Here is a 68,393-nt window from a genome sequence, read left to right as displayed (position 1 = left end):
GGTGCCACTCCAGTGAACACAGTATAGGCAGTCCCTGGATTTCAAACAAGTTCCGTGTCCTTAGTCTGTTTTTAAGATGGATTTTGACATAAGTCGGAACAGTTAGATATGGTGGGTATCTAATGTCAGTTTTTCAAATGTTTGACTTAGTATATCGTGTACCTTTCTATCCATAAAAACATTAAAGAAACACTCCTGGATACACTAAAACATCTTTAATATAACAATACAGTAATAAGAATACAATGTAATGGTGTAGTGGTAGTAATGAGAGGAATAATAATAAATGTAACTACAGTATCTATAATAGAGAGACATAGAAAGAGATAATAATAAATGTTACTACTGTCATGATGAATAGAGGACACGGAGGAAGCTGGACCCAAGTGCAGGATTGTTTATTCGGAATCAAACGACTAGACGTGTTCTCGTGGCCTGGGGACAAAGTGGGTGGTCGTTATCAAAAAGATGTGGAACAGGACTGGGGACCGATGAGGGACAGGATTTGGAAGAGAAAAGCGAGGTAGTTTTGAGAACACAGAGGGGACGGTTGTCTCGAGTGAGATTCCGCAACTGGGAATAGGTCCAGAAGTGTCTTGTATTGCCGAGTGCTCTCTAAGAGAGACAGAGACAGAGAGAGAGTGTGTGTGTGCATGCAAAAGAAAGAAACTTTAAGGCTTGCTTTTCCAATGTTTGTTTGATTGATTAGTATTTCCACTTTATATTCAGTAGTGATCATTTCCCTTTTCTTGGATACGTCACCATCGCTTGTGTCACATTTACGCTTTGGTGCCACGGGTAGGAGGGTAAAAACAAAAAAATCAAAGCCAAATACAGTAACACACAAGACACTGTTAGCAACAATGTGGTCTGACTGAAAATAACCAAGTCTTTGTCCTACCTCGGGCTCACGCGCCCACGAGCTGACAAACTGCTGTAGACACATAGCGTTTCGATGCACGTCGCAAAGTAGTGCGTTTGATATTACTAACCATTGTATGTAACTCGACTTTGTAATTCAATAGGCTTAATATGAAGTTTTCATTTGACTGCTACTTCAGGGTGACAAAAAATTAGCTTCCAGTCAATAAGGGAGCGGTTCGTAACTATGGCTTGTATGTAAGTCGGATGTTCGCAACCTGGGGACTACCTGTATTAAGTCCTCGCATTCACAAATGTTATTTTTTAGGGCATTCACTTCATCCCCAGTCTAAAAAAGGTTATTTATCGTCATTATTTTGGAGATGTACCACAAAATGTAGAGTCTCACCCAGGCTGTAGTGAAAATCACACAACAATGTCTACAAGCGCTTGTCTCGAGTGAAGTTGTGGCAAGCCGGAGCCTAACCCAGCAAAACATGGCCCAAGGCTGAAGGGACATACCCAGGACGGGATGCCAATCCACCGCAAGGCACCCCAAGCGGGACGCGAACCCCAGACCCAACACAGAGCAGACCCCAGCCAAACCTGCTGAGCCACCCTGCCCCCCTAGTGAAAATTAGCTTGGGGTCAAACAGGTGGCACATTTGTTAAGAAACTGAGCTATGCTTGGTCTCATTGGTTCTTCTGGAAAGCAGTCAATCTGTGTGAGTGTGCGTGTGTGAATGCGTGCATGTGCATGGGGGGTCTACAGCTGAATTCCAATCATATAATAAAAAGATGGGGAAGCGGAACATGAAACAAGCGTTCCACAGACCCTCAGAGACACGGTTCACCAGTAAAAACCCAACATGTGCGAAGCCAACGCTTCGGCTGCGAGAAGGAGTACAGCGTCAGGGTAATAAACTCTTCTAATTCACATCAGGTAGTCAACAAACTCACTCATTAGTGTCTGTGTACTAACTCCTGCTCAACCAATCTCGTGTTTCGCTCAACAGTGTTTTATTATATATAGATTGTTTGTGTACACAGTATGCATAAGGGACGTTGTTAGCTGCAGACTGAAGCAGAAGGTATTAGATCCTCATGAGTTCGTATCTCATAGTAGAACTCAGACGTATCCAAATCGTCAGGCAACGCACCCTTCCTATAGCTACCTAGCTGTAATTTAGAATTCGGGTTACGGCTTACAAGATGGTCAAAATATCTGCATCCTGATGAAAGAAGAAAGAAGTGCTTCTTCATCTTTGCCCACTTGCTGGTCTCACCAGGTTAAAAGCCTGTAGCTTCTCAGGTTTGTCTCCAGTGTGGTGGAATGTGCTCTCTCTGTCCCTCAGAGTTGCTGAATCCTTCCCAGCATTCAACTCCTCAAACCCATCTCTTTCACACCCACTTCTCTCCTGCTCTCCTGACAGCTACATAAGTGAGTCCAACACCATCTGCTATGATTATGTATTTGCTATCTGAATGTCACTTCTATAGGCAGCTGCTTGAGGGATGTGAACCAGCAACATGGTGGTGTCAGACAAAGAAGCTGCACTTTGATAATCCTGTGCCTTTAGATTGTGTTGCTGCCCTTTTCTTTACTCTGAGTTGTGCATCACTTTGGAGGAAAGTCCTTGACTACTCAATACTCTCCCCAGCCTTTTTGTCACCCACCTTCAATTCCTCACTTAAGGCACAGCACCTTGTGTGAACACACACACACACACACACACACACACACACACACACACACACACACACACACACACACACACACACACACACACACACACACACACTTGTCCCATACAGGGTCACAGGGAACCAGAGCCTACCCAGCAACACAGGGCATAAGGCCAGAGGGGGACACACCCAGGATGGGACGGGACACCAGCCCGCCGCAAGGCACCCCAAGTGGGACTCGAACCCCAGACCCACCACAGAGGAGGACTGTGGTCCAACCCACTGCACCACTGCACCCCCTGACCACAAACTAATTTAAAGACAAATCAGTATAACCAATCTCACACACACACACACACACACACACACACACACACACACACACACACACACACACACACACACACACACACACACATTTTCAGAACCGCTCGTCCCTTACGGGGTCACGGGGAACCGGAGCCTACCCGGCAACACAGGGCGTAAGGCCGGAGGGGGAAGGGGACACACCCAGGACGGGACGCCAGTCCGCCGCAAGGCACCCCAAGCGGGACTCGAACCCCAGACCCACCGGAGAGCAGGACTGTGGTCCAACCCACTGCACCACCGCACCCCCTGACCACAAACTAATTTAAAGACAAATCAGTATAACCAATCAGCCTGTCTTAAATGCTCATTGCTTTCATTCAGCTATGAAATGCAACTCTCCAAACCAAACACATACCTGTATTTCCAGCTATTGTGACATCATCACGCACCCAATCCCAAGTCAGAGTGCCATTTACCGCAACCGAGGTTTAAAAGCAAAACGCTGCATAAAGTGGCCCCATCACAGAGCACTTGTGAAGAGTATCTCAGTATTATTACCAGGCAATAACAGTAAAGACAGATGCAAATAAACTTAAGTAAGTAGTAACAGGTGGCACAGTGGTTGGAGCTGTTGTCCTACAGTCGAAGAACCCAGGTTTAAATCCCCCTCCTGCTGCAGTACCCTCGATCAAGGTACTTACTTTGAACTATAAAGGAAAAAATTACCCTGTTGTATAAAGAGGTAAATCGGTGTAAGTAGCTTACTACACAAACCTTACAGGGTAAGTCACTTTAGAAAAGGAGTTAAACAATGACTTTTTTGTGCCTGCATCATACCTGGTGATCTACATACAATGTTTTCTTTGGTCTAAACTGAGGAGAGTCACACACAATGTCTACAACTGCTTGTCCCAAGCAGGGTTGCAGTGAACTGGAGCCCAGCCTGGCAGCACAAGGTGTGGGGCTGGAAGGGAAGGGGACACACCCAGGATGGGCCACCAGTCTGCCACAGGGCACCCCAACCATGGCTTGAACCCCAAACCCACCACACAGCAAGCCCTGGCCAAACCTACTGCACCACCATGTCCCCCTCTTGAGGAGAGTTGCCCAAGATGAATGTCTCATGGTGAGGAATATCTGTCTCCATCCTTCCCAGGGGGATTTTGTTGAAGGTATGGACGCCAGGCCGGAGAGATGCTCACATGGAGCCAGGGGTGTGTCTCTATATTAATTCTCACTTCTGGCTTCATTGCGGTTGAATGATCTCCCTATGTCCCTCAGAGCTGCTGAATCCTTCTCAACATTCAAGAAGGGTCTTAAATCAGTCTCTTTCAGACCCATTTCTCTCCTGCCCTCCTATCTGCTGTGTTAACTTACACAACATTATCTGTTTAAAATAAAATATAATTCTACTCTGCCAATTCTATATGTAGCTAATGTGTAATGTGTGCTGGTTAACTGGCGGTATTGGACTTGCTGTCTGTACTTTGAGAATTACATGTTGGCATCTATATTTCTCCATCTGTTGATGATGCACTTTTGTTTACTCTGAGTTGCACTTTGGAGAGAAGTGTTGACTATATGAATAAATGTAAATGGACAGGAGAGGACCACTGGAGTGTGTGTGTGCGTGTGCGTGCATGTGTGTGTGTTCCTGTAATCGGGGCCATTTCCTGACTTAAAGCAGAGAGCGAGATCACAAATCATCATAAGAGACGAAAGGATGAAAAAGAAGCAACGCGGACTGAAAAACCTCGAGGTTCCTAACTGTCGAAATGAGAACAAGAACAAAAAAGACAAAAGAAGCCGCCAAAATATCCCGTACGGAGAAAGGCGGATAATTTTGCAACCCCAGCTCTGAATATTAATTCACGGTGCAGTTCAACAACAACACGAAAAAAATGCAGCCAAATTGAAATATGCGAGTCACACAAAATTCATTTCTTTCGTTCAATGTGATATTAATTTCATTGCCGAGTTCCTCTTTGTTGCGTGCAACAATTTCTATCCCGTCTCCGTGTTTGTGCGTGCGCGCCCGTGTGTGTTCACGTGCTAACCACCAAGCAGCCTTATCTGTTCAGCCTCTGATGAAGTAGGCGGCTTATTAGATGTGACATTTCATAAAGAACACGTGTCTGGCTCCGATTTAAACCTTGCGCCGTCCCTTGTAATGCGTGTACGCTTCTACCTCCCGAACGGCGCTGTATCCATGGCACCCAGGTGTGATGCTGTGACCGCAGTGGGCGTTTCTCTGCTCCCATTCATCTAAAAATTAATAGAGCGGCAGCCCCATTTGCGGCACACCACACCGCATGCTCCACCAGTCCAGAAACTGCCTTCCTTCACAACTATGGCCCTCGGACCATCCAGCAGGTGGAGTAGCGGTTGGAACCATCTCCTTCCACTTAAAGGACCCAGGTTCAAATGACTGCTCCCACTGTAATACCCCTGATCACGGTACTTACCCTGAACTGCTACAGTAAAAATTCCCCAGCTGTATAAATACGTAAATCAGCGCAAGTAGCTAAGTCCACAAACATAGTACTATGAGTCTCCTTTGAGAAAGGTGTCAGCTAAATATATCAAACTGACGAAATGGTTATGTATGGAGATCATCGATGCTCCCCCCCAGGACACACGCTTTTAATTTAAATGCGCCAGCACACATCAACATTAAACGCTTGCAAAGTCCTCCGGTGTGAAATGCTGCGGGTATCGACCACGGTCGCCATTCCGCGCCGTCTTCCCTGATGCGGTTCGTGGCATTCAAGCTGGCAGCTCATCGATAGTCAAAGGCGCCCTAAAAGATGGTACAAGCTCAATTAACAAAACCAATATTCGAATCAATCGCTTGCTTATGTGACCTTTGCTGTAATAACTGAGTTCCGTTATAACCATGGAGCACCACGGACTGAACCTGGAGGCAGCGGCCTTCCCCCGATCTTTACCCGAATCTGCACTTATCTTGGCGTGTAACCTTGGTGACTCAATTCTCATCATTTTCTTCCCTCCCCTGGCGACATTGACCAGGTGGCTGCCCACCAAGCCTAGATTTGGGCTGGACCTTCCCTTGTGGTCCACTTCTGCTCAGTGCAGCTCCTTGTTTACACGCCGCATTTGCGCAACAAGGAGCCCGTGCTGCCAGACTGCAAACAATGTCAAGCAACATTATGTAACAGGGAGCGTCCATGTCTAAAAGCCGCCCCGCGACCGCAGCGTTCGGCCTGAACGCGAAAAGGCAGGCAGCAGGTGACGTTTAAGTGCTCAGATTCTCGCTGTGTGAATCAGCGGCCTTTGATGCCTTTGTTAATCCCCTCATTCCTTCAGTCTTCAGCCGCCTGCGTTGCCTTTAGCATAATAAAAAACCAGCACCGACTTCACGATTCCGACTGTTCAGCTGTTAAGATCCAGTCAGCTAAACAAAAACAGCGCAACTGGCTATGCGTTTTAAATATTTTTTCATAGCAATATATCGCTCATTTAGAACTATTTCTTTGGTTTATGCATTCTTTGCCCAGCACAGAACCAAGCACATGACAGCTTATCGACGCTAGAGTGTGCTCCCTTTTTTACAGTTTTATTATTCACTCTTCATTATATTTTGAATTGCTTTTGATTCTTAAATTATGATTGTTATGTGTTTTACCTGTAATTATTCCCTGATTATTTTTTATTGTATTATTGTTCACCGTATGGCATACATCTTTATATGCTTTTTTTCTCGTGCGCTTGTGATACAGCTTGCTGTGGAGAGTTCTAGAATACAAAGCATCTCTGGTACTTTCCCACAGAACCAGGAACAGGAGGCTAAAGGGCCCTGACCAACTTTTGTTTTAAGAACATACTTATAAATAAATTTCAGGCTGTAATTAAACAGAGAGCAAGTCATGTGATGTGATGAATAACGTCGGGCGAGAACCGTAATAAACCAATCGTTTAAGCTTTCCTGTTCCTTGTCATTGAAAAGCCAAAGAAAAAAGATCAGTTTCAACATCAGTATCATCTTATTACTAATTCATAAATAACTGATGCCTTTGTGCAAGGCCGCTTAACAATGCTGGATACACTACAACAAAGCTCCTTACTATAATACGCTCATTTATAGCATGGCAATATAACAGAGTGAGGTATGCCAGGTGTGCCAGGATCAGGACGTGACCAGCCATGAGGTGTACACAGTGGACTTACAGAGCATTTTTATTAAATCATAAAAGAAACAGGGCAAAAAACATAATGAGGAGCTCTGGCGAATACCTGCATCCACAGTAGTCTGAGCTCTGCAGTGCAATGCTCTTGTCCGCTGACAGTCCATTTAAATACTTTGGCCTCACTTGCTCCTCATCAGTCAGGTGCAGCTGAGAAGTAGATGGGGCCATGTCATGCACACACACACACACACACACACACAAAGAAACATATATCTATCTATATATAGGAGGAAACCTACACAAACACCAGGAGAACAAGTCAACTCCATACAGGCTGAGCCTGACTCAAACCCACGCCAGAACACTGATCTCAGGAGACGTGAGGCACTGTGTCGCCCGACGGTCTTCAACTACACCGCAGGCCTAGACGCTTATGCCCACGTTATGCATGTCGTGCTCGTGTCTCCTCTCCAGCCTCATGCAGAATAGAAAGATGAGGCTAATTTATTAGTAGACTTTTTAACGGGCTTGTGATCCCACGACCACTGCGCCTATCTCTGTGACGAATTAGCTCACGAAAGCAAAGGGCACGGAGCTTTCGTCTGCATAAATCTGCCACTTATGAGAAGATAAACCTGAAGTTTGACGTTCACAGTGAATCGATTTATGGGAGGAATTTTTTTGCCCGCAGTTCACCCCCATCTCTGTGAAAAATGTTCACACTCCAGCTTACGCCACACATAACTAAACACTTAAATAATCACGTCAAAGGTTTGCCGAAAGGACAAAATAAATTTATTAAAATACTGATAATTTTTTTTTTTTTAATTTTAGATAACTTAAGAATGATGGCGCTCAGATCGGTTTCCAGTTGAGGCCTTGCAGCGAAGCCAGTTTGGTGCAGGTTAACCACGGCCATGGACTCTGCAGTTACTCCATCTCCACTGGGCTTTCAGACGTAAATACAAACACGTTTAACTGTTCATCACATATGCAGGGCAGTCGTTACAGCTCACACTGTTAAGAACATCCTTCGACATAGCTACATTCCCCCATCGCCAACCAAACCCGCTTTCACTGCCGTTGATGTCTGAACGTGTGAATAATTTATAAATAGCTTCGGCTTCACACTTGGAGACCGGCAAAGGCCTAATTACGCAAGCGGGCAGGCAGGCTTCATTGTATGGGGGAAGCGGGAAACCAAGAGTTACGTCAGCTCACTCAAGAGCAAACCAGGTAGGACGATACCGTTCGGATCTGTTGTGCTTTATGTTCCTTACGACCATTTGAAAAAACGGATATAGATCGGGAAGGCTGGCAGTGGCCGCCCGGGAAAAATACAAGTCGTGTTGTGGCGCAGATCTTCTACGGCCGCAGGGCTCAGAAAATCCACGTGATGGATCAGATGAAGATCTCTAAGGATTTCGTGGGTCCTATGGCAGGGTCTGTTTATTGAGGGGATAGAAGTCAGCTATCACAATTACTCTCATTAGTGAAATGACAAACAGCATTCATAACCCTGCCTTTATCACTTCTCAGGATTGGGTAATTATTATTGCCCATGGGGTCAATGGGCGGCGCGGTGATTAAGGACATGAACTTATAAGCAGTGGGTTGCTCATTCAAACCTCTCTCCCTTTCACTGCAGTGGCATGCTCAAACAACATACTCACACCAAAATGATTTAATACAAGTAGGCAACTACAAAAAAAGTGTAAACTACCTAATTTTAGACAAAAGCAGGGTAGTGTAGTGATGACAGCCACCACCTTTGGACTTGGAGGACAGAGGTTTGAATTCCGCTTCCTGCTGTAGTACCTTATCCTAAATTTGTCCAGTAAAAATTACAGTTTGTAGAAATGGGTGCAAATCAGGGTGGGGGGCGCGGTGGTGCAGTGGGTTGGACCGGGTCCTACTCTCTAGTGGGTCTGGGGTTTGAGTCCCGCTTGGGGTGCCTTGTGATGGACTGGCATCCCGTCCTGGGTGTGTCCCCTCCCCTCCAGCCTTATGCCCTGAGTTGCCAGGTTAGGCTCCAGTTCCCCGCGACTCCGTATGGGACATGTGGTTCGGAAAGTGTGTGTGGGTACAAATCACTGCAAGTTCCTTTGGAGAAAAGCATCGGGTGAATGAATAAATGTTAAAAGCACTGCTTAATTAAATATTTAAAAATAATTACCCTGTTGCGAATATAGGCTTCACAGCTTCTTTGTGGAATCTATTTATTTTAATTTTTTTTTTCAACATCTTGTGTTGGACAGAGAGTCTATGGGTGTTAGGTGGACAAGATCAGCATTTCAGCATTTTGACATGGCCCATGTGCCACAGGAGGGGTCTGAAATTGATCGCACTTTATAAGTACCCTTTCTTCTTATTATCTGTTTCACAGCTTGTTTCTCTTATGATATTTCACTGTTTCCTGACCGTTTACATGAACCGCCTTTGGACAGCTAGACAAGGATTTTGCCTGGAGAAGACTGATGAGATAAATGAGGACTTCAAGTCACTTATTTGCTGTCAAGAAGAAATTGTTACATTACAGACTAAGATCTCCGCGGAAAAAAAAAATGTGAAGGTTGTTGGTAAGGTAAGAACACCAGCGAAGCACCACATTCAAATGGCGAAAAGAACGTTAAAATATTATTCTACTGCAACATTTTTACATGCTTTTCAAGTTTTTAATTGATATTCCAGGTAAATAACAAAGACAACTAATTAAAGCTGGGGAAATTAATTGACAATTTTTATTTTCATGGGCTTTCACAAATGAGTTGTGTGAAGGTACTTGAGAGTTTCAAAAACTCAAAAAGCTGAAAACTTTGACTCCTTGGACCTGAAGGTGTTTCCATGTGGCAGCACTGCGACAGGGTGGGTGAGCTCTGGAAGCTCAACACTGCCACCTAATGGCAGCCAACTGTGCGGCTCAGAAATCACACACACACACACACACACACACACACACACACACACACACACACACTGTCTGAAACTGCTTGTCCTATGCGGGGTCGCGGCGAACTGGAGCCTAACCCAGCAACACAGGTCGGGGGGGGGGACGCGCACCCCAGACAGAACGCCAGTCTGTAGCAAGGCACCCCAAGCAGTACTCGAACCTCAGACCTGCCAGAGAGCGGGACCCGGCCAAGCCTGATGCGTCACCGCACCCCCCAGCTCAGAAATCCCCCCTCAAAAATGAAATGTTCTATATTTTTCTTTAATTTTATTTATTTAATCCATCGCTACAAGCCAGAAGAAGCTAGCCAAACCATTTGACACTCTCTTCTTGAAACCAAGATAAGTTTCTAAATTAAACTTTGAAATCCAGGGCCATGAAAATGACCACACAGGTGAACACCAAATACTATCAAAAATCCACAAGATTACAACTGTACGTGTGTATTTGAGCATGCGTGTGTCACAAATGACTATGAAGTGAATACTGTACATTTCACAGGTTACACCACAGATGTGGTGTTGTAGTAAATAACACTTTTTGAGCTTACATAAATATAAAATGCTGATATTCTGGACTGAATGTAGCATAATGCATCGCAAATCATACCACCAAGTCCATACTATTAAAAATTTTAAATATTGTATGGACGATAATGACAGAGTAGGAGGTGTGGTGGTGCAGTGGTGCAGTGGATTGGACCAAGTCTTCCTCTCTGGTGGGTCTGGGGTTCAAGTCCCACTTGGGGTGCCTTGTGATGGACTGGCATCCCATCCTGGGTGTGTCCCCTCCTGTGTTGCTGGGTTAGGCTCTGGTTCACCATAATCCTGCTTAGAGCAAGCAGTTTCAGTCGGTGTGTATTATATAATGTAATCAGCATAAAGCAGTGCATCTCAGATATTTTATACATAACTCATGTGGCATGTTTAATTTTATTACTTCTGTGTTATGTTACATTAGTTAAATAATTACTGAAACAGTGCCACAGGCAAGTAACCAAAAAAAAAATTAAAAGTCCTCCAGGCCAAAGCAGCGAGGGAGCTGGCCTGTTGCCCTGGGTGTGCGTGACTCTGTCTTTCTCGTTGGTTACAGCGACACCTATTGGTGGACTGGCGCAGAGCCCACTGCTGGAGTGAGAAAGAAGGTGTGACTCGTTTGTTCCCTTATTCGGTGCCATAACACCTGAGTGACTTAATTTAGGGGAAAGAGGTTAAAATGGAAAGTAAAAATATTTTTATGATGTGAGTCTGCTCTTTTTTAAATTTAAGCCTTATAACTGTGGGATAAAGCTGCTGCCTTTGGACCCGAAACTTGTCAGTTTGAGTCTCACCTCCAGCTGTAGTACCTTTGAGCAAGGTTCTTACTCTAAACTGCTGCTAAATCTGTATAAATGGATGTATTTTATATTAGTTGTTTTTTTTTTCTTTTATTGGCTTTATTTTTGATTTTATCATTGGCATCGCAGCTTGTAGGATTTATTCATTGAATAAAGATTTTAAACGTTGGAAATGATGAATGGAGAAATTTTTACCTGTTGAGTTGGACAGTGTGTGGAACCAGACACCTTTGGTGGGCCGGTGTTCCATTTTGATCCGTGAAAAAAAAAAATCTGTATAAATGGATGAGTAACTGTAAGTCGCTCTGGATAAAAAGTGTCACATAAATGTAAGGTAAGCTGAGATCTTTGTCACTGGTGACTAACAATGTTAGTTTTGTATATGAATCTGCTTACATTGATTTATCCATGTATACAGCTGTTTAATTTCTACTGGAGCTGGGTCAGAACCTTGAGTACAAGTTCTGTAACCACCATTACACCTGCTGCCCCAAATCGCAAATGGCCAACACTGTCTGGTTTTCTGTTGCCTCCAGTCTAACTGTAATCCCTCCAGCTGAGAAAAAAACGGACACATCTGTGGAGCAAAGATCTAACACGAAACTCACATGACAATGAACAAACTCTTATAAGCAGCACGTGTCGGCTGCTCTTCCGTGCAAAAACCAAGATTTCAATGACGAGTTAAAGCTTTACATGTCTCACAAAAATCACAACCACTAATATTCACATACAGTTATTGATTTATATTTTGATAATGTTTTTTTGATGTAGTTTTTTTTTTTTTTTTAAATTTACATTTGATATACAACAACTTTGGAGCCGGGGACCCCTGTCCTCACTCAGGATTTTCAGTGTGGCGAAGGGTCTGGAGACACACATTCATGAGGACACATATGGTGCATGGACGGATGGTTGTGAGATCTTGTGTGCGTCAGGGAGATGAAGGCCCTGATGTGATTACTGTGATGAGTGTTGCCGGGTGACCTTGTACTCTGACCGCCCCCCACCTCTCCCGCATTCCCCACATCACCCGCAGTTCAGCCAGCTCCCGGCAGACAACTCAAATTGAGAGGCTTGATGCGCTGGGGGTGGTAGTGGGGGGTGGGAGGTCTACAAGATGTGTGAAGCTGAGCAGGAGACCCAGGAGACATGCGAAGGTCATTTGGAACTTGGGAATTCCATAGAACCTGAGGACCTTGTCTGAAGATGGCAGGTAGACATAGCCGTGGAGAAGCACATGAGGTTCCATATGTATTAATGTTTAGGAGACCGGTCCACTGATCATTAACATTCCCATCATCACATATATATAAGTATGTCCATGTTTGTGTGGTGGCTCTTCCGACACTGAAGCTGCAGCTTTGCTTTGTTTAGCACTAGCCCATCTGGAGCTCCCTATGGGTGTCTAGGGTCCTGGAGGAGAGTGGGACAGTCATTTGGCAGCCGATGTGGCTGCAGATCTAGTTGTCAGATCTCACTGGTCTTGTTGGTTTCACTGGTCTCACTGGTCTGTTTGGTCTTTATGTTCTCATTGGTCTCACTGGTCTCACCAACCTTACTGGTTTCATTGATCTCTTTGGTCTAGAAGTCAGCTGTGTCCATAACTGCAGGTTCAAGTCCCACAAGAGTAAGAGCTCACTGCCACCTCTGTATCAGCATTTTGTTCCCATTAGCTTTTCTTTTTCATCTTTTTGGTGTGCACATAGTTGTAGTTCTGGTACTTTTGGGGACAGCAGGTGGTGTAGCGGTTAGAGCCATCACCTTGCAATGGAAGGAATTGGATTCAAATCCCCAGTCCTGGGATACAGTAAAAATTACCCAGCTGGAAAAATGGGTAAATCAATCTCAGTAGTTTAGGGAACAAGATTTTAATGTAAGTCACTTTAGGGAAAGCATCAGATAAATGAATAAATAATAATCCAGTTCCATTCAAGCCCTCAGTGAAGAGGTTGTCGGTTTTCATTTCCGAAGATATAGAACCTGGATTACTCAGGTAAAAATATGACTGGGAACAGCTTGCGGGAGGTGGCCTTTAGCGGGAAGCAAGATGGGGTGTTGAATCGAGGGCACAGATAAAAAACAGTGCAGGAGAGAAGGAAAGAAGGAGAGCGAGTGCCTGTGAGAGAGGCGAGGTAGCAGGGGCCCAGCTTCTGGGTTTGTGCTGACTAAGGCTTATTTGAAAAGTGTTGATTTCCACTCCATTTCTCCAGCTGTTTTGTAATTCTAATGAGCTGGAGAGTGTCAGGCGCACGGGGAGTGAGAGAGACAAAGAGAGGGGCGAGACAGCAGATCAGATTAGATATCGACTGGCTTCAGGCCGTCCGGCACCACAAAGCCTGACACTGACTCACTGCTGAGATCCGCCTGGAGGGGCGGGAGAGACAGTGCCTCCGTGAGGGGGTCTCCAATTAATGACTAGGCCACAAAAATCCAATCCTTTGATCCATGTTTGCTCGATTTCGAAGGCAGGAATAGCAAGGCCCACGAGTGTTTCCACTTATTTTTATTTGCCGTCAATTTTTCTCATTTTATTTTTAATTGCTTCCCGATACGGCTGAGTTATGCCTGTAATTTCCAATACTTGTGTAATGTTACGCATGTGAAAGTGACTGTAAGCAGCAGACAGGTGTTGGAAGATAGTGTTTATACTGACGGGTTTATTGGGCTTAAGCAATGGTAATTGATGCTGTTGTTAAATTTATATTTCAGTTTACAAGCTATATTGGCACCATTCACTAAATTTTTCCACTGAGAATTTCTATGCCGTAAAATACAAACCTTCAGTAATATTTGTGAAATTGATTGTTGAAATGGAACTTGGCTCATAAAATATTCGGGTCTATTTTTACGTTTTACTTTTTGTCATTACAGTGACACGAAGGAAAAGAGAATGTTTTATTATTTCTTTCCTAAGACATTTATTTTAGAATTCCTGATCGAAGGTTTCACACCCAGGGCCAAAAAAATACCTAGCATGGTGGGAAAGTTTGAGGAGAAATTATATATGGATGAGAAATCATAAACATTGCAAACCGCAGAAGAACCTAAAGGTTGTTGGTTTGAGACCCACTCACTGTTATATTTCCCAGGAGCAAGCTACATATGGCGAAATAACCTATTGCATAAATGAGTAAATAATTGTTATTCACTTTACACAAAAGCTCATACTACTAAATACATGTTATGTACTTGTATAATGGATACGTGGCGGCATATGTGCCACGCAATACATAGCCGTGTGTACGTGTGGTGGCATGGTGGTAGAGTAGCGCTGCTGCCTAACAGACCCCGGGTGGTGTGAGATGCTGTGGGTTTGATCCTTGCTCAGTCTGTGTGAAGTTTGCATGTTCTCCCTGTGCCTGTGTGGGTTTCCTCCCACAGTCCAAAGACATGCTGTTCACCCATAGTGTGTGAGTGACAGTGTGTGTCCCAGTGATGTACTGTATAAGATAGATGAGTGACCCATTGTAAGTAGTGTACAGTACATTGTAAGTCACCTTGGTGAATAAGGTGTGTGGGCTGATAACACTACATAGAGTTCATCGGAAGTCGCTTTGGAGAAAATCGTCTGCTAAATGTAATGTTAATAAGGTATCATTTTTTCGTACACATGATTGGTATTAGATAATCTCCTGAGACTTTTCCACATCCAGCCGCTGCCGCTAGGTGGCGACCTTCAACGCAAAGCCCAACCGCTGAAGTGCGCGATAGCGCGCATGCGCATGCAGAAGGCGGACGTGACGTCACGGAAGGGAGGGTGTCGTGGTGGTGTGTCATGACGGAACGCACGTCTGAGTAGAAAGCGGTGCTGTGAGGTGAGTTTACCATCTTTACTCCGAACGGGTAATAGGGTGGTTGTCAGGACAGAGCAGCAGGGAGAATGGAGCTCAATAATGACAGAAATTTACCGGCGTTAAACCTGACTGAGGTGCACTCGAGCCTCGGGTCGGGTAGGACGCGCGTGTGTCTCGTCTCCCTCAGTCAGTCAGTCACTCAGTCTTCTCCTCCACGACACGTCTCTCTCTCTGTCTGTCGCCTGTCCACTCCAGTCCTGCTAAAAATAGGTGTTCCCTTTAGAGCCTCCCTCCCTTTCTCCCTCCAGCCGCCCCCCCCGGGTTTGCTGTCATTGCTCCAGAGAGTGTTCTGCATGCCATGTGTGCATTGGGTCCCGACCCACCTGACTGACCACCATGTCACGTGCATCATGTTCAGCTCTTCGTAATGAGCTGCATCTCTTGTCTGGGGACTGAGGTGAATGACTCTGGTTTTACACCGGTACTGTGTACTGTCCTTGCAGGCAGAGCTTCTGATATTGATTGAAGAACGTTGCAGACATTGTCATCGAAGCCCATCTGACAGCACTGTCTGTTTCACTCTTCCTCTTTTTTTCTGAGACGGAATTGTTCATGGGTGAGCTGTGTGGATATCCGAAGGGTGGTCCATTTGTTAATTTTATTCAATTTGTTTGTTTGTCTGATCGCTTTTCTCCAAATCAACTTGCAGTGTCAGGTTTATATAGTCTAAGCTACTTGCACTGATTTACCCATTTATACGCCTGGGTAATTTTTACTGTATCAATTCAGCGTGAGTGCCGTGATCAAGGGTATTGCAGCAGGAGCAGGGATTTGAAGCCAGGACCTCCCGTTATGGCATTATGACAACTCAAACCGCTGCTCCATCTGGTGTTGCTCACATATGGATGTTTCTAAGCACACATTTATCGTGCTTCTGGTAGCGAAGTACTGATCTGAGTGGATTCACGAGAGACGTTGAGAAGATTCATCTGTTTAGCTGTTTTGAAATAATCGGAAAGGCCGACAGGTAGGCTGTGCTCTTCATGAACAGAAGAAGGGCAGTTCAATGTCCCCCCCGTCAGCCCCCTTTGCAACCCCACAGATCAGAGCCGACAGCTGGGTCCAGGCTGTCAGAAATGCTAGCAGCAAGGTCTGGAAGCTATAACACAAGCACTTTGAGTGCTACATGTTTTCTGTCTCAAATTCACTAATCAGTAATGCAGTTATTGCTGTTTTTCTTATTGTTCATACATTTGTTTTGATTCCCATGGTTTCATTAGTCTTTAGTATATAGGCTGGCTCCTCACCTAACAAAGAAAACTGAGACTTAATATTTGCTTGTAATTTGTTTTGTTTGGAACTTTACAATTAAATTGCGGTCAGTAAATCTTAGTCATGCAGATATTTCTTGAATTATTTATGGGGTAGAGTCTGCAAAACCCTTGGATATAGCAAGAAATAAATAAAAAATACTGTCAGACTATTTTTATTAATTTTGATCTGCATTAAAAGTAAAACTCATTTTAAAAGCCAGAAAGGAAATATATATATATATATCTTTGTAAACTCCATTTGAGTGCTGATTGTTGACTGATTGACCCCCTAAACCATAACCCGTATAGCTTGTTGGGCTCACTTTACCACCATCTATTGGCTCGGCAGGGAAACTCGGGTTGTGTTTCCTCCACTAAAAAGAGAAATTTTATGTTATGGGTAAGTGAAGAAAATTCAATTAAAAATAAACCAGAAAAGGTTCATCTCTTAGAAAATTTGTAACTCAACTGTTTGTGAGCCAGCGCAGAGCACAGCAGCACAAATAACGCCACAAATAGTTGTCCTTCTCAGAATAGTAACAGCTGCCAGTATGCATGTCAGTCAGAATGTGGGCTCTATTCTGTGAACAGGATGGTGGATGCGGTGGAAGATGAGACAGCCTTCTACTCCAAGGCAGAGCGCTACTGGCAGGAAGTCCCGCCCACGGTGGATGGCATGCTGGGAGGGTATGGCAGCATCTCCAGCATAGACATCAATGGTTCCAAAAAGTTTCTGCAAAGATTCCTGGGTGTGAGTGGTGTTTTTTTTTTTTATTTTTAAAATGAATACTAGTTGCATGACAGCTAGGAACAGATTTTTATTGCCAGAAGAATATGGGTTCAAGTCTCAGGCGAGTAGTGCTCTACTATTGCACAGTATGCGACTCATTTCAGTCCAAACACAAAGCTTTATAAGCTAGTAAATTAATTGCCCCAGTCATCATGGTTAAGATGTTTTAGATAAACAACCTGGTAATATAATGCACAAAAATCTGTTAGGTGTAATGGACACATTTCGGCTTGTTTGCAAACATGTGCCCCCCCCCCCCTGCAAACTTCAGGATGGCAAGGGAAAGACGGGTACGAGCTGTGCCCTGGACTGCGGTGCGGGTATCGGACGCATCACCAAGCGCCTGCTGCTGCCGCTGTTCCGCACTGTGGACCTGGTAGATGTGACCCAGGAGTTCCTGGACAAAGCCAAGACCTACTTGGGTGAGGAGGGCAAGAGGGTGGAGAACTACTTCTGCTGTGGCCTGCAGGACTTTGAGCCAGAGCCAGGCCGCTATGACGTGATCTGGATCCAGTGGGTCATCGGTGAGTCGTTGTGTTGCCATCTCTCTCATGCGAGTTCTTCACAGTAGATCCTACTGATGTGTTTTTGTGTTTTCTGCTCTGTTTGGTTACATTTTATTGCCATCTACTGGCTCAGTGGGTAAATTCATGTTGTCTTCGCTCCATTACAAATAGATGTCTTGCCAAATACAGGTGGTTGTCCACTTATAGCATGCAATTTACGACATCATGGACTTATCAACCTTATTATTTTTGAATCTAGACATTTGGTTGTGATGTCTAACGACCAATCCATCTGCTGTACGATTATATTGGCTGCCACAAGACACCATATTTCTTAGCCAGTGTGTCGATCAGTGATTGTTTTATTTACAAAAAAAATTTTTTCCCCCCCAGAACATTTTGTCTGTGATTCCATTAAAGTTAATTTTTACTTACAATGGCTAATAAGTGAAAATTTGAGTGTTCTGATGGTGCAGAAAACAAAAAGCAAATGAAAGCAGATGAAAGTGATGAAATCAAATGAAAGTAAAAATCACAGTACAGCCTGAAGACATAATTATACCGTATTGTATTCGTATTGTTCTAGATTAGTATTAACGTGAGCAATGTGTTAAGTTGGTGAAAACATATAACAGCTTTTTTATGTAATGTGCATGCAACATGCATGTTTATATATCCTTATGGTTCATAAAATACAGTATAAAGGGAGTTTTCTACTTTCGTCAGAACAGAACCCTGTTGTAAGTTGGGACTGAAGAAGATGTAAATAAAGTGTTCATAGCTTAGAAAATTCACAGCTCGATCGTTCGTAACGCAAGGAGCGAGTGTTTTAACACAACTGTGCTCCTTTTGCATTAGGTTGTCACTCTTATTACATAAGATTTGATGAAGAGAAGTTAAAGTAAAAGCAAAATTTTGGCATTGTCCAGGGCACCTGACTGATGACCACCTGATGAGGTTCCTGCAGCGCTGCCAGAAAGGCTTGCGACCTGACGGTCTCATCGTAGTGAAGGACAACGTGGCATACGAGGGTGTGGTGTTGGACGAGGTGGACAGCAGCGTGTGCCGCGAATTGGCGCTGGTGCGCGACCTGGTATGCAAGGCGGGTCTGCGTGTGCTGCACGAGGAGCGCCAGGAGAACTTCCCCGATGAGATCTACCAGGTGTACACGCTGGCGCTCAGATAGAGCGGCACAGCACACGCGTGTACATTCTCTGTGGTCCAACTGCAGGTGTTGTCATGCTACAGCAGCTGCGACCGCTTCCCTCACACAGGACTTGCCTGCAAAACTCAGATGATTGTTGTTGTTATTAGTAGCCTTTTTTTTTTATATATTTGCACATCAGGCAATGGGTGGTTGATTACAAACGGCCCTTAGTCCGTCCAGAAGGCCCCAAATTGGGGATCGAGCAAATCCACACACCATCATCAACCACCGGCATGTGATGTTACCCTGTGGGTTCATTTTATAGCTGCTCCAGGGCATGGCTTTGGACTTGGTCGGCAGGATGATGCGGTTATGCCATCGTGTCTGGGTTTAGGGAACTCAACTTGATTCCATGGTATCATTTCAATGATGGATGTGTCTCAAACGTGAACTTTTATCACAACTTTTCAGCCAAGTTGCCATGTGAATGTAAAAATATAACGACATGAAGCATCAAAAATGCTTGATGGCTTTCTTTTCAAGACAGTGATCTGGATGAAAAAATGTTGGGCTCTACTGCCACCTCCTGGTACCCTGTTTCTTTATTGCTGTAAACAAAATGTTTACAGGTTTCTCCTACTTAGCTGATTGGTTCTGTGAAATGATCATGCTAAGTGAGGCACTGGTATAGAGATCAAATCAGGGGAAAAAAGTGTTTACAACTAACACTTAAAACCTTTAATGCCAAACTAAAGATAATGGTTACAATAAAATGAGTATGTCTGCTTGTTTTGTGACAGTTACTGCACAGTGCAAATTTATTTGCATTTTGAAACAGTACAACTGATGTCCAGGACACTCTAATCACAGTGAGCCAAAATGAGTAGTAGTAAAATTAGCCCAAACTGTCTTGAAATCCAGCAATAAAATGGCTTTGGATGTAGTTCTAGGACCTCTAGATGTCCAACCCTCACCCTCAGCCATTGGTTTCATTAAAAACTACAGACTATGCTCTGTAAGGTGCACTAGGACTTCACAGTGAAGCATGTATAGTTTGGGAGATGCACTTGAAAACATATGTCCTCTAAAGTGGACAAAAACAGCTGAAACCTGTTGCGTGTGCCAAAGAGTACCTGTTTTCTTATACCACAGTAAAAAAAATTCTTTGTGTGGAACCCTGTTCTGCAGGCATGTGTGAAACATCACTGTCAGACTGTTCTGTAGATAAGTAGAAATGACTGCCATAAGCATCCCTGAATACCACACCACCCTCCCTTACCTGTAAACAGAATGGTTATAAGCCCATCTAATTCAGCCATTACCATAATTTCACCAGAAGGGCATCCTTCTTTCTGCCAGACTTAACTGTGGCTGATAATGAGATGTGACTGTATTTATACTCACAGGAATGAACAGACTGGCTATGAATGCTCCGTGTTCCCGGAAAAATCGAGAAGCTGAAAATAGGCTTGGCCCTTGGGGAACGTGTGCCTGTTGCCAAGGGCACAGAACAGCGCTGACACGGATAGAAAGGTTGTACCTGGGGCAGTTAAATGACAACCATTCAGTCAAGTTACACATGTATAGATCCCAATCAGTTTCTTCAGGATGCCATAGCATGTCATTTCTGGAAAGGTGTTACAGTTGTCACAAACACATTGTGTGAAGACACGTCTCTGTCAGATATGAGTTTATTGGCAAGGTTTTTTTCCACTTGGTCCCTTTAAACAGTCCACAGGGGGCATTCTTTTCTACAAACCAGTCTGCCAAGGTTGCTAAGGCTTAGTGACTGATTTGTTAGTAGTAACCATAGCGATGTCTGAACATCAGCATAAATTCATTACATAAATTTGATAACCATAGAATAAGGCTCCTGTTCAACACAGAGCTTGACCTTCCTTGCTGTTATGTGAGACACATACGCAAAAGACTGTAAAGTGCTCATTTGGGAGGTATTCACATGTGAATTTTGATTACACTGTCATTAGCATTTCCAGCCTGGTGTTGTTAAGCTTTCAAAAGGTGGTATTGTGACCCACATCCACATATCTTTGACTTGATCCCTGCTCTGTTCTGGAAGCAGACGGCATTAACCCGATCAGCACCAGGTCTCACTCTGGAAACGACCAGCCTTCTCCATGGTCATGAGCATCTCTGCAGCCTGGTCCTCAGAAATGCCCCCCTCACTTTGGAAGGCCCTCTTCAGGGCATCACAAACAGCTGTGGGCATCTGCTTGGCATTTCTGTGATGGAAAAGGGAGGAGATTGCAGGAACAGCATGTTTTCTTCATTATTAAATTCATAATTCTTTTCACCAACAAATGTACACAAGAAAAGTAGTTTTAAGTCTTCAAATTAACCTCTGTTGCTTTATATTCTCCACATTTTTACACACTTGTTCAACTGTGCACTACTGGGATTCCACCAGGGGGCGCACTCACCCAGCAATATAGAAATGGGCATTCCTCTTGGAGATGAGCTCCCAGAGCAGCCCAGCCTGCTCTGAAACACGATGCTGCACATAGACCTTTTCTTCCTGAAAGTATATAGAATGTCAGAAAGAGATAGAGAGTTTGTGTGTGTATATACAGTATAAATATATATACACACACACACACACACACACACACACACACACACACACACACGCATGCTCACCTGATCCCGGGAAAAAGCGGTGAACAGTGTTAGCTGGCCGGCACGCTGACGCTCCTCCCACTCAGAGCAGAAGTAGAAATCACCTGACTCGGAGCGGCAGCCAAAGAAGAGAACATTTCCTGTTCGGCAGACACATGGAGACATACAATCACACACTGGTACGACCCCGGGATGAAGTGCCTTGAGAAACCAACTCATGGTTCCCACCATTCCTGTGCTGTGCTGTCCTCTCCTGGATGGCAGCGCGGAATGGAGCCACTCCAGTCCCTGGTCCCACCATGATCACAGGGGTGTCTGTGCCACTTGGAAATCGCAGCCCACCTTTCTTCACCCACAGGGGGACCGACACCTGTCCTGCAGGGTGGGAAACCCAGATCACGGAACTCATTTCTTCCACTTCTCAGCAAAAAATTAACATCAAGTTGGGGTGCGGTGAGAGGGGATTACGCACTTAAAAATACCTAGTTGTATTAAAAGGTAAAACTGCTGTGTATGTGAAAATTCATTGGACTTCAGGAGTCCATGAGAACATGAGATTCGTCCAAAACAGCTCACCCTGTGTGGGGTCCAGTGAAGCAAGCCATGTGGAGCACAGGCCTTTACGTGGCTTCTGCAGGCGGGTTTTGTACCGCACTACGGCCAGCAGAATCTGGATCCGGTTGGGGTGTGCCTGGGAGACGACAAACATACACATAGTCACATCCACACACACTTCCAGCGGTAGGTCAGAATATATGAAACATGGAGACATCTTAATAACTGCAATTTTATCAATTGTTTTTCAGCAGATATAAATTTGCTTTATTTTATATGTATATACGTTGCTGTCCGGAAGTCTAGGTGCACTTGAAAAAGACTGTGATAATAATTGTACAGTACAGTGCTACATGCAGGGGGCATGGGGGCGTAGTGATGCAGTGGGTTTGGCCGGGGCCTGCTCTCTGGTGGGTCTGGGGTTCTAGTCCCGCTTGGGGTGCCTTGCGACGGACTGGCGGCCCATTCTGGGTGTGTCCCCTCCCCCCTTCAGCCTTGCGCCCTGTGTTGCCGGGTTAGGCTCCGGCTCACCGCGACTCCGTTGGGGACAAGTGGTTGTACACGGTGTGTGTATAATATGTGCATGCAAATTAGTACAATTATTCTTTCCATTTTAATCTTCATTAAAAACTGCTTCCGCATTCGCATCTCTACAGATTTATACATTTAAATCTGCATTCAACAGATGCAGATTTTGATCAGCTCTGCCACAGCCCTACCGACCCCTGCTCCCTAGCCATCGGGTTCCCCCCTCACCAGCAAAGAGGAGGCGATGGAGAAGGAACGAGGTTGGATCTCCGGGAAGAGGTCCAGCAGGTAGTCCACGCTGATGGCTGCTGTGGTGTGGGGGAAGTCAGCGAGAACCTGTCATACACAGCCAGAGAGGCAGCATGGAAATATCAAAGATTTTTAACTCACTTGCGAAAGCCACATCCCCAGCCACCATAACCTGCATAGCCACACCCCCTCAGCAGCCCTGATCTGCATGGCCACACCTCCAGTGCTGACGCCCACCAGATGGCGTCCTACCTCCAGAGCTGTGCGGCGGGGCCTGTTGCAGTAGCTGTAGAGCTCCTCCTGGCCCTGTGCAGAGCTGAACTCAGCTAGCTTCTCGGCTTCCAGCTCGTTGGTGGCAAAGCTCATCAGCAGTTCGAAGAAGGAGCGCCGTGGCACGCTAGCAATATCCAGGAAGCTCTCCACCAGCTGCCGGATGGTGCAGGGCCGGGGGAGGCGAGCAGGCACAGGTGCTGAGGGTCACAGAAACAGAGGTCAAAGGGAAAGGGCTGCATTTACACACATGCACATAGAGTATAGGGACCTTTTTCATGAACATTTTAACATATAGCAGGAGTTCAAACCTTTTTGTAGCTCTGTTTCGGATTGTGGGAAGCCACCACATCGAAAGTGCGGACTATTACCAAACAGTATTGTGTCCGTAGGAAAGCTCCATCCCACAGAGCCATAAGTAGAGTGGAGAAAAAGTTGGGAAAACTTTATGCCCACCATAATAATGGAAAAGATTTTAATAGTGTCAGAGAAACGGAGCTAAAAGCTAAATTGAGGCGACTATGACCAACAAGCTACTGCTCTCCTTGCAGGAGCCCAAATAAGGGAACTAGAAGAAGATGTTCCTCCTCCTTTTTTAATGAAGTGAGGGAGTTCCGTCAAGACACCAGTTTTACTTCCTTGCGAACCAGGCATGGAGAGCTGGTCAAAGATATGGCCCGGATGCTGGAGGTTGCTACAGAGTTTTATAAAAGTCTTTTTAAAGTACAAGAAACTGACCTTGTCACGGGACAGTTTTTTTTTTTTTTTTTTTTACAGCATTTGCAGGCAACCCTCCCAGCTGACTCCCGGTCTCGTATAGAGGCACCTATCACTCTGCGGGAACTGTCCGAGGTGCTTTCCAGAACGAACCGGAGGAAAGTCCTGGGTTTAGATGGTTCTCCAGTGGAATTTTATTCCACATTCTGGGATGCCCTGGGCCCTGTCTTCCTCGAGGTTCTGCAAGAAGTGCTGACTCGAGGTAAGCTAGCTAAGAGCATGAGGTCGGGGGTCTTGTCCCTGTTACAGAAGAAAGACGATAAAGCTGATCTGGGCAATTGGAGGCCCCTGACCATACTTTGCGCTGATGTGAAGTTAATGGCTAAAACCCTTCCCAAGCATCTGAGGAAGGTTATGGTTCTCCTGGTCCACAAAGACCAGACATCCGGGGTTCCCAGGCGTTCGGCTGTTTGGAATTTACATCTTGTCCGAGACGGGATCGCCTGGGCGGAGGACCCTAGCACTGGTCAGCCTGGACCAGAAGAAGGCGTTTGATCGGGTGGACCACCATTTTCTGTTTAACATTTTGGGCAGACTGGGTTTTGGTCCCGTTTTTCTTGGGTGGGTTCGGACACTCTATGCCAGGGTTGGCAGCCAAGCCTCCATCAACGGCTCTCTCGGGGAGTGGGTGCCCTGGCTGAGTGAGGTAAGACAGAGGTGTCCGCTGTCTCCCCTTCTCCACGTTCTGTACATGGAGGCACTGGCGGCAGCAATCTGGGCCCACCCAGGAATAGATGGGCTGCTCATTTCTAGGAGTCGGTGGTAAGACTGTTAAGTTGGCCCAGTACGCAGAAGATACCACCTTGTTTGCGTGCTCCAACTGGTCACTCGCCCAAGCACTGCACCCGACTCAGATGTTCTGGAAGGCCTCGGGTTCGGTGCTCAACCTCTGGAAGACAGAGGTAAAGTGCTTCGGATTCTGGGGAGCAAGAGAAGATACCTTTGGTGGGCTCTAGCTCTGCAGGGGTCCCCTCAGAGTGCTGGGTGTGAGTTTTCTTTCAGGAGGAGCGGCCCAGGTCAACTGGGAGGAGTACCTTGCGATATCTAGACAAAAGATGGGGCTGTGGAAGGCGAGGTCCCTGTCCTTCCTGGGTAAGGTGTTGATTTTGAAAGTCAATGTCCTCCCGACCCTACTTTACTTAGCCCACATCTACCCCATGCCTCGCAATTTACGGAAAGAATTTGTTAAAGATGTGTTTGGCTTGGTATGGGGTGGGAAACATGAGTATGTGAGGAGAGAGGTGATGTACCTAGGGAAGGACAGGGGCAGAAAGGGGGGTCCCTGACTTCCCTCTGAAATTTGATTGCCTTTTTCTTGCACAGCACTTCTTCCGTCTAGCAGCTCCCCTGGAACACCCACACCAGCATTTTGTTAGCCTCTGGGCGTCTTTCCCTTTGCGGCATTTGGTGAATTTGGAGTCTAATGTTGGACCCAAAGCCGAGTCTCTGCCAGACCACTACAAACAGATGGTGAAATGGAGTAAGATCACTCCAGCAAACACTGATGCTAGCACCCTCCTCAAGCATAAAGCATTATATAATGCTTTGCTGGAGAGGAGGGGAACGCGAGTGATGTTGGGCCTTGGGGAAGACACGTGGACCCAAATTCAGCCAAAAGGGCTCAACAATAGGCTGCAGGATCTAAACTGGGAGTGCCTTCACGAAAAGATTGCTCGTAATGGAAAAACTTTACAGGCACTGGTTGATTGGATGTCCTGACTGCTCGCGACTCCAGTGTTCAGGTGCGGAAATGATTAAACATGTTTTTTCAAGATCACTGGTCGAGCCCTTGAGCAGGGAGTTAGACAGCGAGATGGCGTTGACTTTTGATGACATTATGAAGGGACTGTCCCCCAAGGTAAATAAAGCAGCCTCTGGTAGGATATGGTTGATTCTAAGTTTAATAAAGAGAGAATTGTGGAATGCACACATTAACCTTGTCCGAAAGAGGTTGAAAATGTGAATCTATGGTGTTTGTTTGAAAACTCAAGCTGAACTGAAATTCAGGATAGTGTGGGATGTGATCGCCTGGAGCTACCATGAGGCAAAGCACAGGTGGAAAGGCCTCATGGAAGAATGTTTCTGAAGCCGTGAAGATGGACATTTATTTTATGGAATAGCATCTCTTTAAGATATATTGTATGTTCTTGTATTATACCCCCTAGTATATTTATATTTCTTTTTAACATTTATTCTCATTTAATATGTATGGATTTTATGTGTATAGGATTTTGCTCACAGATTTTTTAGTAGCCTTTGTTTTATTTGGCTACCTTGAGCACCTTTAAATGGTTTTGATATTGATGATTATAATTTATTACATGTGTATGTACTTTTTTGTTTATTAGTTTTATCTCATGTTTTAGGGGGTTTGGTAATGTTTATATTGTATTTTAGAAGAAGTATTTTATATGTTTTGGAGATGTATGTATATGATCTAATGTTTCAGGTGAGACGGTAATGGGGGACGATCCTTTCATGGGTGTGTTGAAGATGTAGGTCAGCTGTATTTTTTGAAGCCAGGAAGGGGATCTTTTTTTTTAGCTTTGAATGTGTTATTGGAAAGAGACTTTATGTGACATTATTGTGACAATGTATTTCATGTAGGGGGGGTGCGGTGGCGCAGTGGGTTGGACCGGGTCCTGCTCTCCGGTGGGTCTGGGGTTCGAATCCCGCTTGGGGTGCCTTGCGGCGGACTGGCGTCCCGTCCTGGGTGTGTCCCCTTCCCCCTCCGGCCCTACGCCCTGTGTTGCCGGGTAGGCTCCGGTTCCCCGTGACCCCGTAAGGGACAAGCGGTTCTGAAAATGTGTGTGTGTGTGTGTGTGTATTGTGACAATGTATTTCATGTAGGGGGGGTGCGGTGGCGCAGTGGGTTGGACCGGGTCCTGCTCTCCGGTGGGTCTGGGGTTCGAATCCCGCTTGGGGTGCCTTGTGACGAACTGGTGTCCCATCCTAGGCGTGTCCCCTCCCCCTCTAGCCTTGTGCCCTGTATTGCCGGGTTAGGCTCCGGCTCCCCGCAACCCCGTATGGGACAAGCAGTTTCAGACTCTCTGTGTGTGTGTGTGTGTGTGTGTGTGTGTGTGTGTGTGTGTGTGTGTGTGTGTATTTCATGTGAAGTTATCTTAGTAAGTTTTGCTGAGCAACCGGAAGAAATGTAGTTGTTTTTAAATTTGTTTGGTTATTAACTTATTTAAACTTGTTTTTAACTGTGTGTAATATTAATAACTTTCTTCTAATAAAGTTGAAGTTAAAAACAAAAACAGGTGAACATAGAGGCGCACACTGTCCTGACCTGCAGCGCCATCTGTGGGCCTCAGGTTGAACTGGCGTTCAGGGTCCAGCCTCAGAAGGTTACACAGTTGCTCCACATCATCTGGGGCATTCTTGGGTCGTATCATCACCACATCACCTGCACTGAAGCTGGCCATCACGCGAACACACATTCACTCACTGGTCAATGGTTCAATGACTCCTGATGACTAGTGATAAAAAAATCCTGACATATCACCCTGAGAAACAACCAGCCATTTATTTTAAACATATTTTATAATGTCAGTTGTTTTTGTAATAAAATGTGGAATAAGTCCAAGGGGGTGAATGTTGTTTATAGCCACTGTATAATACACTGCCCAAATTCGGAGTAGGAATATGAGATAAAAGTAAAAAGCAGTTTAAAAGAAACATCAAAATTTTGAGACATTTTTGAATGATCCTTTATGGGAGTATTGGGGGTAATTTATTCTTTTATCTCACGTTCAAGATACGTTACACTGTTAGGTTTGTACACTAAGGTACTTACAATGACATTCATTTATACAGCTGGGCAATTTTTACTATATCGGGTCAGAGTAAAAAACTACAGCAGGAACTGGGACTAAGACCTGAGTGACAGCTCTAACCACAGTGTCACCAGCTGCTCTCTCTCTACAGAGATCTTAGATACTCACTCAATGTTTGATCCTGTGATGTCAAACTCAATAAGTCGCACATCCTGAAAGTGATCCGGGTGGGTCACTCTTTGATTGGAAACCATGTGTGCCACAAAGGAGTGCTCCAGCCGAGATTCTCTCTCATGCTCATTATCCTGGGACCAATCAGCTGGCTTCTCTGTGACATCATCCATGAAATGGAAAACATATCTAGGGGGAAGTCTGAAAAACAGGTGGAAAACAAGAGTGAGAATGGGCTTCAGTGAGGTATTACAAGGAGTTTACATTATAAACAGTAAACTTACAGCTCTGTGTCACTGAGCGGTTGGAGTCCTGCTGGTGGTGGAAACAAGGCCAGTGCTTTTTCCCAGAATGCAGTGAGCCAAGGGTCAATCACCCCATCTGGGCTACAACATATAAATATAAATTTTATAAGATTAATACAAAGTGCTGCTGCATCAGTGAGTGCTCAGGAAAAGGTGGCCATTTTGGCTCAAAGCAGCAAAGGTCCTGGGTCCAATGTATTCCTCACCCAAAGTCATGCTGGTCATCGGCAAGTCCCACGGGCAGGAGGGCAGTGGCACCCAGCTGCAACAGGCGCTTATGGAGCTTTTTGGCAACAAAGTTAAACCTCCGAGAAAAAAGAACAGAATTACAAAGAACAAGTCATGTTATGAACAATCAGGTTACAGATTTCAAAGTAAAATGTTTTCCAGTTTATTAATTACAAATAGAGCAAATGAGACCTGTGTTCACCCGCCAAGCCAACATATGGAAGTAAGAGCATTCAAACAGAAGCGGCGTGTGGGGCCGCCTTAATTAAACAGACTTCCATCTTATTGCTGCTTTTCGTGAGCATTGATGATCAATAACAATGTGGCAAACATTGCAAGTTTATGGGATGAATTGGTCAACAATAGTCAGTGGGCAAATTTAATTCTAAGTTTATAAAATCATTACAATAAAAATGCATGATTTTTCTAAAATGATAGCTTTATTGCAGTTTTTGACACAATCTGTAAATAAATCAAGGGAGTTCTTTGTCATTAAGCTTGTAATGATTTTGATTCAGTGATAAAAGTGACTTTGGATTTTCAAAGAAATCCCTTTCAGTCCCATGTGTGTTTGTAAGCTGAGGAGCTGGTGCACTTCCCAGTATACACACTTTTATAAACACATTTCTGGAACATGCTGATAAAGTAAGCACAGGTTACTGCTGTTCAGTCTACTATTAGCAACATTAGATCTCTAAACTGAAACACCTCATGTTAGCTGAGAGTCATGCCTCAGAAAAGTAATTAGCTTTAAACTGTAGGTTGCTTTACAACAAAGCATCAGTTAAATACAAACATAAGATGCACATTTAAGATTCTGTAGAGCGACAGAATGGATGCTCGGGGGACAAGTTCTCACTTGGGGTAGGAGGAGTCACCCAAGCCAAGCACAGCAAAGTCCAAACGACACAAGGAACCCACAGGCAGGGACTTCCGGAAGAGAAACCTCCAGAAATTCTGAGGAGGGAAGGAACTTGTGTTTCAAACACCACCAAAAAAGGCTTCCACCATTCATAAAAATGTTTATGTGCTATAATTTTTGATCACAGCCACATTCCTGTTATATTCACAGTGAACAAGCCTTTTCTGCCATCAATAAACAAAACATATGTTTTGCTGTATCTCTGTTTTCGTACATGTAGATGCTGAACACAATAAAAAGAAAATATTAATTAATTAATTAATTAATTAATTAATTAAATTAAAAGGGAACACCCAAACATGGGCTGTCAGCTATGAACATCTGGCCCAATGCACACCTTCATGTTGTCCGGAGGGTCACCCTGGCCAGTTGTTGCACAGACAAACACCACCAGGGCTTCTGAGATCAGGTTCGCCTGTAAGGGAGGATGAATGAAGTCTCCACAATACAGGACTATTCTTCTACTGGAGGTAAACACCAGCCTACCATCTCTCAAGCTACCTTCCTGATTTCCCAACCCATCGCTCACCCGCCACACATCATAACCCCGCCCACCACGCAACGTAGCCCCGCCCACCACGCAACGTAACCCCGCCCACCACGCAACGTAACCCCGCCCATCTCTCAGCCCCTCTTCTTTCCTACTCCCTGCTCGCTAGCACATTGGTCCCCCAGCCCACTGACCACAGTATAGCTGTCCAGTGCCACCACGCGGACCCTGACGTGCCTCCTCTGGGCCTGGCGACCGATGCGCTCGGCTGTGTCTTGGGCCGTTCCCGTCTGGCTCCCATACAGCACGAGCAGGGTGTGAGAGGAGGCCATCCTGACCTGAGGGACAGACACACCGGCGTGGACAGCTCACCTGAGACCTTCACGTGCCCACACACCACAGCTCAGCACTGCTGAGACCCAAAGTTATCTTACCAAGGGCAAACGTGGCATTATTTCACAGTCCTACTTACTGGGATTTTCAGTAATTAATGACCCTGACTGTCAGTGTGTCAGAGTGACACGCTCTCCTCCTCAGCCTGACGAACATCACTGATGGATATAACCTCGCTATCACTCATTTAAAAGGAAAATAAAGGTACAAACCTGAAAAAAATGCGTTTGTAGTGTGCCACGTTGGCTGGATGTTTTTACTTCCTACAGCGGTGTTTACTAGAGGACTTTTATTTCAACTGCATCAGTACAACACCCCGGCTCCCGTAAGCCGCCATTTTTCATTGCCGACCTTAAGGTCGTACATTCCAATTCGTTCCCATGATTGTCGAGTTTCCCAATTGGTTCAAATAACACTGTATTCTGATTGGCTATTCTGCTGTGTTCCGATTGGTTAGTGCGATGATCACCTGCTCGACAATGAAACTACAAGGAAGGGGCTCCGCTGCTCACTTTTTGTACGGCCCGGTAGGGGGCGTTTGTTTTCGTAAAGTGATGTGGTTAGCAGAACTAAAGAATTTCTGAAGTCCTTACGAAAATCCATCTGCAAGGCACGCTTGCGGTAGCGAAAGCCGGTGATATTGCACGCTCCCTGAAGGGTGAGTTTTTTTGAGATATGCAGGTAGTGTTGATTTTCTCACCGCACGCTCATTTGATGAGTTTACGTGCGCGGCTTGGTACTAACTAGTCACCGCTGCAGCAAACAACGCGAACCTGGACTACGACGCCGAGTCGGTGGATTTTGTTTTTGAATTGGCTGGAATTTAATCTTGTACTAGTTTTTCCCACACGCAGTTCCATACCATGGGTGAAAAAACTGCCTATCGAGTTTTACACTGTGTTTGGTCACAACCTGGTACTAATATGAACTACGCAGAATTGCTTGTCCAACAGATAAACTGGACTTTTTCCACAGCAAGTCAAAAGTGACGGGTTAAGTCTTTAACTTGATTGATAATTAGCACTCAGCGTAACAGATTTTATTATTGTATTGTATTGTATTGTATTTGGGACCCAGTGGCATCCAGATGTTTTAAGACTGTATGTACTGAACTGTTATTTATACTGAAGTGTTCGGCTATGTATGTTGTGAAATCTGTTTTGTCTATTTTCTTATAATTATTAATAAATAGACCAGGCTAATCTTGGTGAAAAGCACCTGTTTAATTTCTTATAAGAACACGCCCCTAACAAATCCACCAATCAACGTTCGCGCGTCTTTGATTTTTATTGGTGATTTGACTGAAGGGCGGGGACTGGGCGGAGTCAGATGTGGGCAAAGGGAGGCGTGTCAATGAGCTCACATTGAAGAGGATAGTAGGGTGGGTGGAAGACATGGCTAAAGTATGGGATACGACTGACTACCTTTGGAGGGAGGTTCCAGCGTCAGTATTCTGCATGTTGAGCAAAAACAGTGTGTGTGTACCTGTCTGTCCCAGTTCTGTGTGCATGGCTAGTTTTCAGATTGACCTAAGTTTGTCTACAAATTTCATCAGTGTGTTGGTACTGATCTGGTTTAGGGCTGATTACATTCAGTGGGTTAAAATGTGCTGGATGAGTAATAATGAAAAAAGATTAAATAATGGTAGGATAGTGGTTAGAGCTCCAGCTGCATTTGGAGCCAAAGTCTGCAGGTTTGAATCCTACCTCCAGCTGTAGTACCTTGAGCAAGGTACCTACCCTGAAAATGCTCCAGTAAAAAACTTACCCAGCTGTACAAATGGGTAAATAATTGTAAGTAGCTTGATATAAGTGATCCTTGGAGAAAAGCAAAATTAATAAATATTGACAACAGACAATCATTCAGTTTACTAATTCTTCAGTGTCTTTTCCTGTTTCTCCTCTGTGTTTTTGATAAAATAAGATGGGTTTGTCATGTATTGCAGTGTAGCTGTCATGTAAATGTCCTTCTGGACATGTTTGGATGTTTGTAAAATTGCCTCAATTAAATTTTTAGCATTAATGTCAGGTTAGTTTATAATAAAACCAAATTTTAAATTCACCATATGCAATTAAAGAAGCAAAATGGGAGTAAATTGGCAGTTATTGTGAATTTTTAGTATTTTGTCAGTTAAGGGTCTGACCAGAGAAGAAATTAACAACACCTTAACACTCCCCCCCCCCCCCCCCCCCTTTTTTTTTTTTTTTTTTGGGGGGGGGGCGCACAGTGATAAAAGGTCCTGTGACATTGTTTTAATTTGTGTTTGTGTATGATTTTAGGACTAAGCTGGCCTCTCTCTTCAAAGCGGATGAAATGGCGAGTCAGAGTGACCAGTCCTTCCAGTACAGAGCTCCTAGGCAGCCCCGGGGCAGCCCAGCCTCCCCAGGTAGGAGTGACCTCTGCCCCGAATGGCCAGTTTGACTGTGACACTAAGGTTGCTCTGTAATCTAATCCGCAGCCTCGCAGATACAGACTTCAGCTCCGCCCCCCACTATCCCAGCTGTCCTGTTGGCCACGGCAGTCCACGCTTTCAGATAGTGAGTACAAACCCGGGTATCAGCTGGAGTCCCTTGCTGTGCTGGCATGTCCGTCAGACAGATGCACAGAAATTCTATCTGTATGTCCTTGTACACCAGTGCACACATGCGTGACTATTCCTCCACATGTGTATTAACAGCGTGAATGGACAGCATGAGAAGCTGGGCAAAACTGGAGCTGCAGTCCTCGGAAACCACGTAGCACGGGAGGTGAGAGCCAGGTGCCCGTCGGGGGTCCATTCCACTGGTCTGTTGACCAATCAGTTATTGATATGTTAATAGTTCAATAAATTGGTCAATAAACGGATATCTTTGCTAAATGTGTGTCACGTTGTGCAGGACACTGCAAACTTTAAAAAAAATCTGTCAAGTCAGTAGACTGTTATCTTGACGCAGCTGATATCAGTCTAATCAAAAGCCGTTTTTTTTGTTCTAGCTGAGTTCCCATAGTTTTGACCCAGACAGAGACATAACCAAAAGAGAAAATTATGTTTCTGATGTTCATCCATCTACTGTCGATAAATGTTTGTTGATTGCAGCATTGGGGTGGCCCAAAGCTTATCCCAGAGACACGGGGGGGAGGGGGGGCATGCTAGATGAGACACCAGTCCATCATGGGACAATCACTCTGTTTCACTTACACACAGTCACACACATACCTGGAGCTGTGAGGCACCAGTGCTACCTGTTTCTGATATTGAAAGTAAAAAATATCCTCTTTTTTTCCTCTGGGGTCCTGTAGTATAAGGTTCTGCTTTACTACAACCAACAGGACCATGTGACCTCTGCCACAGTCCACCCTGGGTTCATGTTCACGGTGAGACCACAGATCACTACTTGATCATACACAACCGTACATGGTCAGGCAGCCCCATTCATGACCGTCCTCCTGCTCTTTCCTGCAGATTCAGCCGGGTAACTATGGCAGCTTCTATGATGACCACAAGCAGAACTGGTCAATAATGTTCGACTCAGAGAAGGCCAGAGTGGACTTTTGTAAAGAGGTGAAAGAGATACTTCCAGGACCTGTTTGGCTGCCCCATCTTTTCCATTCTGAATGCAAACCTTCTCATCCAAACTTAGGTGTGCTTAGCAAAGATGAACAGCGCTCCCTCGCTGGATGCAGTCATTGTGCAGGACCTGATTTTGGGAGAAGGCCATGCTGCTGAGTGCGGAGACACCCTAGAGGTGGACTACACTGGCTGGCTGCTGCAGAAGCACACCGTGGGACAGGTGGAGAGACACGGGCAAAGGCTTTTCTCTAGCTAACTCGTGCACAAACTTATTGCATAACTTTGGAGATGCATACATGTAAATGGAACACACAAACTAGACACACACACACACTGGCTGCAACCGCTCGTCCCAAGCAGGGTTACAGCGAACCAGAGCCAAACCCGGCAACACAGGACGTAAGGCTGGAGGGGGTGGGGACACACCCAGGGCTGGATGCCAGTCTGTCACAAGCCACCCCAGACCCACCAGAGAGCGGGACCCAGCCAAGCCTGCTGCTCCACCACGCCCCCCCAACTGTAGATACACAACTTGTAGATCTGATACCACCATGTTGCTGGTTCTTATTCCTCTGGTAGCTGTCTATAGAAGTGAAATTCATATAGCAAATATATAGGTAACCATTGCAGATGGTTGTGGACTTGTGTAGCTACCAGGAAAGAAATGAGTCTGAATGATGGGTTTGGAACTCGAATGCTGGAAGGGATTCAGCAGCTCTGAGGGACAGAAGGAGCTCATTCCAACCCATCAAAAAGAACCATTTATTTATTTTTTTTTATTTTATTTTTTTTAGTAACTACGAAGTTGACGTGAGCTTTTTCCCTGACACTTTCAGGAGGCAGGTACTCACTCGCCAGCTTTGTGTCTTTCTAGGCGTTTGACTGCACCATCAGCCGAAACCAGCCACTGAGACTGAGGATCGGGGCTGGGAAAGTGATCAAGGTAAGCATGTTTCCTACAATGAGGACACTAGATGGATTTGTTGAGGTGCTCCTGGAATTAATCCTGTGTTTTGTTGTTGTCAGGGTCTGGAGCAAGGCATGTTGGGATCACGAAAAGGTGGGCGACGGTTCCTGGCAGTGCCCCCAAGCCTGGGTTATGGGTCACAGGGTGTCTTGAACCAAGTGCCTGCAGACAGCACGCTCATCTTTGAGACAGAAATACGCCAGGTGGAGAGTTGGTTTGACACATTATACCGTTGAATTTCTAATCCCCCCCCAGATTCATAGCACTCTGCTCATATGTGATCCACTAAACCTGCTTCCAACCTTGTCCTTAGGTGAAACCTGCAAAGGACAAGGGACTGAACCTCAATCCTGCAGTGTTTCGGCGTGATGATTCAATCAGTTCATCCTCCAGTATGTCAACACAGCTTCCCAACACAATCCCCAACGAACAAAGGTATCCCCACATGTAGCTGTGTTGGAGGAGGACTTGGTTCATTACATTGTTGGATTCCTGTCTTGTCCTCTGTTGAGGACAAGCCTGTGGGGTCACCCTTGTGTCCTGATTTCTCTTCTAAGGGACTGCCTATCACCTGCCAAGTCCCTTCCTTTGAGGAAGCAGCCCTTGGTGAGCTGTAAACCAACCTCCTGCATGGATTTTTTTTTTTTTTTTTCTTTTTTTAAATTAAAAACTTGACCTTGTCATCACCTTGGATTGCTGTAAGCTCAGTCGTCTTCACCCTCCTCCTTTTTTGGGTCTCCAGAACCCTGACATTGCTGAGGGTAAACTGATATCCCCGAAAGCCAGAGTGGAACAGACCAAGCTTTCCTTTCTCTCGGAGGCCATCCCTGCCCCCCTGTACCATAGTGTAGACACAATGGTAAGTATTTTGTCACTCTAGCTGATGTTGGTGAATTGAAGCCAGCCATCAGCTGGATCTCATAAAAATTTGAGCACTTCAAATGGGAATCAGTGTTGCTAAAAGCGCTAGTAATATATTTTAAAAATTACTCGGTCTTTATTAATCAATTAACCAATACGCTGATTGGCTCCCTATGCACAGACCACCGCTGGTTGCAGTAGTTTCTCTGTGGAAACCATCCAGCAGCTTCCAGTAGATGCTGTGCTTTGTAACGGTATGAGATCCTCCTTCCTGCCACCAGTGGTTTTTTTTTTTTTTTTTTTTTTTTTTTTGCCAAAAATAATTTTTCACCAACTCTTACAAAACTTAAGGTAAAGGACATCAAAAAAAATTCCTCCCTCACCGCAGGTACCGATCTCATATCTTTCTTGATGACGGAAGCCCGACAGCACAGCACTGAAATACGATTGGCAGTCGGGAAAGTGGTTGATAAAGTTGACCTGCTGGCATCGAAGGTCAGTGTTGTTCACCATTTTGTGAATTTTGGCGATGTGCTGTTTGCGGAATGGCATGCTTTTTTCCACACCTGTGCTGGTAGCTCTGACCTCATCACAGTTTACTGCCAGGTGGATGGACTCCAGAAACAATGGTGGCCACCAATGGGCATGTCTCCTGTTTCCATGGACACTGTAACAATCATGCACAACATCCAGAGAATCATCCAGGTGTGTACTGTCCTTGCCTGATCTGAATGTCTACATCAGATGAATGCAATGTCATCTTCTTTAAATGTCCCTTTGACACTAAACCTCTTTCTCATGAAGGAGAATGAAGGTCTGAGGGAGGACATCTCTGAGAAAAGCTTGCATATCAAGGAGCAGAACATTAAGATTGGGGAGCTCATCAACCAGGTCCAGAGGCAAGGAATGCTGGACCTACCTGTCTTTATACACTCAGACAGACATTTGCCCTCTTCATCGTTGTCTTTGAAAGTTATAAATGATGTCACCTCTGTACTCAGATTTGTGTGTAGAATTGAGCTGATGGCTCTGGAGCACTTAATGGGTAGATGTGATTATTCTAACCTTCTCTTCCCAATCTCTTAGGTACATGGAGCAGAACAACCTGCTGCTTGAGCAGAGGAGTGACTTGGTCCAGTCTACAAGTGAACGGAACAAGGAACACCTCCTGCAGGCTGAGCAGGAAAAGGTAGCGCAGTACTTGACTTTTGTTCACACACAGGTGGCTCCTTATGGTGTTCTTGTCATACCAGTTGCTCAGTAGTTATGCTTCTCTAGTATCCTATGTTGCCTTTTTTTTTTTTTTTTTTTTTCTTTTTGCTGGGGATCTCGTCCATTTTCCTGTCTGTTTGCCAGTTTCTTGCTGTCCCGTTACCTGCCTATCCCACAGCCCTGAGGAATCTATGCCTCTTGTCCATAATGCTTCAGGTGCAGCTTGCAGAGGAGTTGGCGTCGTCTTCCTCACGCCTATGTCAACTGCAGCTGGAAGCTGTGTCATACCAGCAGAAGGTTGAGGAACTGAAGTCTAAACTGAGCGCTGCCCTGCAGGAGAAGGAGAGACTCATTGCCCAGGACGCCTCACTAGAGCTGCAGGTCACAGGTGCAGAACACCTGGCTTTTGACTGTACATGGCACCCAAATAGGATAAGGAGCTACATCCCCACCTTACCTGGTGGGTCCTTAGTGATGTAAAGTTTTTTGCTTTGTGCAGAAGTGATGGAAGAGTTGGAGCTTATGCGGGAGCAGCACCGTGCGGAGAGACAGAGGCGCAAGGAGGCGGAGCTTCAAGTGTGCCGTCTAGAGGAGGATCTTCAAGATGTCAAAATAGACAAAGAGCAACTGGAACAAGTAAGGGAGACTGCAGGGTTTGTCTTGGTGTGCGTGCATGCCTTTTCAATACTGGAAGGATGTGTACTGGTACTAATCAAAACTTTGAGTACATGTACAGGAAATAGGTTTGTTTTCTCCAGGCACTCAATTAACAAGTTAGATGAGGAAATGAGTCACCATGTCTTCCCACCTCTTCTGCAGTAAATTCCCAGAGATTTAGGACACTTGTGTATTGCTTTGCTTTTGCTCTACCTGTACTCCCTGACCCCAACAGACCCTGGCGAACAGGAACAGGAAATGGCAGGAGGAACATAAACGATGTGCTGAGGAGTTGGAAGAGGTCAGGCAAAGCAGCCTGCTTAAGGGGATCTGGCAGGGCATGCAGCTGGGAGGCAGCTGGAGCAGCGCTGTCTCTGTCCCCCCACAGCTCTCCAGGCCTAGGAAGTCTTGCGATGTGGAAGAATGGTGCTTACAGTGGCAACAGCGACAGGGGGAGGAGCTACAGCGCCTGAGAGACACGGTACAGTCCCAGCATCTCCCAGACCTCATATTCATTCCCCATGAGCAACTAATATCACTTAGTTACTGTGATATTGCAAGCAAAAGAAAAAATCAATTTAGATAACATCTTTTGAAGGATTGGTTACATCTCACTCAGAAACAAAAAGAATCCACATTCCGTATCCTTAACTTTCCTTCCTCCAATGTCCACTGTTCCTAACAGGTGAAGCGTGTGATGAATGGTGTGTTCCACGTCCTCAAGGGCCAGTTTGATTTGCAGGAGATGTACAGTGGTGAGGCTGTGCTTGAGACAGTCATGTACATTATGAAGGTATGAGAACCTCCAGCACACGACCTACTGTTCTGCCTTATCAGAGTAAAACTTAATTGGGGAGACATCATTGTACCTGTGAGATTTGTGCACTGCTTTACTCACACCAGTCAGTGGAAGGAGTAGTTCCGAATGTCCAGGTTACAGCAGTTGTGGCGTGTGGGGGTTTTTTTTTTTTTTTTCTCCTTTCTTTCTTCAAACATTCTGTAGTTTGTTCCTCTGTAAATTTTTACAGATTAAAAAGATGACAGTACACCATTTTGACATACTTTCAGACGGTCACAATGAAGTTGCTTGATGAAATTGAACTGGCATTGTGGAGAAAGGTTGCAAAAGATGAAGGTGGACAGAAGAAGGGAAATGCAGAAACTTGTCTACAGGAGGTACAACAGTGTGGGAAGGATGATGAGTTGCTTGAGGAAATGGAAAACCATAAGACACAAACTCCCGAGGAGCTGCCAAGCAGGGAGAGCAGAGGAAAGGCAACTGCAGAAGAGGGAGAGTGGCTGGAGTTGAGAGATGATGATTGTACACACATGCAAAATACGAATAACGGGCAGCTGCAGGGGAGTAGGGCTTATCGGCTACCTGTCTCAGTGGAAGAAGAGTCAGTCCAAAAACAGAAGGATTTTGAGGAGGAATCCAAACAGGAAGTGGAGGATACTGCAGAAGGTGGGCTCAACGAACCACAAGGAAAATTCTGTGTGTCAAAAGTAGAGCACTGCCCACAACCGGTGCTCAAGGACCAAGAGACAGAATCTACGCAGTCAAAATCAGATGGTTTCCCACATGAAAATGAACCAGATGGAGAATATAGCCAATCAAAAGCCAGGGATTCCACAGAAGGTGGACTCGGGAAACAAGAGGCAGAGTCCAGCCTCTCAAAGGTGGAGGATTGCATGGAAGGTGAGCTCCAGGAAGAGCAAGCACCTCACAGGTCACAATTAGATAAGTTCATAGAGGTTGTACTTATAGGGCACAATGCAATACCCAGCCACTCAGGCCCTGATGAGTCTGCAGAAGGTGGGCTTATGGAACATATAGAAGCATCCAGCCAGTCAGAACCTGGGGCTTCTATAGAAGGTAGGCTTAAGGAGCAAGGAAGAGTATCCAGCCAGTCCGCACCAGACATTTCCCCAGAAAGAGAACTTATGGAACACAGTGCGGTGTCCAACCCCTTGGGGCCGAAGGAGTTCCCAGAAGGTGAGCTTATGGAGCAAAGAACAGTGTCTTGTCAGTCAGGGTCAGAAGAATCAACAGAAGGTGGGCTTATGGAATGTATAGCGGTATGCAGCCAATCGGAACCTGGGCTTTCCACAGAACGTGAACTTAAGGAGCACAGAAGAGCATCTACCCAGTCAGGGCCAGACGTTTCCCCAGCAGTTGAACTTATGGAACACAGAGGAGTGTCTAGCTGTTTGGGGCCTGAGGAGTTACCACAAGGTGGGCTTATGGAGCACAGAGCAGTGTCTAGCCTATCAGGACCAGAGGAATCCACACAAAGGTACTCCATAGACACACCACCAGGAGATAAGTGTATAAATGACTGACCCCTACTTGAGTAAGCAGCTCTCCACTCCCTAGTGCCGACACAAGTAGTAACAGCATTTCCCACCGAGGTTGGGTTCCTGTTTATCTCAGTATGGGCTCTGCTTTGTTTGATGCTTCCACAGTCAAGCATAGGCAATAAATCATTTTTCATAATTGCTGCCTGTTAAGATTCCTCCTGCCCATGTCTTAATGGAATATTGCAGGCAGTTACCAAACCTGTGTTCTATCCGAGTGTTTTCCCCCCAGTATCTAAGGTTTTATAGGAGGCTGAAGTTTAGAGTACTGCTGGGTCTCCTGTGGGTGGCAGGATCAGTAAAAGGATTTTTAATATTTCAATATACTGTTCCCATCTGTATCTGTAGGCTAAACTGCCATATGTTCACATTAACAAATTCTCATGAATGGATAATTTTACCTCTTATCCCTGCTACATGTAGGAAGGAACACAAACTCAGCCCAGGGTCCACAGAAGGTCTGAGCCAGTTTATTTGCATAGGTTTAACATTCACTTAGAGCAGGTGCGATGCTGAAGAGTGGCACGCATCACATAACCTTCCAGGCAGGCAGATGTTTACACATGGGTACCAGATGTTCCTGGTTCAAATAAACAATGATGGGAGAGGGAAAAGCAGGAGGTGCAGGACTAGGTGATTGCCAGCAGCTTCTGAAAAAGTACTAGTGTACAACTGATGTAAAACTCCCACAACACATGCATACATACAGCTCCAAGGTATGTAACTCTGTCCTATACCAAGTGCAAATAAGTTTAAGGCATGTACAAAAATCTATAGTAACAAAATAAATCTTACAGGAGGAAGACTGATACACACATGCATTCTTTGCGAACAGAGATGGATGCAGCCGGGGGGGTAAATGGACACACAACGCTCACAGTAAAAGGCAGGGAATGATTTTAGAGCCTTGAGCGAAGGGTCAGCAGGGCACTGGGATAAATCAGCAAGGTTAGAAAATGTGTTTCTACGACAAAGGACTTGCAATGCGAAATACAAAAGCATGCTATATATGTTTTACTGTGACAGATACTAGTATTTGGGAATGTCAAAGAGCACTTCTACTACAGGAAAAAATACTGTGGGGACATGCAGGTCAGATGCTGTCATGGGCACTCGGGATTCAGGTGGTGTGTGAATAGCAAGGTGGAGATTGGGTACGAGATTCAGTAGCACTTCCCAAAATACAGTACTCAAACCATCTCAATAGTCCATTCATTTCATATTTAATTAACTTGTTACTATTTCTAAAACCCTTTTTAAAATGTTTCCCAGCTGGGTATTGGCGCAGCACTGAGGAGCCACTCTAGCCCTTGCACAAGTGAGCCACTGGCAGAATAAGAGCACTTCACTGAGGAGACCAGCAGTGGGTGAGCTGGAAGAGGCAGGCTGCAAGCTGATGAGGGGATGACAATGGGTGGGAGCAGTGGGGTAAGGTCACACACGTAAGGCATGTAGGGAGAGCGGGGTAAAATTGGAGTGAAATGACAAAGCCCTTCAGGTCATTCGGTGAGTTCAGTGACACTGGAGGATGATGTCTCACTGCTTTACTGATATTTCTTGGCAAATCTAAAAATGGACATGTAGTACAGTAGTTGGGTGGATCTACTGGTGAAATAAGTGATGGGGCAACAGGGGGAGTTGGCTGTGTGGTGCCCCCTAGTGCTGTCACAATAGAAAACAGTGGGAAAAGTAGCTCAGGCACCAGGGCCAGAGTAAGAAGGCAGCACAGGGAGAGGCTGCCACCTCAGAGCATTCTCTAAGGGTGGTAGATGCGGACACGCTGGGAGATATGGCTCCGGCACAGGGGACAGGTCTGCAGGGCATCACTGCAGACCTGGCAGCAACACACGTGGCCACAGGGCAAGAAGATCACCTGGGACTGGGGATGAGAGACAGAGGGGGGTTAGTCATCAACATGCAAAAGATCACCATTAATTCATTTGGACACAAAAACAAGTCATCAGGTCATTTCAACAGCAAAGATCAATTTCCAGCTGTCAATGCTGAAGCTGTCCAGTTAGCAGTTTGCTTATACTCTCAATGGCAGCTCTTTAAATAACAAGGATAGCTGTGGAAGTAATTCATTGTGAATGAGTCCCGCCTCTCATACCTCCTTCTCCATGCACACCACACACTCTGAACTCCCAGGCCTCTCTTCCAGACTGGGTGCGGAAGGAACAACTCCCAGGACAGGTGAGTACGGTGGAGAGGTGGGCACACAGGGAGCGCTGGGGACAAGTGGGCCGGCCGCCGCCTCCTCCTCCTCCTCCTCCAGCTGGACCACTGTTGGAAAAGGGAAACAGAATAGAATGGGACCACACGGCTGCTGCATGCGGCATCCCAGCACACACACACAATAAAGCTGGTGGCCAGTAGCTGTCCTACTCATAAGGGGGAGCATCTGAAACAAGTTCTGCTCCACTGTGGATCAATGTTTTACAGTGCAGCTCAGTGCAGAAACAAAACTGCAGGAAAATGTAAACTGTGAGGGGCTCTGTGGGGAGGTCACTCTCAGTAAGGGTGGTATAGCCATCTAAAAACATCAGTAAGAGGTACGAAATTCGAGGAAGCAAAAGGAAATGCTGCTGTAATCCTGAGCAAGTGCTCTAATATTCAGTTACTCATGGTGACATCATCCATGCTGCATCCATCCATCTACCGTGCATCTATCTGCGAAAAATAAGCTTGTTCCAAATCTCTCTTGCTTCTTCTGGTGACAGACATCATGTCTAAATTCTGGCTGAGAGAACAAATGAGTGACATGGTCATATTGGAAGATGGCTCACTGGGTACCTTTAGTGGGAGTAACTGTCTTTTCTTTGGCCCAGTTGAGAAGCGCCTTCTGAATCCCAACTTCACTGATTCCCAGCTGTGGGCACAAATGACAGATATACACACGATATACATACACACACACGTCCAGACATCGGCCAGGACTGTCGCGCTCAAAGGACCACAGGCAGCAGGATGGTAAACGCACAGATAAACATGTATGTATTAACAAATGTTAAGAGGTGAGTGAGCACCTTGCTGAGATCGCTCTGGGTCATGTGACGCAGAGACTCTGCAGTGACACGGTGATGAGCGACTACAGGCAGGTAGTGCTGAGCAGACAGTTTACACAGCAGAGACACCAGTTCCTTCTCCACTCCAGCCTCCTGGGGGTGAGAAGAGGACAATGAGGGAGTTTGCTGGGTCTCTCTCACGCATTCAGTCACACAGAGCATTCAGCGCCAGAAACATATCTGTCCATTAACCAAAGGAGAAGGGCAGGCTGGGGGACACATGCACTGAGGGTCACAAAAGGAGGTGGCAATGTGAAGACAAATTAGGGGTTCTGGAGCTTGAAGACTGCTGTTGTCACCTCTGATTATTAAGTACTGGGTGGGTCACATGACCAGTGCTGCCAAGGAAAATGTGTTTACTGAAAGTGAATGAAAAAGTAGCTTTGGCACAGTACTGCCCTCTGTTGGGAGCTGGTAAAACAGCATGTTTCTCCACCACCTGCATTACCTTTCATTGCACTGTTTCAATGTACAGTGTGAGGCGTGTGTGCCATGATGAGGCCAAATTGCGGGCCCTACCTGCATGCGCAGGGACAGGGGCTTGGCATCCAGAAGCCTCTGGTACTGAATCATCCAGTAGTTCTGCAGATTCGAGTCGCTCTTCTGCTCCATCTCGCCCTGCCAAAGAGGAAGGTTTGAAGGTTTGAAAATCAGTGCTCTTTGGAGGGGCATCCTTTGAACCAGGTTCCGAAGACATTCTCTCTAGAATCTTGTCATCAGCTGAGACTCTGGTGACAGGAGTATCCAGGAATTTCGAGTATAAAACAGAGGCATCTGGGCTCACCAGGATTTGGCGAAGTTCCTGCTCCCTCTGGTCCTTCTGCTTGAGCAACTGTTGCAGCATGTCAGTGAGGGCAGAGCGCTGCTCAGACAGAAGACCCTGCATCGACAGTTACGCACACATGCCCACATTAGTCCTAATACGTGAGCAGAGTGACATCTCCTTTCTTTGCTACTCCCACTGAAACTGAGGTGACGGCAAGGGATGGGATGAAGGTGCCTTCGTATTTGAAGGGAGGGTGAGTTCAATGGGGTAGTGAGAGGAGCTGATGCATAAAAACAAACCAAGGCCAAGCTGAGCAGGGAATCGCAAACAAAATGTGGGACATAGGTAAGTATTCTGATTTATTCAAAAAGTAACCGCTGTGGTCTGCAGAAGTACACCGTATGTGAGAAGGCACTGTGGAGGGCAGCTACAGCAGTGTGTTGTATGCCCCCAAAAACCTTAACCATGCAAGGTGCCACTGTCATGAGTGGTCTGTATTTCTGAGGATCAGCCTACACCCATGAACATCTACAAACCTGCCACCCAGGACTGTACATAACACACAGAAAAACACAGGTAAGTCATGCAGTTAGCATCCAGTCCAAAGAGATTCACTGTTATTGGTCCTCGGTCCCCCGCCCCCTGAGACGTACCTGCAGATTCTCAGCATCCAGATCCCGCCTCTTTACCTCCAGTCTAGTCAGCTGCCTTAACTCAGCTTCTATTAGCCTAATCTAGAAACATGAGAACACAAGGAGTGAACCGCTGCTGCTCTCACACAAGGGCTCAAAAGGGGCAGCTGGTGTTGGTGTTTGATGCGCCATGTGCCTAACGTATCTGTTGTGTTACAGAGACATTCACTGCACGTAGCGCCAGATGCCCAGGGGCCTCCTGGGTAATGTATGCTTTTATATTTAATTCCCCAAATATTTTTTCTTCTATTCTCATGCATATTAGATATGCTCATTCACACCCCTGAAACAACTGTACCATATGTGCAGTATTTATAGTGTTTGTTACCTTAGACTTACACTATTACTTTAATATTGTTCTGTATGTTAAATGTGCCTGACATCCAACACATCAAATTCCTTGTATGTGTAAATGTGCTTAGCCAGTAAAGTGTCATCTTCTACAGAAAACTCATTGGCTGAGAGGGATGAAGAGCTGCAGGGACCGGCTGACTGCCACAAAGACAAGGCGCATGAAGATAGGGGTAAATCAAAAAAAAAAAAAAAAAAAAAACACACTGAAGACGACTGGTGTGTGTCAAGAAGATGATGATAATTCTGCCCACCCCGGTGGGGACTGGAGGATGAGCATGGCCCATGGCCCATGTGGGTCCCCCCCACCCTCCTTGATAACAAAATCAGCCAAAGTTTCAGGACATACAACAAATATAAATGGCATAAAACCTTTCCGATGACACATTTGGAATGTGGACTCTCAGGCCCCACCTCCAGTTGTAGGGGGCGGGGCCAACACACCCACCTGGTTCCGGATGAAGCCGTGCACGCTGTCCTTCTGCAGCTGCAGGGCCTCGAACGCTGCTTTCTGCATTTCCTCCTGTGAATGAGGAGACAAAGTGTAGGAGCTTTCATTGACACTCAGGGACAATCCCTGGTTCAGTCCATCTCAGAGGTTCCAGGTTCAAATTACATTTTCACTGATGTAAAAGATATCATATTAATAGGATGCTAAAGTACAAAATGAAAGCAAATACATTATATTTGTAATTTAATATATAATAAATATTTAGCCCTGCAGTGAATTTATGTCTTATCTAGGGTGTTTGATGCATCTGTCATGGTTTAGTCCATCTCAGAGGTTCCAGGTTCAAATCCCATCTCCTCCTATAGTACCCTTGACTAAGGTACTTATCCTGAACCAGTACAATAAAAATGACCTAGCTGTATGAGTGGGTAAATCTCTAAAAGTCACTTTAGAGAAAAGCGTCAGCTAAATGAATAACTGTACATATAAAACCCACAAATGGACTTTTCAGGTCATGTCTGTCCCTGACCTGCACTCAGTGTTAAATATGCTAACAGTCCCCATTATTTCTGCAAGTTCTCACCTCCTGCAGGATCTGGGCGATTGCTTTGCTTTTGTCCAGCTGCTGCAGAGACAGAACCTGATCAAATTTCTTATCCAGACTCTCCAGGCTACAGAACAGGATGACAGACATAACCAAATAAATAAAAAAAAATAAAACTGAATATATTATTGAAGCATTTCTCTTCAGCGGATTAACCCTCCAAAACAGCCCCACTTATTTGACCTACTGCTTTACACATGTCTTGTGCTCCATATTGCATCTTGTCAAACACAGGCTAAACAGTTTAGCACCAATCAATTCAGAATGATCTACCTCAGACCCTCAGAGTTGCTGAATCCCCGTCAGTGTTCAAGAGTCTCAAAGCACATCTTTCAGACCCACTTCTCTCCTGATATAACCTTTCACTACATTATCTGTCAGAAGAATCTCACTCTCAATTCTATATACAGCTATTTTATAACACAATTTTTAATGCATTGGAATGCCTGCACTTTAAGAATGGTGTCTCTGCATCTGTGTCTCTAAGTGTGCTGGTGACATGCACTTTAATTTATTCTGATCTGTACATTGCTTTGGAGAAACATGTCTGCTAAGTGAATAAATGTACATGTAATTCTTAATTCACTGTCCAGTTAGCTACAACTAGCCTATTAGCATCAATTCAGTGAGACCCACGAACCTCCGGCAGGTCTCCGTCACCAGGTTGTTCCTACGTGTCTCGCTGGCCTCCTGCAGCAAACGCAGCGAGTAGCTCTCTGACAGCATCTTCTGCATGGCAGCTACATAGGTGGTGGCGGATCAGGCGGGACACACAAATCCATTAAGCCTGTTTCACAAGCATGCCGCTCATTTGCATCATCAAAAGACACAGTGGGATGTATGAGCTCACCAGCCACCTCCCTCTTCCGCAGCGAATTGGCCTCCTCCTGCGTGATGGAGGTCAGCTGCTCTAGGTGAATGCTGTGGAAATGGAGAGAGGGAGTCATCAGGGCCTGAAAGCGCCCGTATGTCTCCTGCTCTCCCTGCATGCTATCCCATGCTGCCCCACGCTGTTCTCACTCACCGGTCCTCTTCCAGGGCCTGCAGGAACTCTGCACTTTTCTTCTGCCTGAAACACAGAGACAGCTGGTGAGGTTCAGCAGGAACACACAACACATCAACATTTACACATTCATTTAATAAGCACCCTTCTCTAAAACAACATTTTGAGTAAATAGGAGGGCATTGAGAACAGAAGAAGAGCTACAGACACAAACACAGGATTATTGGTGGACAGCTTGTGTGTTAAGCAGCTGCCTACAGAAGTGACACTCAGATAGCAAATACACAGATAATCATAGCAGATGGTGTTGGACTCATTTATATAGCTGTCAGGAGATCAGGAGAAAAATAGGTCTGGAAGAGACGGGTTTGAGATCCTTCTTTAATGTTGAAAGAGATTCAGCAGCTCGGATGGACAGAGGGAGCTCATTCTACCACATCAGAGCAAAAACCAAGAACCAACGGTATGTAACTGATGTAACTGACATCTTTGCCCAAGGCAACTTATTCCGTTAGAAAGGCAAACTTATAATGACTTGTCCTTTAATATAGCTGGGTAATTTTTACTGTATCAGTTCATCATAAGTGCCTCGATCAAGGGTTCTGCAGCAGGAGTGGGATTTGAACCAAATCCCAAAAACATTTATACTGCAAGGCAGCATCACTAACCACTATGCAACCTGTGGCTCGATTTTAGTTCACTTTTAAAAACAGCATTATGGTATGTTCCTCCTTACAGCAGGTTCCTACAAGACACACAAACACAGACATACACACATACATACACACAAAGGACACACCTCTTGTTCTCCAGGAGCAGATGGGAAATGCGGCTAGAGATGCTCATCTCTGTTAGCTTCATCTGGTCCAGCAGACGCTGCCTCTCCAGCTCCATGACTTTTTGCTGCTGCATCACGCCCTGCTCCAGTCGTTCCTGTTCCTGGGAAGACCAGCCAGCCAACAGTTGGTGCAGCAGTTAGCACACTTCACTCTCACTACAGGATTTTTGGTTACAGGTTTGGGTATGTGGTGATTGTACAGGTCCAAGGAGGGTAGGGGGGCTCTACCGCGCTCACCTGTTTGACAGACTGGAGAATATCCTCCTTCCGGGAGTGGTTGAGGAGGAACAGCTGCGTGTGCTCCCTCTGTTCCTCATCCAGGCGTCGCTCAAACTCTAGCTTCTCTTGCTGCTTCTGCTCCTGAGGGAGGAAACGTGTCGTTAGAGATGGGCTACAGCAGGAAATACATGCGTAGGAGCAGGTTGGCACCACTGGGAAGAGCAAAAAAAAAATCCTTACCTTTCTCTTTGCGTAGTCCAGGAATTTATTCTATGGACAAAGAGAGGAGCAATAGCAGGTTTACTCAGCACTGTTGATGCAGGGCCACGTGCAGGAAGGGCTTCTTACATTTACATTTATTAATTTATCTCAACGTTTTCTCTAAAGTGCCTTACAATGTTAAGCTACTTTCAGTGATTTATTCATTTATACATCCGGGTAACTTTTAATAGAGTAATTCACAGTGAATTCCTTGCTCAGGAGGATTACAGCAGGAGGTTTGATTCAAACCTGCGACCTGAACACTAATATGCCTGCTGCCACTTAACCTCTGCCTCATTTGGAGATGGTGGGCAGCCCACCTGCCAGGCCTCCTGCTCCCCATCCACGCAGTCTGCCTCCACTGGCCCTCCATCGCGCTCCAACACTGGCAGCAGGTACTGCGAGGGAGGACAGTACTCCACACCTAGTTCTGCAAACACAGGAAACAGGAATTACTGCATTAGTGCACACACAAGGACAGAATACAATGTGAAACAGGTCTTATTTAATAACAAGGAATATGTAAAACAAAGCACATGTAGCAAAGTTATAAATTATAAAATAAACTTGATGCACTCCCTAATTTTCAGACTGTGTGTATATAGGACATTGCATGGTAGCACAGCGGGTAGTGCTGGTGCCACACATTTCTTGGTCTGTTAGCTCTTGTACATAGTTTTGATTCCTGGTCAGTCTGTGCATAGCTTACATGTTCTCCCTTTGCTGATGTGGGTCTCCTTCGAGTGCCCTGGTTTCCTCCCACAGTCCGAAGACACGTGTTTCAGGTAAAACTGGTGACTCTAAACTGCCTTAACTGTAAGTGTATGTGAATGAGTGTGTGTGATTGTCCTGTGACGGACTGGTGTCCTGTCCAAAGTGTACCCTGTCTCAGGCCCTATGATTCTGAAATAGACTCTAGACAACCAGGAGCTTGCACTGAACAAGCAGTTATTGAAGATGTAGGAGCAAAAGATCCTTATGTTACACTCCTTGTTACTTTACATTCTATGTTCCCAAGAAAATAGATATAAAATATATCAAGATGGAAAAGTAAGCTGTTTGGACTTACAGAATCTGCTCACTAAATAAAAGTACAGTATAAAAAAAACATGCAGAGCTTCCTTTTCAGGGCCTGCTCTATGTAGTCTCCCAAGAAGCAGAACTTGATGCTCATCCCCTCACCGGAGCAGAGAAAGCGCTGGATGACCTCGGTGCCTCCAGCACACACAGAGGCAGGTGGGAAGGTCATCTGGGTGGCATCCAGTGTCAGACACTGGCCAACAAACAGGCATGACAAACAAAAGTATAGTAAGCAACTTTGTTTTGACACAATTTGTCTGCCACGGTCTAACCACAAGTGATAAGTAATGTGAGAATAAACTCAATTTGGTAAGACTCTTAAGTGGATCAACGCTGCAACGCTTCACCAAAACAATGTCAGTGCTGTCATTTTAATATTTTTCATTAGTAGTTTTGGCCCTACCTCATTCTCGACTGCTCCGCCTTCCACAACACTCAGACTCACCTCCAGGGTTCTAATGTTGGCCATGGCCAAGGGGAGCTCTTTCACCTGGTTCTCACTGATATCCAGAGTACGCAGGCTGCATAAGCGGCCTAGCGAGGATGGCAACTTGCTGAGGTGGTTCCCTACACAAGCGCACACAAAAAGAAGAACAAATAAACATAATTAATAAAGACACAATAAAATATAAGAAAAAATAATACATTTCCAGAAATAATTAAAATAATACAAAATGGATCTTTTCCAAGAATTCAGAATTTTCAATTGTTAATGATTTTTGCTCATCCCAAGCACTTAAAGTCAAATCACGCCACACCAAGTGTGTAAACTAAGGTATTCATAGTATCTACAGTATCTTGCTAGAACACCTGGCTCAAGATGATTTTCACTATATAAATTTTCAAAGATATGTTCTTCCATTTACCTTTCTAATTTAATTTATTTTCTAAATTTTGTTTGAACAAAAATCTCTAAATATACAAATATATTCAAGTACATAATAAATTCAAAAGCAAAGGGTCACAAGTAGTTAGTATGGGTTTTCATACAGCTTGAAGAAAATCCAAAAAACCCAAGTTTATCTTCCAAAGTTAATAAAAATAATCCCACAGACCTACTGACAATTTATTCAGCTGTTGCGATAACCACACATTTACCGGAAAAACTTATAAGAGGTCTGGGAATATTTTATGAAGATGTGCTGCAGAAAGACTCTACAAATTAAAAGAGAATACAAATGAGAATCCTTTCCATTAAAATGGCAAGACAGTATTTTTACTGTTGAAGCTAAAACAAGATAAACTCAGTCCTTTTTAAGCTATGAATGCACCATTAAGCAGACAATTATTCACTTTAAGAACATTTAAATCCTCCTACTTGTAATTATAATGATCTCCCAGGTGGTAACCTTACATGGAAAACTCATGTCATGATGAAACCCTGGTAATACAGTGTCATGTTACCAAAAACAGCATAAATAACAAGTGACCAGTGAAGTGGAAATGAGAAGAATAAGAAGGATCCATCAAAAAGCAAAACCGAAAAACCAAAACTATAAACAACAACACCAAGAACACTAAAAACCTGTCATTCAATGCATGACTAACTGGTGACAGATTCCAGGCAACAAAGCAGGCCAATCTTCCCTTCGTGCAAATATATTTGAGATTTTTCTCAAACATAAAATTTAAATAAATGAAGGTATATCTATGTTATTAAGCTTTTGTGGATTGCGATTTACAGCCAATGTAAGACTTCTGAACAAAATGTTTACAAAGAGTTACAAAGAGCCTTCCTGTCCCAGCTGTGTTTGCAAGATGAGAAGCTACAATATTTTGTTTTGATAAGTTGAAATGATTACCCAGAGTTGACAACTAGTACAACATGTCATCTAAGATCATTCTCCAAGACTACATCCCCCAACATATACCTTTCACATTAAGGGTCTGCAGAAGGTGGAGATCTCCAATGGTTTCTGGTAGTGCCTTTATCTGGTTCTTTTCAGCATTGAGAACCTAAGAAAGACCAAGAAAACATATGCACATACAGTACAAATATACTCTGGTGTAATCTGGATTTTCCCTACATTGATATGCTGACCTGCAGTGCCTTTAGCTGGCCAATGTCTTCAGGAAGTGATGTGAGATTGTTTTCATGGAGATCCAAAACCTGTTATAATCAGACATTATGTACTACAAGAATAAAAACATCTTGAATATATTGAACATTTTATGTACATAAACAAAAATTCAGCAATTCTATCTCAAAACTGTGTTGCTTTCGTAAAGAAATTAGCTTTATATAAGCAGGTATAAGGGAAGTCTCTGCCACCCCTTAATAGATGGGAATATTTACAAGCATACATATAAATACATTTATATATGCACATGGTGCTTGAAAGTTTGTGAACCCTTTAGAATTTCTTCCATTTCTGCATAAATGTGCTGTAAAACATGATCAGAGTTTTACACAAATTCTGAAGCTATATAAAGGGAACCCAATTAAACGAATGAGACAAAAAAATTGAACTTGTTAATTTATTTGAGGGAAATGATACAATGTTACATATCTGTGTGTAGCAACAGTATGTGACCCCCTTGCGCAAATATAATTGCAATTAAACATTTTGGTAACTGCTGATCAGTCCTGCACATCGGCTTGGAAGAACTACAGCCCATTCCTCCTTACAGAACAGTTTCAGCTCAGCGATGTTGGTGGGCTTTCTCACATGAAATGCCCGCTTCAGGTCCTTCCCACTTTCTCCTGAGTTTCAGTTCACAGACTGATAACATGAGATTTTCCTGTGCAATTTGCTGGTAAAATTCAGAATTCGTAGTTCCTTAAATACTGACAAGCCGTCCTGGTCCAAAGGCAGCAAAGCTGACACAAACCATGATACTGCCACCACCACGTTTCACAGAGGGGATAAGGTTCTTTTGCTGGAATGCAGTGCTTGCCTTTTGCCAAACATAGCACTTCTCATTCAAGCCTATTCATATTTACATTGGCATATCACATACATTGGCATATTCATATAAGCCAAAGTTCTATTTTGGTCTCACTTGTCCCCAGAATATTCTTCCAATCGGCTCCTGAATAAAAATCTGATTATGTTTTCGATCAGAAATAGAGAAAATTAAGTGTGTTCACAAACTTCCAAGTACCAGTGTATATGTATTTCTACATAGTCTTACATATTAAACACACACACACATTTTCAGAACCGCTTGTCCCATACAGGGTCACGGGGAACCGGAGCCTAACCCGGCAACACAGGGCGTAAGGCTGGAGGGGAAACACCCAGGACGGGACGCCAGTCCGTCGCAAGGCACCCCAAGCGGGACTCGAACCCCAGACCCACCGGAGAGCAGAACTGCGGTCCAACCCACTGCGCCACCGCACCCCCACATATTAAACATTATGGGATAATTATATATTCTTTTTTGTTTACTTTTAATTGATCAATTTCTGTTCTTTTTTCCTCTTATTTTTGAATAGACTGTAATTCATAAGAGGGGGTGCGGTGGCGCAGTGGGTTTGGCCGGGTCCTGCTCTCTGGCAGGTCTGGGGTTTGAGTATCACTTAGGGTGCCTTGTGATGGACTGGCATCCCCTCCTGGGTGTGTCCCCTCCCCCTCCAGCCTTATGCCCTGTGTTGGCGGGTTAAGCTCCGGCTCGCCACGACCCTGCTTAGGACAAGCGGCTTCAGCCAGTGTGTATGTGTGTGTGATTAATCCTGATGCTATTGCTGTGATATGAACCTGTTATTTTATATTATGTGTTAAAAACAGATTTTGATAACTGTTGCTATTACTCCTGTTTGCCTGTAAATATTCTTATTCCCAATACAAAAATTTAAAAACCTGTGATAATCAAGAAGAGGGGCAAAACAACAAAGTCAGAGGTCAAGGGCTCCTTCACATATGGGGCTTGACTTTTATGGAAGAATGCAAAATGGCTAACAGTCAAGTGTCAGCCATTCAACCTTTAAGAAAGCTGCTTCATTCAAACTGTCTCAGTAAAAATACTGAGCTGTACGTGGAACTATAATATATGCCACTCCCTCCGAGAAAATGTGTTAAAAAATAAATTCAGGGACTTACAAAATGTTACTGTGACAAAAAAGTGACCAGGCTATACGACAAGTTTTTCCATCTTCCCACTAACCTTCAATGTCACCAGTGAAGTGATGGAGCATCCTTTCGGCAGGAGAGTCCTCAGCTTGTTTCCATGAACAATGAAAACCTACATTTGTGGGAAACAGCAAAAGAAGAACTTGAAGTTTCATCCCAATTTTCCACTGTTCTCTCCAACCCTGACAATCTAACCCAAGACCCATCACTCAAAATGACCCACTTCTGCGCACTTTCTCCCACTTCCTCTCACCTCCCCCAAACAGGTAGTCTCACCTTTTTCTGCAGGACCTTACAAATGGACAGGGCAGTGGGGGGGACCTTGGAGGGGGCAAAAAATACATTAAGTTACATACATTACATAGAATCTCAGAGTTACTGTGACAGCAACAATGAGTGAATAACACAAAACAACACTGATTAAATAAAACCCAAATATCTAACTTACAATTTTTGACAATTTTGAGAACCTGACCTCAAAACTGAAAAGTACACCAAATCAAATTTAGTAGTTAATATACATTTTCACTGTATATTCTTACTCACTTTCCGCCACTCAATTTTGCTGTTAATTTCAATAATCTTTGCTTCATGTATGTATCCTATGAATATGTAAAAAAAACTAAAATCCTAGTCGGGGTCTTAAATATATTTCCTGCTCACCTCTGTGAGCTCACAGGTTGATATGTCCAAGATATCATCAGCACCAGCTTCCTTGGCCTGGAAAAATGAGACAAGAAAGAATAAAACATATTTCAATTCTCAGTCCAATATAACAGCATATGGAATTGTATTATACCATTTCAACATTTACATTTATTTGTTTAGCTGATGCTTTTCTCCACATTTTAAGTTGCTTTGGACAAAAGCATCAGCTATATAAACATATTGCAAATGTATATTCGGTCATCTGCCTCAAAACAGGATCTAGCATAACAATAATAGGATATAACAAAATAGGCATCATTTGATTCAGACACTCAGCCTTTGACTCTATATAGAGGTATTTTTTTCCTGTTATATGGGCCATTTTTACCATATTCCAAATCTGAAACGCTATGGTACATTAGCTGTAATGTTTCAAAATGCAAATAAGTTTACTATGTAATAACAGCCATCACAAATATGATCAAATATGCTGGTGTAATCAAGTTATTGTTTGCAGTCTCTTCATTTTGGTGTTTTAGTGTGTTTTAGGTGCAGCTCTGTAGGTTTGCAAACTCATTACTTTTCATCTGCAAGAACTAACGGTAAACTGAGCCTCTTATGAAGATCACCCACCTGACTGGGGGATTCCACAGAATAAACTACACTGTTTGGGGGAAAACTACAGTCAGTAGAAGTTTGAATATTGAACTCCCCAGGATGGGTCCTGCTGTTGGACCACTGAGAAAGGCACACCATGCAAGCTGCTCAAACGGGTCCACCTGAAACACGCTTTCAATTAAAACCGGCACCTTATCGATAGTAATAACAGTAACTGCACCAGGCACAGCTGGTACTCCAGCCGCTTCTGGGACTCATCGCTGGGTTTGCTCTTTTTGAAGAACAGAGGCATCCTGGGTACGCCTGTCAATCACTGGTCACAGCTCTCGAGAGGCACACGGCCCTCCTGTACCCGCCCCCCTGGTGCTTGAAACCCCAGGGGCACTTAGTTTGACGCAACTGGGTGGAGCAACCTAGAAGAGAATGGATGTGTCCCCCTGCAGAAGAGAAATGAACATATATTTTTAAAATCACACACCTAGATACTAGAAGTAAGTAAAGAGTAACTGGCATGTGGAAACTCTAATCCAATATGAATACACACAGCATATAAACGAGGTTGTTTATGTTAAACATCCTTTGTTTGATTGTAAACAAATGGAGAAGGATCCAAAGGGCAGAAACAGCCCATGCATTGTACAAGACACATATCATACGTGACAAGCAGCTGAACGCTGCCAGTAGAGTGCAGTGCGCTCGACTCGAGTCTCACGTGTTTTTTTATGTTATGCACTACCTACGAGTAACCTTCGGTGCAGCACTGTACTAAAGTCTAAAGTCAGAGTATAGACGGGTGGGTGAGAGCAACGAGAAAATCAGACAGCCACCTCGTCTCGTCTAGTAGTGACCGAAAGAAACTGAACCGTGTGTCAGTGGCTACTTTGTTTGTTATTGTTTTGTAGTCACGTCACGTACCTCTCGGCCGGACAGTTTTGCGAGACCGAATGGATAACCAGGCTTCACTAACGGTCGCACAGTAAGATAGCGTACAGGTAAACTATTTCATTCGTGACCACTTTGATCAAAAAGAAAGTGGAAATGTGAGGCACTTCGTCTCCACACTCACATTGCGCTTTCAGAGGCGTTCTAACACCGCGATATGATAAGTCCTGTTCCGTAGACCGGAAAACCGCTGCCACACTCATCATGGCCGGCAATCTGCGGCCGTCACCTACGAGTCGTTGACCTCAAAAATATGGCCGCCTTACTCTCGCGATATTTTGGACGTTGAAAAGCTGTCCCTTTGGTTTTGACTTTCCTTTCTTCACGTAAGAAGCGGTGACGGTGCAACTGCCCTCGGTCGTCCCGAATCCGGGTTCATCCGACACCCTCACCGTGGTAAACTAAAGTGAACTCAACCTCGACAGCACCATCATGCCTCCTAAGTTCGACCCTAACGAAGTTAAAATTGGTATGTGGACTAATGTGAGGAAAATGTCACGACATCCTTAGGCCCGGACGTTAGCGCACAACAACAAGCTGATAACGTGATAAAAAGAGCCTACTAATGTTTTGCTTTAGCTATTCGAGAAATGTTTTGTTATTTTTCTAGTAAAATATTTTTGTATCTTGTTCAAGTGTTTTAAGTGTGTATGACTAGTCTCACCGATTTGTTTTCTTGAATTTTATGGGAAACTTGCACCGACTTATGTTATGTAACGTGACTGGTCGGGTAAGTACTTGTGGAAGTTGTTACAGAAGTAATCTGATTTAAAAATACTATTGGTACTCGAATACACGACTGAATGGCTGTCGTGTGCCATGGGCGGTGTACCACGTGCTGCCACGAGATGTTCAGGAGCTGGTTATGAACATCTGCTCTGGTCGGCGCAGGCCGCGTGCATTGCATGTGAATCATTCATGCGTCGTTTTGAAAGCGATTAATTTTTTATATAACTTAGGTTACCGCAGGATTGAAGTACATTAGTTTTGTCATCTGTGCTGTATCTGATGTTTTTGGCCTGAGTGTGATCCAAGCAGCCACACATGGGGGAGTGCAGTATTCCTTGCTGGGCCGTGTAACTTGAAGTGATCAGGTCTTGGACATGTTGGGTTGAAGATCCTTTCTGTCAGTCTTGAATTCCGTAAAGGCAGCTGCAAGAAGTCAATGGTGGAAAGCAAGGGAAAACTCATGGGAATATTTGCTGGACTAATCTAAGGGTTATGCGTTGGAGTAGATTTTGCTGGTGAATTCTAACTAAGGCTGTGCTGAATAGCATCTATAGCTCAGTGGTACAGCTTTTGCTTCTTTGCAGATACAAGATGATCCTGGTTTATATTCTGGTGGCATGTTTAGCAGATATGTATTAAAGCATGCAAATGTGTCATGTGAGTTGCCTAAGATTTCCTTTTGTGGCAGCAGGTAGTATAGTTTCAATAGGAGGATCCAGGTTCAAATCCTCACTTGAGCCATAGTAGTATTTCTTGATTGAGGTACCTAACCTGAATTGATAAAAGAAAAATACCCTGCTGTATAAATGGGTAATCACTAAGTAGTTTAATAAATGACCAGAGCCACTTAGCAAAGTGTCAAATGAATAAAGGTGAACATAGCAAATTAACAAATGGTTGGTAATCTGACTTGATGGCTTAATTCTGAAGTTCTCCTAATCGAAGAAAGTGCACACTTCATCTGTACTCCACAGTAAGCTATATTTGAAAAGTAAATTGAAATTGGCTGGCTAAAGTGTATATTCTAGCTTTCTTCAGAAATTTGATTTCTACAGAAATCATTTTAAATGTAATTTTTGAAGCTTCAAATTGCAGTGCCTGTGAGCGTGCGTTAGAACATAAATGTGTAACCTGAAGATTGGTAGTTCAATTTTCTTACTACAGCTTTTTCTACCCTGAAAGACCTATTGTACTATGAATGAATACAAAATGTTATGTATGTGTTCAGGTACTTTAAACCTAAAACAAGATAATGACATTCCCCAGGGCAACTTTTAGTGTTTAAATGGGTATGTTGTTGGAGGATTTGACATGATGTGTATTGATGTCCTGGGGTGTTTACAGTATTGGTTGATTACAGTATAGCTTTATTGCTAACTTGGTCATATTTGACCTTGACAGAATGTCACCAGTGTTACATGGTTGTCAGTTGTGCTTTTATGCACTGCACATCACTGAGTAAACATCATTCTCTTATTAATTTGATTTATCAATACTGTGTGCACTGCATGAAAAGACTGACTGCAAAGAGTCACTTTGAATATTCTCTTGGCAAGGTGCTAATGAGGAGGATAATGAGGATTGATCATAGATGAGCCTTTCCTCTTTGTTCTCCCATCATATAAATGAAAAGGAGAGTTTAGTTCTGATGGGACAGACAACTTTTAGTATGGGTTTCGGGTGCAGTCTTGGTTGTGGTCCAAAAGCACAATCCTGTCCAATATGAGTGGCTTATGTGTTTGTAAGACTTTTTTTAGTGGAAAATACTACGACTGTAATTATTAATGAAAAGCAGAATCTGCAACAGATGTGAAGTGTGTGGGTAGTCTTGTTAAATGAAAGGAGTGGTTTCCTCTTTTTAAACATAAACTTACATTAGGTCTTCTCAGCACTTGGCTTGTTTTTATAGGACTTTGAGGGTAGTGTTAATAAATTGTGGAAAAGCAGTTGCCCTGTAGAAAGTTTAATGTAGGAACCAAACGGATTCTTATCCCTTGGATTTTATTTCATTAAGCTGTTGAACACAGCTGGATATTTTTAATTGACAATTTAAGTATTTTCCAAAGGATGCTGCAGCAGGGATTGAACTGGAACTGTTGGCATTTTGGCTCCCAGCAGTGAGACAATTTGTTACTCAGCATTTTCATATAGTTATGGCAAATGCTTCTGAAAATGAAAAGGTTGAACGGTAAATCCTGTTATGCCTAAATGTGGAGAGTGGCCAGGAAAGTTTGGTTGTATAAATCTTCAGTAAATTAATCATGTTTTCAGACTTTCCTTTTGTCCTTGAGAGCATAGAAGCCATACTGCCAAATCCCTACATACAGGCCACTCCTTACATCTGGTTGTTTGTAAGACTAAGGGTATTATGTGCACTTAATCTTTTTGTGGGTTGTTTAATGTACTACCATAGGATGGTAGTTCTATAAGAACTTAGTTTGCATTCATTTACCTGATGCTTTTCTCCAAAGAGACTGACAAGCTACTTAACATTATGAACCCACTTATAAGCTGGGTAATTTTTTTTTTCTTTTCTTTTTTTTTTTTTAACTATCAGTTCAGTGTGCTTTCATCAAAGCTTACTGCAGTGGGAGGTAGGATTCAAATTTGAGTTAGTGGAGTGGCCGGAGTAGTTACCGTGTATCTGCTGCCCCTACTGCATTTCTTCTTGCCTGTCTCTGAGGCCTCATTTTGGAGTACTAATTTTTGTTCTTGTGTCTTAGTGTACATGAGGTGCACAGGAGGAGAAGTTGGTGCCACCTCTGCTCTGGCCCCTAAAATTGGACCCTTGGGTCTGGTAAGTGTCTGTACTGGTGCTCAGATGGGAATTTGCTGTTTAGAGGAAGCGAAAGCAGTAGCAGCCCCCCGCCACTATGCCTGCCTCTACAAGTGGTTGGTTATACTCCAGTGGGGGCACAGAGAGACCCAGCTCTAGGAAGCAGGGCTGCCCAGACACAGTGGGCAACTCTGTGCCGAAAGGCCTGGAACACAAACCTTACCGTTGCTGTTTTCAGTCTTCAGTAGTGTGATCAGGGCTGTTCTAAAATGCATTTTCAATGTTCCGTCTTTCAGTCTCCCAAGAAAGTGGGTGACGACATTGCCAAGGCTACCGGTGACTGGAAAGGTCTTAGGATCACCGTCAAGCTGACCATCCAGAACAGGCAGGCAGCGGTACGGCCTACAGCTAACTCTTTTCTCCTCTTTTCCTCCCTCCAAGTACACTTGTCCTTACCTGCCTTGTGCTTGGTTTGACTATAGATCGAGGTGGTGCCCTCTGCATCTGCTCTGATCATCAAGGCCCTGAAGGAGCCCCCTCGTGATAGGAAGAAGGTCAAGAACAGTGAGTGTTGTCTGCTGTTATTATTTTGAGATGAAGTTTAGTTTAAGTGGGACAGGCCCCCTGCCACTATGCCTGTCTATACAAGTGGTTGGTTATATTCCAGTGGGGGCGCAGAGAGACCCAGCTCTAGGAAGCAGAGCTGCCCAGACACAGTGGGCAACTCTGTGCCGAAAGGCCTGGAACAAGCCTCCCATGGGCTCTCCTCCTGGTTGACATTGGATGTCTGTTTTTGCTACTAAAAGCTTGAGATTCCATACTCTGTTAATTAGGCAAATATGCAAGTGTTTGCTATACAGCACCTTCTGAGATCTTTGTCACTGTCCACCAGTTAAGCACAGTGGCAGCGTGAGCTTCGAGGAAATCATCAACATTGCTCGCCAGATGAGGCCCCGTTCCATTGCCAGGGAACTCTCTGGTGAGTGCAAAGAGATTTATCCAAACAGCTGTTAGTTCAAGTCTCATTAGTGTCCCATCTGTTGAATTTCACATAAATGGTGAGCTATTCAAAATTACATTGCCATTTATTTAGCAGACACTTTGCCAAAGTGACTTCCAGTAAACTCTATGTAGTATCATCAGCCCACACCCCTTATTCACCAAGGTGACTTACATTTCTAGATACCCATTGTAAGTAGTGTAACTCATCTATACATTAGTGGAACATAAATGGGGTAAATGGCTTGACTAAGTATGTTGAGCTAAGTGCATTAGCCGAATAAAATACTTTGTCCTCCCAGAACCAGAGGACACTGTATGAGAGGTTTGAACTCAGTTCTGGGTCCCAAAAGTAGAGTAAAATCCTTTAATGTAACAGGAGTGAAAATGCTGTGCAATGTCTCATCTGCAGGAACTATTAAGGAGATCCTGGGCACGGCCCAGTCTGTGGGCTGCACTATCGACGGTCGTCCTCCTCATGACGTTATTGACGATATCAACAGTGGCAAGGTGGAATGCCCATTGGTAAGTTTCTCTCAGGATACATATGAATCGCTGCTGTCGTGTTTATTTCAACTAATGTAACTTTTTTTTTTTTCTCCCCCCCCCCCCCCTTTTCAGGAGTAAGTTGTTGCACTGGAAGACAAAAATAAAGTCATAAAACTTATTTACTTTGTGGTCCTTGACTGAAATCTTACTAAGCACAGGTTGTGGTGACAGTCTAGGAACTCCTTGCACATGACACAGCTCTTCCTATGAGCTATACCCTTAAGTGCCCTTACTGCCTGGAGTAAAGTCCTGCTATGATGCTACCTCTTGGTTGTATGTCTGTCTATGTGGTGGTCTCACAGCATGGCCCATGGGAGCTAGTCATAATTGTAACTGCTGTACACATGTGGTATACTATGTGTATAAACTAGCCATGCACTGGATTAGGGCAGTTAAGGTCCAGAAGTTGTCATCCATCCAACACTGACCAATTAAAGCTGTAAATTACTTTATTTACAAAAGTAACAAATGGTTCTATTCAAAGCAAATACAAACTAGGGGAAGAGGGCACTGTCCATTCAGGGATGGACTGAAACAAACCCCCATTAAGATTATAAATTCTAGTTTGTTTTTCCCCTCGGTGAAAATGATAGCTATAGCAGAGCAGGTTAACTGCCATTTTCACAAACCACCTGTCCAAGGAGAGGGTATGAGGGCCTTAAGCTTTTCATCTACATCAACAGCTTTTCCAACAGTAAGTCTCCCATCATTCCTGTAGTATACAAAGCCCTCATTTTCACATTCTAAAAGTTTCTGTACCTGAACAATGTGGGCACTGTTCAAGTTAATCAGTCAAGGGGCAGTCTCCTTAGGACTGACAGTTGTAGGTCATGATGTCAACAGGCCAAGGAAAGCATTGTTCAGTTCTCCACTTCCTCTTCTGCTTCTCCATCATCCTGTTCTTCATCCATATGCTCTTCATTGTCCTCCTTGCTCCTGTCATTTTCATCATCTGCTTTCTTTTCTCTGTCCTTGCGCTTCTGCTCAGAGGCTTCCTTCTTTCCCCTTTGGCCCTTCTTGTATGCTGTCCACAAAAACTGTTAAAGGAACTGACCTTTCCAGACAAGTTACAGGATGGCAAAGCCACGTAATTCAGAAAATTACTGAAGCTGCACAGCATCAGCCAAACACCGTTATCCATGTAGATGGAGTGCAAAGCAGTCTGAACTGCACAAATCATTATGCATCCAGTGCAGAAATGTAACAGGTAGTAAAGGCTTATTCACTCACCTTCCAGAGCCTCCTGAAGTGGCTGAATGAAGCGCTCAAACTCCATCTCCTCCATGGCTGCCATCACATCCCCTGCATTTAGTGTCTTCCTTTTAGCCTTCATTGCAAAGTTGTTTGCACTTGTGCCATACGAGAAGGTTGGGGGGGAGCAAAGAATAAAAACACAAGCAACAGGCTTTGCCAAACTTTAAGCCAAAGATCCCAAAGTGAACTTCTCATAATGGTTGCTGCACCAAATTATACATACAGTGCAGCAGAAAGTGCGAGGGTTCAGCAAAAAGACCAAGCAAGCAAATAATGACCATAATGTGTTACTGTGCTCCGATGGAAAGATGGGTGAAGGATTGTACAGGAGTGCAGTGTATCCAGCCTTGCTGGTCAACTTGGACAAAAGTATCAGCAAAATACCATAGTAATCACTATACGCCGCTTTGCACAGCTCTGATTAAGAGTCAGTCAAGGGTGGCCTGCACTTCCGGCTCCTACCAGGAGGTGGCGTAGAGGACGAACACGCTGGCCGCCTGGGAGATCGCCCTCCTCGCCTCCTTGGACACGTTCACTCCCTCGGGTAGCTGGGTGAAAATAAACAGCTAAGCATCGTAGCTGTTCGGACACAAACGCTAAATACCTCACCGCGGGGCCGCGAGACCGTTCGCGTGAGGCACGAGGGCGGAAATCTCCCGCGCGCCGATTACGTCTCGAGATTCAGGGAAAAAAAGTATTTAAACTCGACAAGTTTCCCGCGCATCACGTATAGTGGATTTTATTCTAAAACTAAGTTTTAGAACATGTTTTCTTTAACATAGAGATCATGTTTTCTTTAGAAACCCACGAATCAATCGAGGAGGTTGCCTTTCAACCCCGTTACGTTGAAGTACAACAAAGCGTTTTTGTTTTGCTGTATTATTAGTTGTCACTGTTGGTTAGATATCGCCTGTCCGCCACGTTATTCCTGGAAGTGAGAATTCCCGTGGAAACCCACAGTCCGAACCCAAACTTGACTAGTAGTAGTAGTACGTACAAGTAATATCGTTTCTGATCACCTCAGCATTTTATTTTCACGTAACAGTGACGTGAATTCGCCGGTTCTCCAGTTGACTGAAATATACAGGGAGGAGGGAAAAAAAATGAAGTTTAATTAAAAATTAAAAATAAAAAAACATTCTCACCGCCTCTTTGATGATCCGCGTGATAACGGCGTTGGGGAGGTTCAGGTCTTCGGGTCTCTCCGCCATCTCTCACGACGCCGTTCTGTCTGTATTCAACAGTAAGAGTACAGCAGGCGTAATATTATGTATATATAATTTTTATGAAGGAAAAAAAACTGGAGAATTTGTCTGTAAAGTTTCACACTTCTCCAGCCATGACCTCACAGCGCGCGAGGCTGCGTTTGTCACCTCTCACCTTTAACCCCAATCAGGCGATCGAGGAAATAATTTTTGTTAATTACTTTTTAATAAAATCCGATTGCTATCGCGTACTGCCCAGCCTAACCCGAAGAGTTGACTTTTATTTAGCCTGTAAATTAAATATTTATCCGCAAATCTTCAGTCCCAGAGTGCAATGTGCGGGACAGTACTGCGCATGTGCAAAGCAGCTGTGCACTGGCTCTTTATTTTCTCGCTGCAGTTAGGCAGTCCTTCAATAATTACAATAAGCGCTGTGCTGTGTACACTTTAAACTTTCTTATTTTTATTAACGGTAGTAAAATATATTTATTTATATAATGTTCTGTGCATAGGAAGCAGGTGGAGCCAACTGTGACTTAAACTGTCCGTTTCTCCTGCCTGTGACAAGGTGTCTCGATGTGCTTGAGGTGTATTTTTCCTCAGGGATTAAGAAAAGAACACTAATTACATTTAGATTTATTAATTTAGCAGACACTTTTCTCCAAAGTGGTGTACATCTCATAGAAAACACAATGTGTACATTAGGCCTACATAGCAGAAAGAGACTTGGGTGCAGATGCATGATTTTTAAGCACAGTTAGTTTGTTTCTTTTCACCATATGAATCAATTTACATCAAATGAGTAGCTCCATAAAATTTTATGACACTTTATAATATACTTTATAATTATCGGCAAAGAAGTCTCATGAACCATTTAAGCCAAGTGCAATGGTCCAAGTGTTGTTGAATGGCCTGTCTGGGTCAAACCAATGAGTTGTGTCCCTTTGCCCCCCTTACTCCCACACACAAACGGTCCTATTGGAAAAATAAAATTAAATAAATGAAAATATTTTGTTAGTTTTGCTATAACACCTAAACTTGTGTTCCAAGTCCTCTTTGTCAGCAGAGTGATGCAGTGGGTTACTACTTTTTAATGAGACAGTGTGACCAATAAAAACTCAAAGAAAACACAACTCTTTCTTGCGTTATGTAAGAATTGATTAATTTTCCAAACCACATATCCTATCATGGTCCTTCATTTCTGTGTCAGCACACCATTAAAAACTAAAATTCTCTAAATTAAGTTAATGATTTTCTGGGAAAATAGCTTTGTCAGCAGTTGTCTATAGTAAAATAATGAATTTATGTAAGATTTTACATATTTTAGGAATTAACCTTTCGTTTCCTAAAATGTAATGAATCTCAGTTTAGTTACTCTATTTAAAGAGGCTTTCTTGCTAGGTAGTGCTGCAGTTTGGAGGCTTGATTGTAACAGAAATATTGAAGGATCACATCTTACTGCATAGTGTTTTCATCAACCTATTGTCAATGACCTGTTGTCCAGTGAAGGCGTTGCAGTTGTCCAGAGTCTATTCAGGAGACATAGGGCATGAGGCAGGTACATCCCGGATAGGATGCCAGTCCACAGGACAATCACACGTTTATTCACTCATCGTGCATATCTATATACTACAGGCAATTGTGAGTCACTGATTCACCTGAAATACTTGGCTTTGGACTATGGGAGGTAACCCATGCAAACAGGGGGACAACATGCCAACTCCTCACAGACTGAGCTGGATCCAAACCCACAGCCCAGAAGCTGCAAGTCACCAGTGTTACCATCTATGCTACAGTACTGCAACCTGTTTATATCTAATTTGAAATTTTGAGAGTGGATCAAATTTTTCACATTGTTTTCTTCAACATGCAAAGTAGTTGTTAGTGAAGGCAAACAAAATGTTGACCATCTGCTTTTCTGACCTGCTTACTGTCCCTTTGCGCTCAGTAATGCAGAACTTCTCATCCAGATTTAAACGCATGTTCGAACCCTCAGCTGCCTACTGTATATGGTTCCTGTACAGAAACTTCCATTTAATTTTGTAATGCAGTTTTTTATGATGTCCAGGCACTAACACGCCTATTCCTCTGCTTCCAAGTGGCAACAATTGTTCATTCATGAGCTTGTCAAAATCTGCTGAGAGCTCCAGCTGATGAATGCTGAGGAAGGCCAGACAGGCACCTATAGGTGATCCCACCTCACCAGTACCAGTGTAAAAGAGGGGACGCCCACAGACCGATGACCAAGTCCCCTGAGGAACACAGGACCGTGTGGGGAAAACTCGCATTGAAGGTGAGAACAGCTTCTTACGCCAGCTTGTGAAATAGCCCTGAGCTCACTAACAGCTGTGTGTGGCCTCGCTATATTCATGAGCAAGAAATTCAATCTATATAATTCCATGGAAAGAAGGAGTGTGTTCTTTCAATCCAAGCAGCACACATTATTATTTTTATCACCACAAAGATCCAAGACACAGTGGTTATACCACAGCTTTCCCCAGCCTTTCTCTTTAATAGCTTTTGCGGCACCATTTACCTAAACATCTTGAGGTTGAATTAATTGTCCTCGTTTAAAATTCAGTTAACATATTTTACATGATGCAACTTTTTTCAAAGTAGTCATTGTTTTCCATGGAGTCAACTGGAAAAAAAATGATGTCACTACAATTGTTTTAAGTGCGCTTTTGTGCTTCTCAGTATTTCCTGCGTTGTACATTTAACAATGCAGTTATTCATAATTGCGCAGTTTTGCTGCAGATACTGATGTCAGTAAATAGAGTTTACTATTGATGTAGCCTTCAATCAATCATTCATTATTAATTGCACCTTCTTCAGTGCAGAGATACAGTGGTCAAGAGCCTATTCCAGTAACATAGGGTATGTGGCAGAGTACACCATGGATTGGATGTCAGTAATGTGGCCTTTTCTTTTTAGGAATTATTACCTATTTTATCCATTTTCATTATAAAAAGGAACAACAGGACGGTGATCAATGAGCTCAAATGTTACCCACCATCACTGTTTGACTATGGTCCATAACCAGTGGCTGTTGGCTGTTGGCCAACCTGTTTGGCCACGCAGTCTGAGATTTAAGAATCAGACTGACAAAATGAGAGAAAAACAGGTTCATTCATTCATTCATTCATTCATTCATTTGTTCGTTAGTTCATTTAACAAACAAAGTTTTTTTTAGCTTCCTTAAGCTAGGATTTTGAAACTCTGTGTAAGAAAATCTTTGGAAACATTATACATAGAAGGAGTTTGTAATTCATGTTTACTGCCTGAACAGCAGGAAAAAACATTGTGCTTACATTTGGAAGACTGGGTACCTTTTTCTTTTAAAAAGCTTCAGTACATCTGTCATTTGCCCGAAGAAAGCATTTGCTTTTTTTCTGTCGAAGTTTAAGAAAAGTGACTTTGTCATATACATAGCAACAAAATGAGCCATCACAGACTGAATTTCAAAACAAAGCAGCAACATGAATTACGTTGCCATCATGTAATCAATCTAAATCGAGTAAAAAGCAAAGCTTTTGGCAGTATACCCTGCTTTTTTAAATTTTATTGAAAAGCCCATTGTAATCCTTTGTTGTACTACAACACAGAAAAAGAACAAAAATAAAACCATAGTTGTATCTTATTTCATGTTTGAATGGCACTGATGATGGAACATTATGATCACTATTATTAATTATGATAGTATTTACCTACTGAGTAATATGAAAGATAGCAGATCGAATGTGTTGGAGTCATTATCGTAATCCCTATGAAGCAATGCTGTTGTTTCATTGGCTTACAAGACACCTTTGTACTCACCGATTGGACAAAAGCAAACATCCCATTTTTGGGGGGAACTTTAGTTTAAGGCCACAAACTGGACAGCTGGCCTGGCTTGAATCAAAGCCTTCAAATTTATAATAAAGTGAAGCATATTGTTCAAAAGCCAGTTTCACATTTGACCTTTGACCTCCCCGTTATTACATCAGCCCAGGCAATGTGTGTGCCAGAGGTCTCATTGGAACTGATGAATGGTATTGTACAGCAGTGTGCAATTACCCGTGACGATCAATGTTTTGGAAAGGGAAGGGCGCAACAAAACACAGGCCACTTCACCACACCAGATTGCTGGGCCATCTTTGCCACTTTAAGTACCTTATAAAGCCACAAAACCAATCCCTGTTCCAGTAAAAATGAGTGCTGTTGCCTCCCTGTGGCTGGTTTTTCCTCCTGCTGGAGTAATAGCTTGGGTGGGTGATGAACTCAGCTTTTCCCCCTCTTTATTTCATTTTCACCCAGCACCCATACGGTGCCATCAGAAGTGATGAAGAGCGAGAGGCAGATTGTCTATGATCAGTAATTATTTTTATTGTTAGCCATTATGACTGTCACACCCGGCTTTTCAAGTATCTTCGACTACTTGTTGTTAATGGTATAATAATTAAAGCGAGCCCAATAATAAAAGTTCTGCCACCACGCTGAGTTTAAATCTCATGCATACCTCATTTATGGAAGTCTTGATTAAAAAACAATGGCACATATACCACATGAAAACCTTGGAAATTCCACAATAAAGCAGGCTTTGACTGTTGGGTTCAACCAAAATCATTTTCCGCAATTCTAATTTATAACGCAAAGCGGGGAAGGCTTCTAGAAAAGATGAGCAAGCTTTGCCACGGTTGTTTATTTAACTAGCCAGAAAGGGTGTGGGATATAACATGAATATAACCACCTAGACCCACACACACACACACACACACACACACTGACTGAAGTTGCTTGCCCCAGGCGGGGTTGTGGTGAGCTGGAGCTTAGCCTGGTTGTACAGGGTGGGGGGCTGGGACATATCCAGGATGGGACGCCAGTCCATCACAGGGCACCCCAAGCAGGACTCGAACTCCAGACCCACCAGAGAGCAGGCACAGGCCAAACCTGCTGCTCCCCCTCCTCCCCGCCTTTTCATTGTCATAACTTCAGAAGAGCTACAATAAATGGAACTGTTCATAAGGGTTATGAACTGAACATTATGACCACAATGTTGTGATTTCATTGTAAAGAATTCCTCACTGTGAACGTGAGGGAACTCAGCTCGAGCAATTCTCCTTCAAAAATATATATTTATTTATTTCTAGTTTTGGTGTGTTGTTTACTGGAGATATGGCATTCCAAAGAAACGGTTTAGTCAAAACAGGAAAATGTGTTGGTAAGGTAGTCTCAATATGTCCCTTCTAGACGGGAAGTCATCAAGAATTTTGCCTTTGAGATGTCATAATTGACATTTGTCTCCGTTTAACCGGACGCAAGCGGGTCAGACGGTAATCTCCCCTTTCCACCCTAGAATAAAAATTAAAAACAACAACACTAGGAAGGGTGAGATAAGAAACATTAAACATTTATTTTATTCTTGATGTCATTGTTAGGTTATAATGAACATGATGATGCTTCTTGTAGCTGTTTTTTATTTCTATTTACATTTATTTTTTTAGCAGATGCTTTTCTCTAAAGCAACTTCCAATGAACT

At 44.1% G+C, this 68,393-nt stretch overlaps 6 protein-coding genes and 2 non-coding genes across 10 annotated transcripts; 5 read left to right on the top strand and 3 right to left on the bottom strand.

Moving 5' to 3' along the window:
- Positions 1–15,031: 15,031 nt before the first annotated feature.
- On the top strand, positions 15,032–19,863 carry ntmt1 (N-terminal Xaa-Pro-Lys N-methyltransferase 1). Its single transcript, XM_018732970.2, has 4 exons — positions 15,032–15,108; positions 16,992–17,151; positions 17,462–17,714; positions 18,626–19,863. Exons 2-4 carry the CDS (start codon positions 16,993–16,995, stop codon positions 18,880–18,882), a joined length of 669 nt encoding a protein of 222 aa, XP_018588486.1. The 5' UTR covers positions 15,032–15,108; position 16,992; the 3' UTR covers positions 18,883–19,863.
- A 25-nt stretch (positions 19,864–19,888) lies between these two features.
- Positions 19,889–30,498, bottom strand: ndor1 (NADPH dependent diflavin oxidoreductase 1). Its single transcript, XM_018732968.2, has 15 exons — positions 30,360–30,498; positions 29,949–30,092; positions 29,602–29,679; positions 29,202–29,299; positions 28,321–28,419; positions 28,094–28,195; positions 27,807–28,010; positions 27,152–27,279; positions 23,065–23,282; positions 22,792–22,899; positions 22,057–22,171; positions 21,709–21,855; positions 21,502–21,620; positions 21,285–21,379; positions 19,889–21,086 (listed from the first exon to the last, which is right to left on the bottom strand). Exons 2-15 carry the CDS (start codon positions 30,084–30,086, stop codon positions 20,942–20,944), a joined length of 1,794 nt encoding a protein of 597 aa, XP_018588484.2. The 5' UTR covers positions 30,087–30,092; positions 30,360–30,498; the 3' UTR covers positions 19,889–20,941.
- A 195-nt stretch (positions 30,499–30,693) lies between these two features.
- Positions 30,694–39,972, top strand: LOC108922626 (FK506-binding protein 15-like). 2 transcript variants are annotated; one of them, XM_018732856.2, is made up of 22 exons: positions 30,694–30,805; positions 32,427–32,533; positions 32,606–32,684; positions 32,825–32,894; positions 33,427–33,501; positions 33,590–33,688; positions 33,768–33,917; positions 34,572–34,640; positions 34,724–34,867; positions 34,978–35,099; positions 35,222–35,270; positions 35,407–35,523; positions 35,707–35,779; positions 35,914–36,020; positions 36,132–36,230; positions 36,330–36,424; positions 36,612–36,714; positions 36,954–37,125; positions 37,240–37,373; positions 37,630–37,875; positions 38,080–38,187; positions 38,463–39,972. In XM_018732856.2, the coding sequence occupies exons 2-22, from the start codon at positions 32,461–32,463 to the stop codon at positions 39,735–39,737; spliced, it is 3,459 nt and encodes a 1,152-aa protein (XP_018588372.2). In that variant the 5' UTR covers positions 30,694–30,805; positions 32,427–32,460; the 3' UTR covers positions 39,738–39,972. The 2 variants fall into 2 exon arrangements, with proteins under 2 accessions (XP_018588372.2, XP_018588371.2); XM_018732855.2 differs by having other exon boundaries at positions 37,237–37,373.
- A 228-nt stretch (positions 39,973–40,200) lies between these two features.
- Positions 40,201–55,554, bottom strand: lrsam1 (leucine rich repeat and sterile alpha motif containing 1). Of its 2 annotated transcripts, XM_018732782.2 has the most exons (25): positions 55,337–55,554; positions 54,642–54,858; positions 53,819–53,875; positions 53,432–53,476; positions 53,190–53,267; positions 51,124–51,192; positions 50,954–51,038; positions 49,528–49,649; positions 49,185–49,275; positions 48,323–48,432; positions 47,982–48,011; positions 47,760–47,882; positions 47,484–47,623; positions 46,706–46,750; positions 46,532–46,602; positions 46,322–46,421; positions 45,661–45,748; positions 45,075–45,149; positions 44,237–44,317; positions 43,602–43,697; positions 43,337–43,435; positions 42,779–42,910; positions 42,546–42,621; positions 41,863–42,035; positions 40,201–41,631 (listed from the first exon to the last, which is right to left on the bottom strand). In XM_018732782.2, the coding sequence occupies exons 2-25, from the start codon at positions 54,711–54,713 to the stop codon at positions 41,509–41,511; spliced, it is 2,181 nt and encodes a 726-aa protein (XP_018588298.1). In that variant the 5' UTR covers positions 54,714–54,858; positions 55,337–55,554; the 3' UTR covers positions 40,201–41,508. The 2 variants fall into 2 exon arrangements, with proteins under 2 accessions (XP_018588298.1, XP_018588297.1); XM_018732781.1 differs by lacking the exons at positions 54,642–54,858; positions 55,337–55,554 and adding an exon at positions 54,437–54,595.
- Positions 55,555–55,661: 107 nt separating this feature from the next.
- rpl12 (ribosomal protein L12) lies at positions 55,662–60,534 on the top strand. Its single transcript, XM_018732989.2, has 7 exons — positions 55,662–55,832; positions 58,816–58,889; positions 59,165–59,263; positions 59,351–59,432; positions 59,761–59,847; positions 60,280–60,392; positions 60,489–60,534. The coding sequence occupies exons 1-7, from the start codon at positions 55,796–55,798 to the stop codon at positions 60,492–60,494; spliced, it is 498 nt and encodes a 165-aa protein (XP_018588505.1). The 5' UTR covers positions 55,662–55,795; the 3' UTR covers positions 60,495–60,534.
- Positions 58,957–59,084, top strand: LOC114910793 (small nucleolar RNA SNORA65). The gene has a single exon (XR_003797798.1). It is a non-coding gene; the product is annotated as a small nucleolar RNA SNORA65 (small nucleolar RNA).
- On the top strand, positions 59,492–59,619 carry LOC114910792 (small nucleolar RNA SNORA65). The gene has a single exon (XR_003797797.1). It is a non-coding gene; the product is annotated as a small nucleolar RNA SNORA65 (small nucleolar RNA).
- Positions 60,535–60,649: 115 nt separating the features above from the next.
- pole3 (polymerase (DNA directed), epsilon 3 (p17 subunit)) lies at positions 60,650–63,207 on the bottom strand. The gene is made up of 5 exons (XM_018732990.2): positions 63,051–63,207; positions 62,816–62,901; positions 62,133–62,218; positions 61,647–61,765; positions 60,650–61,440 (listed from the first exon to the last, which is right to left on the bottom strand). Exons 2-5 carry the CDS (start codon positions 62,879–62,881, stop codon positions 61,277–61,279), a joined length of 435 nt encoding a protein of 144 aa, XP_018588506.1. The 5' UTR covers positions 62,882–62,901; positions 63,051–63,207; the 3' UTR covers positions 60,650–61,276.
- Between the last annotated feature and the right edge of the window lie 5,186 nt (positions 63,208–68,393).

This window comes from Scleropages formosus, chromosome 6, assembly GCF_900964775.1.
Source record: "Scleropages formosus chromosome 6, fSclFor1.1, whole genome shotgun sequence".
Classification (NCBI taxonomy): domain Eukaryota; kingdom Metazoa; phylum Chordata; class Actinopteri; order Osteoglossiformes; family Osteoglossidae; genus Scleropages; species Scleropages formosus.
This window is presented reverse-complemented; position numbering and strand designations above follow the sequence as displayed.

Excerpts from the sequence above, each read along its gene's own strand:
- pole3 (XM_018732990.2), bottom strand. The coding sequence starts at position 62,881 with ATGGCGGAGAGACCCGAAGACCTGAACCTCCCCAACGCCGTTATCACG. Across the intron at positions 61,766-62,132 it reads GTCCTCTACGCCACCTCCTG|TGCAAACAACTTTGCAATGA; the intron begins GTAGGAGCCGGA and ends GTATGGCACAAG. Across the intron at positions 61,441-61,646 it reads ACTTCAGGAGGCTCTGGAAG|CATACAAGAAGGGCCAAAGG; the intron begins GTGAGTGAATAA and ends TTTTGTGGACAG.
- ntmt1 (XM_018732970.2), top strand. The coding sequence starts at position 16,993 with ATGGTGGATGCGGTGGAAGATGAGACAGCCTTCTACTCCAAGGCAGAG. Across the intron at positions 17,152-17,461 it reads TTCTGCAAAGATTCCTGGGT|GATGGCAAGGGAAAGACGGG; the intron begins GTGAGTGGTGTT and ends TGCAAACTTCAG. Across the intron at positions 17,715-18,625 it reads CTGGATCCAGTGGGTCATCG|GGCACCTGACTGATGACCAC; the intron begins GTGAGTCGTTGT and ends GGCATTGTCCAG.
- LOC108922626 (XM_018732855.2), top strand. The coding sequence starts at position 32,461 with ATGGCGAGTCAGAGTGACCAGTCCTTCCAGTACAGAGCTCCTAGGCAG. Across the intron at positions 33,502-33,589 it reads ACCCTGGGTTCATGTTCACG|ATTCAGCCGGGTAACTATGG; the intron begins GTGAGACCACAG and ends TCTTTCCTGCAG. Across the intron at positions 35,524-35,706 it reads ACCATAGTGTAGACACAATG|ACCACCGCTGGTTGCAGTAG; the intron begins GTAAGTATTTTG and ends CCCTATGCACAG.
- ndor1 (XM_018732968.2), bottom strand. The coding sequence starts at position 30,086 with ATGGCCTCCTCTCACACCCTGCTCGTGCTGTATGGGAGCCAGACGGGA. Across the intron at positions 21,621-21,708 it reads GACAGCACAGCACAGGAATG|GAAATGTTCTCTTCTTTGGC; the intron begins GTGGGAACCATG and ends TCTGCCGAACAG. Across the intron at positions 21,087-21,284 it reads GCCCATTTCTATATTGCTGG|AAATGCCAAGCAGATGCCCA; the intron begins GTGAGTGCGCCC and ends TTTCCATCACAG.
- lrsam1 (XM_018732781.1), bottom strand. The coding sequence starts at position 54,559 with ATGGTGTGCCTTTCTCAGTGGTCCAACAGCAGGACCCATCCTGGGGAG. Across the intron at positions 53,876-54,436 it reads CTGTGGAATCCCCCAGTCAG|GCCAAGGAAGCTGGTGCTGA; the intron begins GTGGGTGATCTT and ends TCATTTTTCCAG. Across the intron at positions 42,622-42,778 it reads CCCAGAGCGATCTCAGCAAG|CTGGGAATCAGTGAAGTTGG; the intron begins GTGCTCACTCAC and ends TTGTGCCCACAG.
- rpl12 (XM_018732989.2), top strand. The coding sequence starts at position 55,796 with ATGCCTCCTAAGTTCGACCCTAACGAAGTTAAAATTG. Across the intron at positions 55,833-58,815 it reads CCCTAACGAAGTTAAAATTG|TGTACATGAGGTGCACAGGA; the intron begins GTATGTGGACTA and ends CTTGTGTCTTAG. Across the intron at positions 59,433-59,760 it reads TAGGAAGAAGGTCAAGAACA|TTAAGCACAGTGGCAGCGTG; the intron begins GTGAGTGTTGTC and ends ACTGTCCACCAG.